Source organism: Polyodon spathula, chromosome 6, assembly GCF_017654505.1.
Source record: "Polyodon spathula isolate WHYD16114869_AA chromosome 6, ASM1765450v1, whole genome shotgun sequence".
NCBI lineage: Eukaryota > Metazoa > Chordata > Actinopteri > Acipenseriformes > Polyodontidae > Polyodon > Polyodon spathula.
The window spans coordinates 2,757,187-2,816,267 of NC_054539.1; the positions used below are offsets into that span (position 1 = coordinate 2,757,187).

The following is a 59,081-nucleotide window of genomic DNA, read 5'->3' on the forward strand; positions in this document are numbered from 1 at the left end:
CACAGAAAGACCTACAGCATTCCATGGCTGAGATGGGAGAAACTGTCCATGTGTCAACAATAGCTGAGGTACTCTACAAATCTGGCCTGTATGGAAGAGTGGCAAGAAGGAAACCATTTCTGAAAAAAGCCCATTTAAAATCCTACTTGGAATTTGCAAAAAGGCATGTGGGAGACTCTGAAAAGATGTAGCAAAAGATTCTGTGGTCCGATGATACAAAAATTGAACTATTTGGCCTAAATGCAAAGCATTATGTCTGGCGCAAACCCAACACAACACATCACCCAGCTAGAACCATCCTTACTGTGAAGCATGGTGGTGGCTGCATCATGCTATGGGGATGCTTTTCATCGTCAGGGACTGGAAAGCTTGTCAAGGTAGAGGGCAAAATGGATGGAGATAAATACAGGCAAATCCTTGAGGAAAACCTGCTTCAGTCTGCAAAAGATCTAAGACTGGGACGGAGATTCACCTTTCAGCAGGACAATGACCCTAAGCACACAGCCAAAGCAACACCGGAGTACAAGACAATGAATGTCCTGGAGTGGCCCAGTCAAAGCCCAGACTTGAATCTGATTGAAAATCTCAGGCAAGACTTGAAGATTCCTGTCCACCAACGATCCCCATCCAACTTGACAGAGCTTTAATAATTTTGCCAAGAAGAATGGGCGAATATTGCACGCTCCAGATGTGCAAACCTGGTAGAGAATTACCCCAAAAGACTCACAGCTGTAATTGCTGCCAAAGGTGATTCTATCAAGTATTGACTCAGGGAGGTAAATACTTATCTAACCATGACATTTCAGTTTTTTTTAATTTTTCATTAACTGTTGTTTCACAATAAAAATTCTCTTGCCTCTTCAAAGTGCTGAGTAGGTTGTGTAAATCAAAGGAAAAAAAAATTCCATTTAAATGCATCAGGTTTCAGGTTGTAACACAACAACAAAACTGTCCGGGGGGGGGGGGGGGGGGGGTGGGGTGACTATATATATATATAATATATATATATATATATATATATATATATATATATATAGTTCTTTTGTTTCTGGTTCTAGAGTTTCGTGGTTTCCATTTTGCACTGGAGGTAAGTAATGTACTTTGTAGAGCAGGGAAGGGTCTGTGTTGTTAAAAGGTGGGGGAGCATTCTCCATGAGCATGACCCCTGTATGCACTGGAGGTATGCTGTAAAACAAACAACACACAGCTCATTAAAAACACATTCTGTATGGGCCCCAGATTGAAGCTAGTGCAATGGACTGGGGGCTATAAGATGGGGAGTTTTCCTATAAGTGATGGCTGAAGATTAAATAATTACAGGGGAAGTTTTCACTTTTAATGACACAAAAATAATGATGTTAATTTGCAGAAATTAACATAATTGTTTTTTCTATGTGTATGGAACCCTTATGTAGGCTGTGCAATTTTGCGAATTTTAATGTCATTTTAACGCGAGTGCCACCTTTATACTACTTCAGCCTTCAACCTTATGACATGTGATACATATTAAAAGACTGAGTTATAAAACTGCATCAGGTAAGAAAAATAAAACACCTCTCAGCTTCTCTGCCAGATTCCTGTACAGTGCTATGTGTTCATGAAATATGCAGAGATCCTCTACTGTCAGTCCTGTACAGTGATACGTGTTCATGAGATATGCAGAGAACCTCAGCTGTCAGTCCTGTACAGTGATACGTGTTCATGAAATCCTCTGCCAGTCCTGTACAGTGATACGTGTTCATGAGATCCTCTACTGTCAGCCCTGTACAGTGCTACGTGTTCATGAGAGATCCTCTACTGTCAGCCCTGCACAGTGATATGTGTTCATGAGAGATCCTCTACTGTCAGCCCTGCAAAGTGATATGTGTTCATGAGATCCTCTACTGTCAGCCCTGCACAGTGATATGTGTTCATGAGAGATCCTCTACTGTCAGCCCTGTACAATGATATGTGTTCATGAGATCCTCTACTGTCAGCCCTGTACAGTGATATGTGTTCATGAGATCCTCTACTGTCAGTCCTGTACAATGATATGTGTTCATGGGATAAGCAGAGGTCCTCTATTGTCAGGTACTTACTCTCCGCTCATCATCTTCTTCCGCCTGCAGCAAAAGCAAACAAGTCCCGCAATGAGGAGCAGCAGTGGGACCCCGATCCCCAGCACCAGAGCCACGATCAGCTTTGTGTAATCCACAGGCATGGGCACCTCCTGTGTAACCGTGCTATTGTCTCTGGGAAAAGCTGCTGGGGAAGCAAGAACAGCTTAGTTAAAATTGGACAATCATACAGCAACAGTAATCAAGATACTTGCATGTTTCCCTCGTGTGGAAATAAGAGAGGCTGAAATGCGTTAGCTTGGGAAAGAACAAAACAACTAGCTAACACCATTTTTTGACTACAAATCCTATTTGTAATGTAATTCCTAGTTATTACAGTAATTTGTATCCACATATAGCTAGTGGCAAGTTGTTAGAAGAATTCTGCATAAGAAGGAACAGTAGGAAAAAAATCAAAACACATTTTAATATGAATCCACCCATCTCTACCACCTGCAACAAACTATTCTTGTTTCAGCCTCTCTGTTATTTAACTCTTTCATATCGCAGCCCTGTACTGTGGTGTAGGAAAGAACTATGTTCAGACTGCAGTGTATCAGCAGTGGCAAAACGAAGGGCGAGAGGGTGGCCTAGTCTGAACTACTAATAACTGAAAGGGTCCCCATCTCTAGAGACACCTTGTGGAGGCTGTGATCCGGTGTTCTTCATTGCAAGGCCCGCGGGCCACTGGCAGCCCAGTGGTGGACTTTAGTGCGGCCCCTGACAGTACACCAATGTGAAAAGGGCGGTGTGGCTGCCCTCACACTGATGTTTTATCGGCGAAGGTGGATCCCCACTGAAAATTAGTGAAGAACACTGCTGTGATCAGAGCAAACGCGGGCCCAACCCAATATTTGGTACATGTCCTAATAAAGTGATCAGGCAGTGTATATACTTGACCTTTTATATGTAGTGAGGGTAATTAGTGCTGGACTATTTTGTTAGTTATTCTATTAAAGCAGTTCTGGAAAAGTACAGTGAAGCCACTTTATTCACATTAGGCTAAAAGTCAATAGGTGAAACTTGGCCAATGGTGCGCCGCCCCTGGGAACTCCTGTCCACGGTCAGCAGTGGCATAGCTTGGAGCCCCCGTGTTCTGAAAAACATCATGCTAATGACAGTTAATGGCTTTGAGACTCGTGACCCTTGTTTGCATTACGATAGTACTGAATGATATAAATGCTTGCTTTGTGTTCACACTAGTATGAATGATATAAATTCTTACCAGTAGCATAGACACAGGACTCAGACCCCATATAAGTACCACTGTTGCAGATGCATTTATATCCTCCGTAAGTATTTTCACAGTACGCTGTTGAACTGCAGTTTGCTTCCCCTGTGATGCATTCATTTAGTTCTATGACACAAGAAATAAAATAGTTTTAACATGCAGTGTCCCTGTTCTTGGAATTATTAAAGCACTGGTGACATTGTAAATGCCTTGAATATGTTCTAAAGAATGTCTGTCATGGGGTATATGGTAACACCGATTGATCTTTTATGACATTGAAACAATATCTAAAAGCATTAGTCTTGTTTGGAGTCACTGTTCATGACTTAAAGATGAACTTTTCTGTGCCATACCTCCCACTGTGATGGTGGCTGGGTCGATGCTGTAGAACTGTCCGACTCGTGACAGGTAGTCCCTGACATACCAGTGTGGCGTGTCGCTGGACACATTAACCCTGTACTCCACTGCAGGACCGCCCCCTAGAAATGACTTCATACTCGCGTTGTAGAACTTGTTCTGGAAGCCCAGAGCCAGGATGTTTCGAAGCTGTGAAAGAGAAGATTACAGCATGAATAGAACCCACACCCTATTATATCTCTAACTCTAACCCTAACCCTACCCCTCACCCTATTATAGCTCTAACCCTAACCCTCACCCTATTATAGCTCTAACTCTAACCCTAATATAGATCTAACCCTAACCCTCACCCTATTATAGATCTAACCCTAACCCTCACCCTATTATAGATCTAACCCAACCCTAACCCTCAACCTATTATAATCCCTAACCCTAACCCTATAATCGATCTAACCCTAACCCTAACCCTACCCTTAACCCTATTATAGATCTAACCCTAACCCTACCCCTACCCCTTACCCTATTATAGATCTAACCCTAACCCTCACCCTATTATAGATCTAACCCAAACCCTAACCCACAACCTATTATAGATCTAACCCTAACCCTCACCCTATTATAGAGCTAACCCTAACCCACACCCTATTACAGATCTAACCCTAACCCTCACCCTATTACAGATCTAACCCTAACCCTCACCCTATTATAGATCTAACCCTAACCCTACCCCTACGCCTCACCCTATTATAGATCTAACCCTAACCCTACCCCTACGCCTCACCCTATTATAGATCTAACCCTACCCCTCACCCTATTATCGATCTAACCCTAACCCTCACCCTATTATAGATCTAACCCTAACCCTACCCCTACGCCTCACCCTATTATAGATCTAACCCTACCCCTAACCCTCACCCTATTATAGCTCTAACCCTAACCCACACCTTATTATAGATCTAACCCTAACCCTAACCCTAACCCCTTATAGATCTAACCCTAACCCTAACCCTAACCCCACCCTAATTATAATCTAGATTGGGATAATCCTCACCCTATTATGGGCTAAACCCTAACCCACCCTATTATAGGGATAATAAACCTAAACCCTACTACCCATTAGGTAAAAACCCCACCACCCTATTATAGATCTAATGGGATATATCTAGATTGGGATTATATTATAGATTCTAAGATCTAACCCTACTATGAGACCTACTTCTAACCCTAACCCTAACCCTAACCCTGGCCCTAACCCTAACCCTAACCCTAATCCCTAACCCTAATCCTAACCCTACCCCTACCCCTAACCCACACCCTATTATAGATCTAACCCTAACCCTAACCCTACTATAGATCTAACCCTAACCCTACCCCTAGCCCTAACCCACACCCTATTATAGATCTAACCCTAACCCTACCCCTAAAGACATTGTTTTAATCAGTAGAATGAGCCCCTCTCTTGTGTTTAAACATTTTTACACTGAAGAGGCTTTTAGGGGATACCATGACATTTACAATAGGTACATGTAGGATTGTAATGAAAAACAAGCACTAGTAAGACAATCTCCAGTCACCTGCCGAAATTTCCAGCTGCACTGTAACCAGGCGAGAGTGAAGGGGCTCATTGAAGGACAAATGAAACAAGTGCTCAATTCTGATAGACAGATGCATCCACACACAAATACGGACCCCAGCAGTGTAGACTGTTTTTCTGTCCAGAGAACATTTATACTAATTTGTTAGAAAGGAAATGACCATTGGGACCACAAAGCTAAGGCTCTCTACCTATGGAGGAAATACACCCTATCATCCGTGTAACCCATAAACACTCAGTGTGGATTCCGTCCCAGAGCAATACAGTTGTACATGAATTATGAACAAATCACAACACTTTCCAGGCACAAAAAATAACTACAATTCATGGCCACATTTCTATATGGGTGGAAAAAGAAGAAAAAGCACAGAACATTTGGTGAGCCTGATATTCTCAATAGCTTGTTCTAAAGAATGTCCAGAGAGACAGATAGACATTCATCCCCATACCATTTGTGATGAAGAAGTCGCTTAGCAGGTTTTATCACAAAACGAGAACAGCTTCTGCACTGTGTACTTAATATATCTTAACACTGTCAGATCTGTATGTGGTGAATGAAGGGAAGGCTGTGGGATTGAAACTTCTAACAGTGCATGTAAAATAACGTTCAGAGCTCTTACCTGGTCAGTGGTGTGTTCTGGAGTAGTGAGCAACAAATTCCATTTCAAAGTGCAGTTGAAAACATTCCACCCTGTTAACAAAGAGAGGAAACAGAGTGCTGGTGACAATGCTTCACTCTGACAGGTATTTACAATCTCTCTGGAATCTCAGAACAGAGAGGAAAGAGAGTGCTGGTGACAATGCTTCACTCTCACAGGTATTTACAATCATCCTGGAATCTCAGAACAGAGAGGAAAGAGAGTGCTGGTGACAATGCTTCACTCTCACAGGTATTTACAGTCACTCTGGAATCTCAGAACAGAGAGGAAAGAGAGTGCTGGTGACAATGCTTCACTCTCACAGGTATTTACAGTCACTCTGGAATCTCAGAACAGAGAGGAAAGAGAGTGCTGGTGACAATGCTTCACTCTCACAGGTATTTACAATCACTCTGGAATCTCAGAACAGAGAGGAAAGAGAGTGCTGGTGACAATGCTTCACTCTCACAGGTATTTACAATCATCCTGGAATCTCAAAACAGAGAGGAAACAGAGTGCTGGTGACAATGCTTCACTCTCACAGGTATTTACAATCACTCTGGAATCTCAGAACAGAGAGGAAACAGAGTGCTGGTGACAATGCTTCACTCTGACAGGTATTTACAATCATCTCTGGAATCTCAAAACAGAGAGGAAACAGAGTGCTGGTGACAATGCTTCACTCTCACAGGTATTTACAATCACTCTGGAATCTCAGAACAGAGAGGAAACAGAGTGCTGGTGACAATGCTTCACTCTGACAGGTATTTACAGTCACTCTGGAATCTCAGAACAGAGAGGAAAGAGAGTGCTGGTGACAATGCTTCACTCTGACAGGTATTTACAATCATCCTGGAATCTCAAAACAGAGAGGAAACAGAGTGCTGGTGACAATGCTTCACTCTCACAGGTATTTATAATCACCCTGGAATCTCAGAACAGAGAGGAAACAGAGTGCTGGTGACAATGCTTCACTCTCACAGGTATTTACAATCACCCTGGAATCTCAGAACAGAGAGGAAAGAGAGTGCTGGTGACAATGCTTCACTCTCACAGGTATTTACAATCACCCTGGAATCTCAGAACAGAGAGAGGAAACAGAGTGCTGGTGACAATGCTTCACTCTCACAGGTATTTACAATCATCCTGGAATCTCAGAACAGAGAGGAAAGAGAGTGCTGGTGACAATGCTTCACTCTCACAGGTATTTACAATCATCCTGGAATCTCAAAACAGAGAGGAAACAGAGTGCTGGTGACAATGCTTCACTCTCACAGGTATTTACAATCACCCTGGAATCTCAGAACAGAGAGGAAAGAGAGTGCTGGTGACAATGCTTCACTCTCACAGGTATTTACAATCACCCTGGAATCTCAGAACAGAGAGGAAACAGAGTGCTGGTGACAATGCTTCACTCTCACAGGTATTTACAGTCACCCTGGAATCTCAGAACGCATCTGCGATGACTCTCACCTGGAGGGTTCTCTGAGTCACCTGTAAAGAAATAAGAGAGCAGTTAATAAAAAATATTAGATTCATCAATTCTTTAATTCTTTAATTAATTACTCAATTGTTAGAGGGGCAATTCCGTTTAAGTTAATGTCATACGTTGTGTGTATGGTGTCATTATATAAGGCAGGGGTGTCCAATGCTGGTTCTTCCACTCCTGGTCTTTGTTCCAACCCTGTTCTAAATTGTTTAATTGAACCAATCAAACCTGCACTCAGCCTATGAAGTAATTAGTTATATAATTGCACCTGTTAAACCTGGAGTGGCATGGCCCTCCAGGACCGTGATTGGACACCCCTGGTATAAAATATGTCTTGTTTGGTTTCTATGGGCTCAAACTGACCACAATGGCATCTCTATAATAAGAGACAACCTACACGCAATGTTTAAATGAACTTATTACCATATAAATTGCTAAAACTGACATTGCAGCGTGGAACTGCTATTAAACAGAACACCTCCAGCAGATGTGCTCTCACTCACCGCAGGCGTCAGTGTCTGGAACAGTCTGGTACCTGCAGGAGCACGTCACCGATCCAATGGTATTGACACACTCATACTTTGCACTTGCGCATGTAACTGGGTTCTCACACTCGTTAATGTCTGTGGAGGAAGCATGATAACCAAGATCTTAGTGTCTTAGACCGATGTGTTCATTGTAGTGTATAGCCTCTGTAAAACTACAGTACAATTGTTTTATTTCATATCATATTCCTCTTCTACCCAATCTATGACTTTCCAATTAACAGCTAACTGCCCTGGTCTGATATCTTCACTGTCACATGGTTTTGCTCCCTTGATTAATAATGATGTCCATACGTTATTTTTAAATGGTTCCTAATAAAGTGTCTGACCCTGTAAATATATACCTGTGCAGTTGAGCCCATCCCCTGAGAATCCATCCTTACACTTGCAGGTGTACTTATACCCTGAACTGAAGCATTCAGCCATCTCATGGCATGGGAACGGGAATGGAGGCAGGCAGAAATCTAGGAAGGAGGTCACAGTAAGTCTTGACAGGTAATACCTGGGCACTTCCATAAAGAACAGGCTGTTATGGACGATGCTGATATAACAGGGCAGAGCTGGTGTGGTATTGGAGCTTTTAGCTTTTGCAGCACACAACCCTGCCCAATACACTGACCTCTGCTGGTATGTAATGTTGTATTTTGTTACCCGTGGTAATTTTACTCTATTCTGAATCGTTCAAACATTCAGAAATCTCACACTTACTGTTTATAAAGCACTTATATCCATTCTTGTCTTGTGCCACTGTCCCTGTAGGACACATATCGCATGTGAAGAATGCTGGGCTGGGCTGATTAGCACAGGCTACACCTGGGAAACAAGGCTTCCCTCTGCATGCATTGACAGGGTCAGAGCAGAATGCTCCAGAATAGGCTTCTGGACAAAGGCAGCCTACAACCTGGGGAAACAAAGAAACACACAAAGCCAGGGTCAGGCCTGCAAGCTGATGGACATTGCTTATGTGAGATGTAATAGAAGTGGTGGAGAGGGTTAGGGTTAGGGTTAGGGTTAGGGTTAGAGTGAGGATTAGGGTTTGAAATGTTTTTTCCTGTTGTCTATGGCATACCAATGTGGAACCCAAGTAGGTCATGACAGTCACCAAAAATAAACATATCTCCTTATTTGACATTCATTCTTAATAGGAGTATAATGATGCAATCCGATTTGGATATAGCTCAACTACACAGCTAGGTACACACTGGTTCTTTTGATTTTCAAGAAAGCATATTGAATGGAAATAGACCAGATGGTATTGTCAAAACTGTAATAATGGGTGCAGATACTAGACTATATTGTTCTAGTTACTGACCGTATTATATGTGTCTGTATAGATGTATAGATGATACAATCCTCAACTGTTTTACCTGAAATGTTCCTCTGTGATGGTTCTGGATGACACTGGTGTAATCGCAGGTCCCTCCGTTGGTACAGTTACAGATCTGAAGGACAGGGCTTAATACAGAACCAGACAGCTGATCATTAACCTGCACTGTCAACGTCACTGGAGCCATGCTCTGTGGAGTCCAGGTGAGCACACCGTCAGCTAGTGAGAGAGAGAGAGAGAGAGAGAGAGGGAGGGAGAGAGAGCAAGAGAGTGAGTGAGAGAGAGAGAAAGAGAGGGGGAGAGAGAGAGAGTAAGAGAGACAGCGAGAGAGAGTGAGAGAGAGAGAGAGCGAACGAGAGAGCGAGAGAGACTTTGACTTTTAAGATCCTTTATTTAAATATTCCAAATAAAATCCATTAAAATTCAAATAAAGGTAAAACACAACAAAAGTTAAGATTCCTACTGCCTCAGCAGAATTTAAAAAATCCTAAAATACACCGTGTTCTCCTTAAAAACAGATTTAAATAAAAGGATCATTAAAAAATCAATATTAAACTGTTTATTTTTTTTTCTTTGTTGAAAACAGATTAAAGCCAAAATAAAACACTGTAAAACAAAAATTAAATAAAATTAGAACAAAAACTGGAGCTCCCCCTCCTCACTCACAGCACACAAGGCGTCTCCCACACACCACCTCTCCTGAAAGTCCTCCAGGTTACTGATCTGGCTGACCACGAGCACCCTGAACTGAACCACCAAACTGGTCAGTCCAGAACCAGAGAGTTGATTTCTCCTTGTCTTTAAAATAGCCAATTTTGCCTGTCCAATTAAAAAATTAATAAGAACACACCTGTTTTGCATTTTAAAACTATATAGAACCCCAAAAATAAAAAGCTCCTTACTAAAAACAACCCCTAAATTATTCAGGATTCCCTGCAGTAAATTAAAAAGTGGCCGCAGCCTCTCACACTCACTGTAGGCATGAAAGAGAGTTTCCTCTGCTGAGCAAAAAGCGCACTGCTCACTGATGCTGGGGTCCACTCTATGGAGAAACCTGCCTGTGGACACAATGCAGTGTAGAATCTTCCACTGCAGGTCCCCCACTCTCTTGGCGAGAGGCGGCTTGTACAGCACCCTCCACACCGGCCTGTGCCCCTCCTCTACAGCCAAGTAAGCTCGCCACTTAGAGTCTACCAGACCCCTTAGCCTACTATACTCTATGGCTTTAGCACACAATTTGTATACATGTTTTCCACTCATTGTGTGAAAGATAATTTCCTCCACATTCTGCAATTTAAGCAAAGTCCCTCCATTCTCTCCACCCCCCTCACCTTCCTCGCCTACTGCTGGTGACACGATCATCCCTGGAAATAAGGAAAGCTGTCTCTGCTCTGTGCCTCCGGACAACTCCTCCCTCAGGACTGCCTTGAGCCGCGGGGAGAGGCAGCCCCTCAACTCACCCATCAGTCTTTCTGCAAGCCTCTCTGAGTGCCAGCCTAGCTGTGCAGTTAGCTGGGAGGCAGTTAGCCAGCAGGAGAGCTCAAGGTTTAACAGGTGGACCATCCTGGTTACACCTGCTTTTAAAAAACAGGCACAGAGCGTCATCGACTGGAGGAACTTAACTGGAAAGAGTGGATTAAAAAATAGGGGCTCCTCAAACAGGTCCTGCCCTGTCAAGGACTCCACATCCCTTTCCACCCTCGCCAGCTGCCAGGCTTTTAAAATACTAATAGTAATACTAATAATAATAATACTAATAATACTAATACTAATAATACTAATACTAATAATAATATAAAAAGGAGGAAGTCCTGCTTTACTAAAACTGGTGTTCTCAATTAAAAACAGGTGTTTTCCTAACCCCAGCCCCCCAACTCTATTGAGAAGGAAACAGGCCAGCCTCTTCCAATGAGCCTCCTCCTCAGTGTACAGGAGTCTCTGAACCGCCTGCAGTCTGAAGGCTGCCACCCTGCTGGCAATGCTGACTAGCCCCTGCCCCCCCTCATCACTAGGGAGGTAGAGGACTGCCGGCCTCAAACTATGTCTCCCGCTCCAAAAGAACTCCAGCAACACTCTCTGGATCTCCTTCATCAGGCCCTGGGGTGGGTCCAGGCATACCAGCTTGTGCCACAAGCTAGAGGCCACCAGATTATTAATAACAAGCACCCAGCCCTTGAAGGACAGTTGAGCCAGCAGTCCCTTCCACCTCTGCAGCCGCCCCCTCACCCTGTCCAACAAACCCTCCCAGTTCTTTTTCATATAGTTTTCTGTTCCGAGGTGCACCCCCAACACTTTAATACCTGTTCTGTTCCATTTCAGCCCCTCAGGCAGGAAAGGAGGGGTGCCCTCATCCCAGCTGCCTGACAGGAAGGTGTCACATTTTGCCCAGTTTACTCTGGCAGAAGATGCTCTCTGGAACTCATTTAGAGTCTGCTGCACTGCTTGGACATCTGCATCCCCACTCACAAACACAGTCACATCGTTTGCGTAGGCAGACACCTTCACTGTGGCAGAGGAGTGTGTGGAGGGCGAGGAGGGCACTGTCCATCCAGCTAACCTGACCCTCAGCAGGTGCAGCAGGGGCTCTATAACCAGTGAATACAGCATACCAGACAGGGCACAGCCCTGCCTTATACGCCTGCACACTGGGAAGGGCTGACTCAGCCCATTGTTGATCTTTAAAATACTAAAAATGTTGGAATATAAAAGCCGAATATAAGAAATAAAACCAGGACCGAACCCGAAGGCTTCCAGTGTATGAAAGAGATAGGTGTGGTCGACTCTGTCGAAAGCCTTCTCTTGATCCAGGGAGACCATTCCTACATTAAAATCACAAATATCACTTACAGTTATCAAAAATAGAGCGACCCGGTATACAATATGTTTGATCCATATGTATTACAGTTCCAATAACATTTTTTAATCTATTAGCGATTGTATTGGATAAAATCTTTAAATCAGAACATAAAATTGACACAGGTCTCCAATTCTTAAGCTGGCAAAGGTCTCCCTTCTTGGGCATCAGTGTAACCACTGCCCTACGGCAGCTAAGAGGCAGTTCCTTGTGGCTGAGGCTCTCTCTCAGAACCTTGAGCAAATCCTCCCCCATTATATCCCAGAAATTATTATAAAATTCTGCTGGCAGTCCATCAATCCCAGGAACCTTTCCGCTGGATAGCTGCTTGACAGCGGCGGTCATCTCCTGGTGGGTCAGCGGTGCATCCAGCTGAATCTGCTCCTTCTCACTGAGGCTGGGTAACCCCTGGAGCAGCCGCTCAGATCCTCTATGTTGCACAGTTCTTTATTATAAAGTTCCTTGTAAAAACGCACCGCCTCTCTGCTGATTTCCTCCCGGGTGTGCAGTTCTTTCCCACCAGGAGTCCTGATACAGCACAGCTGTCTACTGTCCGCTCTCTTCCTTTCCAGGTTGAAGAAGAAACTAGTGGGGGCATCCATGTCTCTCAACTCCATGAATCTGGAACGCACACTCGCCCCCTTCACTCTTTCCTTCACCAAGCTCCCCAGCGCGAGTTTCTGCTCTTTTAGGTTCTCCAGGGTCTGTTCTTTAAATTCTGAATTTAAACTTTCCTCTAGGAGGAGGATTTTGGACTCCAGTTCTCTCACGGCTGTGTTCAGTGACCTGGTTGCATTTATAGTATATTGTTGACAAAAACATTTAATTTGTATTTTGCCAATGTCCCACCACTGTCTTAAATCTTTATATTGTGCTTTCTCTTTTTTCCAAATTATCCAAAAAAGTTTGAATTGTTGCTTAAATTTTACATCTTGTAATAATTTTACATTGAAATGCCAGTAAGATGCTCTGTGGGGTTCTGATTGAATTAATACTGTAATTAATAGACAGTGGTGGTCAGAGAGACTACTGGGGATGATTCTTGCTTTGATAAATTTATTTAAATCATTTTTAGAAGTATAAAACCGGTCTAGTCTTGCTCTATATACACAGTCTGTGTGATACTGAGACCAGGTGTATTGTCTTGAACTGGGGTGCAGGCATCTCCATATGTCAACCAGGTCACTGGACTCTAACAATGCAGCCAACTCTCTGGAGGACTGAGGGTGTGGTTCATCATTATTTCTATCAATATTAAAATTAACAGTACAATTAAAATCTCCTCCTACTACCACCACATCATTATTATTAATATTAAAAAGAGCTTGCTTTAATTTCACGCACTCATCACGCACAGCCCCTCCCACTCCGCTCGCCACGCCTCCTCATTCTCCTGATCCGAGTGCGTTTCCTGCAGAAACACCCCCGCCTGCTTCTGCTCTAAAAACTCGACTAGCTGCGCCCTCTTAAAAGACTGTCTGCAGCCGTTTAGATTAAAAGAAATAAAAACGCACCTTTCCATCATAGCTAAAAAAACTAACACACTAAAACAAGTAATAAAAGAAGTTTCATAAAACACAGCCATTTTTAAACAAGAGATTTTGAACCACTTTTAAGATCCTTTTTAATTTTCTGAACAATTTTTTTTAATCTATAACGTTTTGGCTGATCAAATTCTTCTATTGTGGCTTTCCTTGTTATAACATGAGCGGAGTGGAGAAATAACCTTAGATCAGGGAAAAAACTCTCTATTTCTACTCCCCTTTTCCCTTTTGTTTCTATCATAAAATCATTTACCTGCTCAAGCGTGTATAACTTTTTCTTACTGACGGGTTGGCTATCAGGGATGTCTGAGATAAGCGAGGAGTCAGAGAGCTCCCCCTCCATCTCATCCGCGCTGTCCTCTCGCTCGCCCCCGAGAATCCGCTCCTCCACAGCTCCCTCCGACTCCTCGACAGCGGCCTCTGCCACAGCCGTCACTATTTCAGGCGGCTCAGATTCAGCAAGTGGAGAGTCTTGCACCGCGCCCGGCTCACCCTGCGCTGTGCTCTCTTCCTCCGCGTTGGGAGGGACTGACGCCCCGCCTGGAGCCCGCAGTCTCCCTGTCTGCACGGGTTCGGAGTTCTGCACTGGCTGCGCTCTGCCATCCGGCAGCTCTGCAGCCTTCCGCTGAATTCGTGTCTTTTTCGCTACTACCTTGAATGATTCTTCACCATTCTCAGTAGTAGCGGTATTATCCTCCGAACCCGTCAGTGACAGGCTGCGGCTGGGTCTCTGTGCGAGGCCGTGGTGTTGGTGGTTCTGCTCCGGTTTCCTTCTGGATCGCCCACTCCTCGGTCAGCACGGGCTCGCTCTGCGGCTGCGCTGGGGGAGCCGACTCTTCCTCGCGCTCACCCCCAACACCCCCGACTTCCTCCCCGACAGCATCGCCCTGATCCTGCCCTGTCTCCGCTCTAGCCTCCTTTCTCGGGCAGGCTTTCCTCTGGTGTCCCTGTTCTCCACAGTAAAAACACCTCATCGTCTCCGAACTGACGAACACCACACAATTCATCACTTCCACGTTCAAATTCCAGGCAACATTAATGACTTGATTAGGATCATTTAGTAAGACAAACGCCTGCCTTCTAAACGACATGACGTGCCTAACACTGTTATTTTTGCACCCCAGCGGGATTCCCTTAATCGGGGACACCAGTTTACCAAACCGAGCTAAATTCTTTTCTAATTGCTCATTTTTTAAAAACAGAGGCACAGAAATAATAACTTTCGTTACCGGGGTTACTAGACGGGAAACCTGAACAAATTCACCTTTTACTGTACCAGAGACACCTCCACTAAAAATATTACCAGCGCTTTATTCTTTCTTGACGCTGATATAATATTCTCAAACCCCACCACCTCTCCTACTGCCAGCAGGCACTCCTCCACCGAAACCCCGGGGTCAGGCAGGCAACGGACCCCGTGTCTGCGGGTGAGAGCCCCCAGCCCTCCTGAACGAGACCCCATAACTGGATCTCCAAACACCCTACAAACAAACAAACAAACAAACACACACACACACCACTAACCTACGAACAAACAAACACACAAAAAAAAAACAACTAAGTAACTATCAAACAAACAAAATAAATAAATAAATAAATAAATAGATATATAGATAAATAAATAAAGTTTTAAATTTCCCGGTCCTACCGCACCGGCGTTCCACCTCTCTGCAAGCCCTTCCCACAATCCTCCACGAGAGAGAGAGAGAGAGAGAGAGAGAGAGAGAGAGAGAGAGAGAGGAGAGGAGAGGGGGAGAGAGAGAGCGAGAGAGAGAAGAGAGTGAGAGGGGGAGAGAAAGAGTGAGAGAGCGAGAGGGGGAGAGAGAGAAAGAGACTTTGACTTTTACAATCCTTTATTAAGATTTATAAAACAAAGACTCTATCAAAAAAAAAAAAAAAAAGACAGACAATACTGACTCTAGGGAAACTCCCTAACACATCAGTATTAAAAACCTCTACAAATACAGCGCTTTAAATTCCTAAAAACAAGACTAAAAAAAAATTAATAAAAACATTAAGACTCCCCTCCTCACTCAGAGAACAGATTACCTCTCTCACACACCACTTCATCTGGAACCCTTCTAAGTCATGAACCAATTTAAAATATGTGAAATCCACCTTGAGCCTGCTCACCACCATCACTCTGAACAGCCTGTCCACCTGAGTCAGCCCTAAGCCTGCCAACTTGATCTTCCGAGACTTCTGAATGACCAGTTTTCCCTGCCCTAGAAGAAAGTTAACTATTACACATACATTGCTATCCCTCCTCTTGCAGGGGACTCCAAAAATAAACATAATCTTTGTGTATTCAACTCCCAGTATCTCTAACATTCTGCTAAGGAGCTGAAACAGAGAGTCTAGCCTCTTACACTCACTGTATGCATGAAACACAGTTTCTTCCTCTGTACAAAAAGCGCTTTCTGAGTTAATACTGGGATCTATTTTATGAAGGAGCCTACCTGTGGTCAGTATATAGTGGCATGTATTAGTCTCCACTGTAGATCTCCTACTCTCTTATCCAGAGGTAACTTATACAGTACCTTCCATTCTGGATTCCTCTCTTCTCCTAGTTCTAGGTGGCCTCTCCATCTGGAATCTACCACCCCCTTTAAATCTCTGAGGTGGGCTGTTTATGCATAATTTATACACATCTTTACTTTCCAGATTTTTAAAGTTTGGATGTTTCATTTTGTGTATTTTCAAAATCCTTCCTTTTTCTTCCTCCTCCCCTTGCTCCTCTTCTCCCTCTAAAGAAGACACCAGCAGCTCCGGGAATTTAGTGTATTGTCCCTCTCCTCTCTGCGCTGCCCCATCTTCCAGAGCTTCCCTGAGTCTTGGAGACAGACAGCCCCTCACCTCCCTCAGCACCTTCCCTGCCTGCCTCTGACATCGCCAGCCCAACATGCCTTTCAATTCATAAGAACATAAGAACATAAGAAAGTTTACAAACGAGAGGAGGCCATTCGGCCCATCTTGCTCGTTTGGTTGTTAGTAGCTTATTGATCCCAAAATCTCATCAAGCAGCTTCTTGAAGGATCCCAGGGTGTCAGCTTCAACAACATTACTGGGGAGTTGATTCCAGACCCTCACAATTCTCTGTGTAAAAAAGTGCCTCCTATTTTTTGTTCTGAATGCCCCTTTGTCTAACCTCCATTTGTGACCCCTGGTCCTTGTTTCTTTTTTCAGGCTGAAAAAGTCCCTTGGGTCGACACTGTCAATACCTTTTAGAATTTTGAATGCTTGAATTAGGTTGCCACGTAGTCTTCTTTGTTCAAGACTGAACAGATTCAATTCTTTTAGCCTGTCTGCATATGACATGCCTTTTAAGCCCGGAATAATTCTGGTCGCTCTTCTTTGCACTCTTTCTAGAGCAACAATATCTTTCTTATAGCGAGGTGTCTTCCCAGCGACAGCGAGTGGAAGCGACAGCGAGTGGGAGAAGTACAGCGTGGAAAAGTACAGAGCAGTTTCGAAGCAGAAAGGAGAAATTGCATCTTGAATAGCTTTAAGCAGAAAACAGAGGACATTGGGGAAACACAGCAGCAGCGTGTGTGTTTTTGTGATAACAAACAAGCTGAAACTCGGAGCAGCTGATTCAAATTCAGCGCCGTTTTGAGACACGGGCGAGGGGAGGAGCCAACAGCACAGCAGAACAACGCAGTTAAACGAGGCAGTCTTCCCAGCGACAGCGAGTGGAAGCGACAGCGAGTGGGAGAAGTACAGCGTGGAAAAGTACAGAGCAGTTTCGAAGCAGAAAGGAGAAATTGCATCTTGAATTGCTTTAATCAGAAAACAGAGGACATTGGGGAAACACAGCCGCGTGTGTTTTTCTGATAACAAACAAGCTGAAACTCGGAGCAGCTGATTCAAATTCAGCGCCGTTTTGAGACACGGGCGAGGGGAGGAGCCGACAGCACAGCAGAACAACGCAGTTAAACGAGGCAGTCTTCCCAGCGACAGCGAGTGGAAGCGACAGCGAGTGGGAGAAGTACAGCGTGGAAAAGTACAGAGCAGTTTCGAAGCAGTTTGAAAGCAGGTTGACGGCTGCAGAAGAAACTAAACTTAAAAAAAAAAAAACCCTCAACATGGTCTTCAAGCCAGTAATCTGTGACACCTGCTTGATGTGGGAAATCCGAGAAAACCCAGCGGAGCTAAACCAAGTGTGCGTAAAGTGCCGCGCGATCCAGGATTTGCATAAACTAGTAAGCATGCTAGAAATGGAGCTGGAAGAAGTGAGACAGCAACAGGATCTTGAGGAACTGGCACACCCACAATTCATGGAAGTCTGCATCACCCCTAACAGACTGAAAGCCACCAGGGAGATAGAAGGTCAGAACAGCTGGGTTCAGGTAGGCAGAAGCAGGGAAAAAAAGAAACTTCGTCAAACACAACCACCAGAAATCAAAACAACCAACAAATTTGAGTCACTTCAGAATTTTGATGAGCAGAACCAACAACAAGAGAATGAAAGGAACAACATCCAGGACCCTATTGACAGTGGTGACAAGACAGTAAAAAGAAGGGAGGTCATGATTGTTGGGGACTCCATATTGAGAGACACAGCAAGTTCAGTTCGCAGTTTGGACCCCCTTACTACAACAGTGTGCTGCCTTCCGGGAGCCTCGGTCAAGCACATCACTGAGAACGTGGACAGGCTCCTAGAACGAACAGGAGACGACCCGGTAGTAGTCGTCCACATTGGTACAAACAACATTGGAAGAGACAGACCAAAATCCCTGCAAAACAAATTCAGAGAGCTAGGAAGGAAATTAAAAGAGAAAACCAAAACTGTGGTATTTTCTGGTATACTACCCGCACCTTGCAAAGGACCATATGGACAGCTGGAAATAATTAATCAAAACGAATGGCTGAAGACGTGGTGCACACGGGAAGGCTTCACCTATCTTGATCATTGGACCACTTTCTACAACAAGGACTATCTGTATAGACGGGATGGACTGCATTTAAATAACAAGGGAACTAGTCTACTCGGAGAAAAGATCCTCGAGCAGGTTCGGAAGCATTTAAACTAGAAAGGAAGGGGGGAGAAATCAACAAAAAAACAGAAGGGAGACCGCATCAAAACAAGAACAACAACTCAGGTAAGACAACCATTAAATGTATTTATCTAAATGCTAGAAGTATCAGAAACAAAATTCTAGAACTTGAAGCTACTGCACTAACAAGTAACTATGATGTGATAGGTGTTACAGAAACTTGGTTATCTGAGAGTGATGGGGACGAATATAATATTTGTGGGTATACACTGTATAGGAAAGACAGGCAGGACAGAAGAGGAGGAGGGGTAGCGCTATACATAAGAAACAGTCTTGAAGCCCAGGTGTTAAACCTGGACAAAGAAAATAAAACCGAATCAATATGGGTCAGAATAACAGACAAAAATTCAAAAGGCATAATAATAGGAGCATGCTATAGACCGCCAGATTCAGACGGTGAGCACAATAATCTGTTATACAATGACATTAGAAATGTGTGTAGCAAAGGAGAAGCCATACTAATGGGGGATTTCAACTTCCCCCAAATAAAATGGGAAAACCCGGTGGGTAGCGCGAAGGATGAAATAGAAATGGTGGAAATGACAAATGACTGCTTCCTAACACAATTTGTGAAGGCACCCACTAGAGGGGAGGCATGCCTTGATTTAGTCTTTTCAAATAACGAAGATAGAATAACTAAAACAGAGGTCAGAGAACCACTGGCAAACTCAGACCACAACATGGTCTCATTTGAAGTGTTTTTTAAATCCTCAAAAGTAAAGAATAAAGCTAAGGTTTACAATTTTAGAAAAGCAAACTATGAAGGCATGAAACAGAGACTAACAGAAGTAGATTGGAGTAAAATAGAGAAAACACCCACAGAAGAAGGATGGTTGTTCTTCAAAAATGTAGTACTAGAGGCGCAAAACAATTACATCCCTAAAGTAGACAAATCTAAATGTAAAACTAAATTGCCAAAATGGTTTAATAGATCAATTAAAAAAAATATTCAGCGAAAAAAGGCACTTTACAGAGCATTAAAAAAGGACCAAAAAGAAAGTACGCAGAAAGAGTACACAGAACTGCAAACGCAAGTCAAAAAGGAAGTTAGAAAGGCCAAGAGAGAAATAGAAATGAACATTGCTAAGGGAGCTAAAACCAATTCCAAAATGTTTTTCCAATATTACAACAGCAAGAGAACATTCAAAGAGGAGATTAAATGTTTAAGAGATACAAATGGCAAAATCGTAGATGAAGAAAAAAAAATAGCAAATATGTTAAATGATTACTTTTCACAAGTTTTTACAAAGGAAGATACTGACAACATGCCCCACATGTCATCCAGTTCCTATCCAGTTTTAAATAACTTTAGCATAACTGAGGCAGAAGTGTTAAAGGGACTAGGAGCTCTTAAAATAAACAAATCCCCTGGGCCGGATGAGATCCTCCCAGTAGTACTCAAAGAAATGAAAGAAGTAATTTACAAACCGCTAACCAAGATCATGCAGCAGTCTCTTGACACAGGGGTGGTACCGACAGACTGGAAAATTGCAAACGTAATACCGATCCACAAAAAGGGAAACAAAACTGAACCAGGTAACTACAGACCAGTAAGCCTGACTTCTATTATATGCAAACTTATGGAAACTATAATAAGATCCAAAATGGAAAATTACCTATATGGTAACAGGGTACTGGGAGACAGTCAACATGGTTTTAGGAAAGGGAGATCGTGTCTAACTAACTTGCTTGATTTTTTTGAGGATGCAACATCGATAATGGATAATTGCAAAGCATATGACATGGTTTATTTAGATTTCCAGAAAGCTTTTGACAAAGTCCCGCACAAAAGATTAATTCTCAAACTGAACGCAGTTGGGATTCAAGGAAACACATGTACATGGATTAGGGAGTGGTTAACATGTAGAAAACAGAAAGTACTGATTAGAGGAAAAACCTCAGAATGGAGTGTGGTAACCAGCGGTGTACCACAGGGATCAGTATTAGGTCCTCTGCTATTCCTAATCTACATTAATGATTTAGATTCTGGTATAGTAAGCAAACTTGTTAAATTTGCAGACGACACAAAAGTAGGAGGAGTGGCAAACACTGTTGCAGCAGCAAAGGTCATTCAAAATGATCTAGACAAGATTCAGAACTGGGCAGACACATGGCAAATGACATTTAATAGAGAAAAGTGTAAGGTACTGCACGCAGGAAATAAAAATGTACATTATAAATATCATATGGGAGATATTGAAATTGGAGAAGGAATCTATGAAAAAGACCTAGGAGTTTTTGTTGACTCAGAAATGTCTTCATCTAGGCAATGTGGGGAAGCTATAAAAAAGGCTAACAAGATGCTCGGATACATTGTGAAAAGTGTTGAATTTAAATCAAGGGAAGTAATGTTAAAACTGTACAATGCACTTGTAAGACCTCATCTTGAATATTGTGTGCAGTTCTGGTCACCTCGCTATAAAAAAGATATTGCTGCTCTAGAAAGAGTGCAAAGAAGAGCGACCAGAATTATTCCGGGCTTAAAAGGCATGTCATATGCAGACAGGCTAAAAGAATTGAATCTGTTCAGTCTTGAACAAAGAAGACTACGTGGCGACCTAATTCAAGCATTCAAAATTCTAAAAGGTATTGACAGTGTCGACGCAAGGGACTTTTTCAGCCTGAAAAAAGAAACAAGGACCAGGGGTCACAAATGGAGTTTAGAAAAAGGGGCATTCAGAACAGAAAATAGGAGACACTTTTTTACACAGAGAATTGTGAGGGTCTGGAATCAACTCCCCAGTAATGTTGTTGAAGCTGACACCCTGGGATCCTTCAAGAAGCTGCTTGATGAGATTTTGGGATCAATAAGCTACTAACAACCAAACGAGCAAGATGGGCCGAATGGCCTCCTCTCGTTTGTAAACTTTCTTATGTTCTTATGTTCTAACTGCACACAATATTCAAGATGAGGTCTTACTAGTGCATTGTACAGTTTTAACATTACTTGATTTAAATTCAACACTTTTCACAATGTATCCGAGCATCTTGTTAGCCTTTTTTATAGCTTCCCCACATTGTCTAGATGAAGACATTTCTGAGTCAACAAAAACGCCTAGGTCTTTTTCATAGATTCCTTCTCCAATTTCAGTATCTCCCATATGATATTTATAATGTACATTTTTATTTCCTGCGTGCAGTACCTTACACTTTTCTCTATTAAATGTCATTTGCCATGTGTCTGCCCAGTTCTGAATCTTGTCTAGATCATTTTGAATGACCTTTGCTGCTGCAACAGTGTTTGCCACTCCTCCTACTTTTGTGTCCTCTGCAAATTTAACAAGTTTGCTTACTATACCAGAATCTAAATCATTAATGTAGATTAGGAATAGCAGAGGACCTAATACTGATCCCTGTGGTACACCACTGGTTACCACACTCCATTCTGAGGTTTTTCCTCTAATCAGTACTTTCTGTTTTCTACATGTTAACCACTCCCTAATCCATGAACATGTGTTTCCTTGAATCCCAACTGTGTTCATTTTGAGAATTAATCTTTTGTGCGGGACTTTGTCAAAAGCTTTCTGGAAATCTAAATAAACCATGTCATATGCTTTGCAATTATCCATTATCGATGTTGCATCCTCAAAAAAATCAAGCAAGTTAGTTAGGCACGATCTCCCTTTCCTAAAACCATGTTGACTGTCTCCCAGGACCCTGTTACCATATAGGTAATTTTCCATTTTGGATCTTATTATAGTTTCCATAAGTTTGCATATAATAGAAGTCAGGCTTACTGGTCTGTAGTTACCTGGTTCAGTTTTGTTTCCCTTTTTGTGGATCGGTATTACGTTTGCAATTTTCCAGTCTGTCGGTACCACCCCTGTGTCAAGAGACTGCTGCATGATCTTGGTTAGCGGTTTGTAAATTACTTCTTTCATTTCTTTGAGTACTACTGGGAGGATCTCATCCGGCCCAGGGGATTTGTTTATTTTAAGAGCCCCTAGTCCCTTTAACCACTTCTGCCTCAGTTATGCTAAAGTTATTTAAAACTGGATAGGAACTGGATCACATGTGGGGCATGTTGTCAGTATCTTCCTTGGTAAAAACTTGTGAAAAGTAATTATTTAATATATTTGCTATTTTTTTTTTTTCCTGTACGATTTTGCCATTTGTATCTCTTAAACATTTAATCTCCTCTTTGAATGTTCTCTTGCTGTTGTAATATTGGAAAAACATTTTGGAATTGGTTTTAGCTCCCTTAGCAATGTTCATTTCTATTTCTCTCTTGGCCTTTTTTTTTTAATTGATCTATTAAACCATTTTGGCAATTTAGTTTTACATTTAGATTTGTCTACTTTAGGGATGTAATTGTTTTGCACCTCTAGTACTACATTTTTGAAGAACAACCACCCTTCTTCTGTGGGTGTTTTCTCTATTTTACTACAATCTACTTCTGTTAGTGTCTGTTTCATACCTTCATAGTTTGCTGTTCTAAAATTGTTAACCTTAGATTTAGTCATTACTTTTGGGGTTTTAAAAAACACTTCAAATGAGTCCATGTTGTGGTCTGAGTTTGCCAGTGGTTCTCTGACCTCTGTTTTAGTTATTCTATCTTCGTTATTTGAAAAGACTAAATAAAGGCATGCCTCCCCTCTAGTCGGTGCCTTGACAAATTGTGTTAGGAATTGTTTTGTCATTTCCACCATTTCGATTTCATCTGTCGTGCTGCCCACCGGGTTTTCCCATTTTATTTGGGGGAAGTTGAAATCCCCCATTAGTATGGCTTCTCCTTTGCTGCACGCATTTCTAATGTCATTGTATAACAGATTATTTTGCTCACCGTCTGAATCTGGCGGTCTATAGCATGCTCCTATTATTATGCCCTTTGAATTTTTTTCCGTTATTCTGACCCATATTGATTCGGTTTTATTTTCTTTGTCCAGGTTTAACACCTGGGCTTCAAGACTGTTTCTTATGTATAGCGCTACCCCTCCTCCTCTTCTGTCCTGCCTGTCTTTCCTATACAGTGTATACCCACAAATATTATATTCATCCCCATCACTCTCAGACAACCACGTTTCTGTAACCTAGTTTCTGTAACATAGTTACCTGTTAGTGAAGTAGCTTCAAGTTTTAGAATTTTGTTTCCGATACTTCTAGCATTTAGATAAATACATTTAATGGTTGTCTTACCTGAGTTGTTGTTCTTGTTTTGATGCGGTCTCCCTTCTGTTTTTTTGTTGATTTCTCCCCCCTTCCTTTCTAGTTTAAATGCTTCTGAACCTGCTCGAGGATCTTTTCTCCAAGTAGACTGGTTCCCTTGTTATTTAAGTGCAGTCCATCCCGTCTATACAGATAGTCCTCGTTGTAGAATGTGGTCCAATGATCAAGATAGGTGAAGCCTTCCCGTGTGCACCACATCTTCAGCCATGCGTTTTGATTAATTATTTCCAGCTGTCCATATGGTCCTTTGCAAGGTGCCGGTAGTATACCAGAAAATACCAGTTTTGGTTTTCTCTTTTAATTTCCTTCCTAGCTCTCTGAATTTGTTTTGCAGGGATTTTGGTCTGTCTCTTCCAATGTTGTTTGTACCGATGTGGACGACTACTACTGGGTCGTCTCCTGTTCGTTCTAGGAGCCTGTCCATGTTCTCAGTGATGTGCTTGACCGAGGCTCCCGGAAGGCAGCACACTGTTGTAGTAAGGGGGTCCAAACTGTGAATTGAACTTGCTGTGTTTCTCAATATGGAGTCCCCAACAATCATGACCTCCCTTCTTTTTTGCTGTCTTGTCACCACTGTCAATAGAGTCCTGGATGTTGTTTCTTTCATTCTCTTGTTGTTGGTTCTGCTCATCAAAATTCTGAAGCGACTCAAATTTGTTGGTTGTTTTGATTTCTGGTGGTTGTGTTTGACGAAGTTTCTTTTTTTCCCTGTTTCTGCCTACCTGAACCCAGCTGTTCTGACCTTCTATCTCTCTGGTGGCTTTCAGTCTGTTAGGGGTGATGCAGACTTCCATGAATTGTGGATGTGCCAGTTCCTCAAGATCCTGTTGCTGTCTCACTTCTTCCAGCTCCATTTCTAGCATACTTACTAGTTTATGCAAATCCTGGATCGAGCAGCACTTTACGTACTCTTGGTTTAGCTCCGCTGGGTTTTCTCGGATTTCCCATATCAAGCAGGTGTCACAGATTACTGGCTTTAAGACCATGTTGAAGGTTTTTTTTTTTTTTTGAAGTTTAGTTTCTTCTGCAGCTGTCAGCCTGCTTTCCAACTGCTTCTAAACTGCTCTGTACTTTTCCACGCTTGTACTTCTCCCACTCGCTGTCACTTCCACTTGCTGTCGCTGGGAAGACTGCCTCGTTTAACTGCGTTGTTCTGCTGTGCTGTTGGCTCCTCCCCTCACCCGTGTCTTAGAACGGCGCTGAATTTGAATCAGCTGCTCAGAGTTTCAGCTTGTTTGTTATCAGAAAAACACACGTGGCTGTTTGACTTTGAGCTGCTGCTGTGTTTCCCCAATGTTCTCTGTTTTCTGATTAAAGCAATTCAAGATGCAATTTCTCCTTACTGCTTCTAAACTGCTCTGTACTTTTCCACGCCTGTACTTCTCCCACTCGCTGTCGCTTCCACTCGCTGTCGCTGGGAAGACTCAATTCAGTTGCACTCAGCCAGCAAAATAGTCCAGGCACCAAAAGCTGTCCTAACCTAGCAAGACCTGCTTTTACAAAACTGCCCTGCAGTGCTAAAGACTGAAGGCACTGCGCTAAAATGAGAGAATTAAAAAAAAAGTGGTTCTTCTAAGAGATTTTGAGGTGTCATATTCTCCTCCCTCTGCACTCTTAGTGTTCCCCACACCTTTAAAACACTGTGATAAAAAGGGGGTAAGAAGATCTGTCCAGAGCGAGGTGGTTAATCAAAAACAAATGAATGTCATATCCCAACCCCTCCACTTTATTTAGAAAGAGGCTGGCTAACCTCTTGCAGTGGGTTCCCTCCCCAGTGTACAGGAGTCTCTGCAGAGCTTGCATTCTAAAAGCTGCCACCCTGCCGGCGATGCTAACCAACCCCTGCCCGCCCTCATCATGAGGCAGGTATAAGACAGCCGACCTTAGCCAGTGCTTACCTCCCCAAAAAAACTCTACCAACAGCTTCTGAATGCTGTCTGCTAGGTTTCTAGGTGGATCTAGACACACCAACCTGTGCCATAACATTGATGCAGCCAGATTGTTAATCACCAGAACCCTCCCTCTGTAAGACAGCTGAGCCAGCAGCCCTTGCCACTGATCTAATCGAGCCTTCACCTTCTCTATCATGCCCTGCCAATTTTGCTCCATATAATTAACTGTACCAAGGTACACTCCCAGCACCTTCATCCAGGTCCTACAACACCTCAACACTTGGTGTAATAAAGGAGGACCGCACTCCTGCCAGCTCCCTGACAAAAAAGCATCACTTTTGGCCCAATTTATCCTTGCTGATGACGCTCTCTGAAAAATATTAAAGCGCTGCTGCAACTCCTGCACATCTCTGTTACTGCCAATAAAAACAGTAATATCATCAGCACAGGCTGACACTCTCACTGCGGCCTCAGGGGCCATGATGGGCACTGTCCAGCCCACCAGCCTGCTCCTCAGCCGAGCCAGCACGGGCTCAATAGAGATGACGTACAGCATCCCGACAGGGAGCAGCCCTGCCTAATCCCCCTGTACAATGGAAAGGGTCTACTCAACCCACTGTTTAGTTTTAAAACACTTAATACATTTAATAAAACCAGGGCCAAATCCGAAGGCTTCCAGAATTTTAAAAAGGTAGCAATGGTCGACACGGTCAAAGGCTTTTTCCTGGTCTAAGGAAACCAGACCCACATTAAAATCACCTTTTTTGGCTAATGACAAAATATGTTATCAAAAATTGCTCTTCTAGGTATACAATAAGTCTGATCTGGATGAATTATCTTGTCCATGCAATTTTTCAACCTCATTGCCAAACACTTTGAAAATTTTTTAAATCACAGCATAAAAGCGCTACTGGTCTCCAGTTTTTGATTAAACACAAATCCCCTTTTTTTGGCAACAGACTAATTACAGTCCTCCAGCAACTGAGTAGCAACTCCCCAAGTCCGGTCCCAAGTCTTTCCAAAAGTGCTGGTAGAACTCAACTGGCAGTCCTGGAGCTTTCCCTTTTGCCAGCTTCATGACAGCAGTGTTTAACGCCTGGAAACACAGTTTCATATCCAAACTATGCTGCTCTTCCTGGCTCGGTCTGGGCAGCCCATCCAATAATGTGTTAATATCCACCTGATCACATGACTCACTGGCATACAGCTCCTCATAAAAGCGCACTGCCGCCTCGCTGACCTCCTCCTGTCAGCTCCTTGCTGCACGGCAACCGGACACAGTGCAGCCGCTTACTGTTGGGTCTCTTCTTCTCCAACCCGAAAAAGAAACTTGTAGGGGCATCCATATCCCTCAACTCTATGAACCTGGATCTCACTTGTGGCCCCCGCACTTTCTCCTCCAGCAGGCTGCTTAAAGCTTCTCTCTGCTCCCCCAGGATCTCCTGTGCTGCTGTCTCTGCTCAGTTTCAAGCTGGAGGATTTCTCTCTCCAGCTCTCTCGTGACTGCATTCAATGACTTGTTTATGTCTGCAGTGTACTGCTGACACAAGAACTTAAATTGTGTCTTCCCTATATCCCACCACTGCCTTAAATTTCTATATTGACTTTTCTGTTCTTTCCATTTTTGCCAAAAATCTTGAAATTGTTTTGTGAAACGAACGTCTTGTAATAATTTAACATTTAGGTGCCAATATGGTGCACTATGTATTTCTTTATTTTTAATTGCTGTGATTATTACGTAGTGATGATCAGATACACTATTCGGTGTTATTGTTGCCCTTATAAATGTATTAACATGACATCTGGGTATATATATCCTGTCTAATCTAGCTCTGACTATATGGCGAGAGATGCAATGTGACTGTCAAGTGGTGTGATGCAAACACCTCCAGACGTCAACCAAGTCATTGGATTTTAAAATTGCATCCAACTCTGTCGCTGACGGGGGATGAGGTTCAACACTGTTACTATCATTATTAAAATCTACTGTGCAGTTAAAACCACCCCCTAATATCAAAGTATCATCATTAATTGTTACAAGATTTTCCTTTAGAATATTACAAAATAAAATCCTATCTCTTCCTATATTGACAGCATAAACATTAATAAAACATAAATGGTGCCCCCTATCTCGGCTCTTACTTTTATCATCCGCCCTCTAATAATCTCTTTAATTTCTAAAATATTAAGTTCCATGTCTGGTCGAAAGAGCACCGCCACCGCTGCACTATTATTCGATCCATGGCTCAGCACACACCTCCCTCTCCATTCAGACAACCATCCAGCCTTGTTATCTAGATCTGTGTGCGTCTCTTGAATAAAAGCCACTCCCACCCGCTTTTGTTCTAAAAATTCAAATAATTGTGCTCCCTTAAAATTTTGTCTACAAGCATTTATATTAAAATAAATAAAATTAATTGTATCCATGAGGGCTAAAAGATTTAAAACAACCAAGAATAAACAAACAGTAAACGATATATATTTTTTATAAAACGTATCCATTAGAAACATTACATTTTAATTTTCTGATTCAACATTTTCCTTACCGTTTGCATAATTTTTTTAAGTCTATACCCCTTTGGCTGATCTATTTCTTTTATTGTAGCTTTTTTTAAGAGCTATATGCGCTGAGGTCAAAAACAGTTTTAAATCTGGAAAGGTTTGCTTTATATCAATGCCTCTCCTACCTTTAGTCACATCCAGAAACTCACCTATTTCATTTGCCGAGTACAACTTTTACTTGGCAGTTTGGCTGTCAGGAAAGTTAGAGAAAAGCAAAGAGTCTGAGGCATCTCCTTCTTCTGCCTCGTCCATCCCCTCCTCATACCCATCGTTGCTGTCGTTCTCCACCGCTACTGTTGCAGTTTTCAGTTTTTCTTCCCCCTCTTAGACTGCTGCTGATTGCGACGAGTCGGGCAGAGACGGATTCACAGCAGAGCCAAGTAGAGACTCAGTGCTTTGATTCTCTCCCTCTGAACAAGGGCGCACCGCAGCCCCAAGTTGAGACCTAGAGTTACCATGACTCCCCCCAGGGTTCAAATGAGGAGCCCCCATCCCACGGGATTCCACTCCCGCTGTGCCGTGGCCACCCAACCCGGACCTTAGTCTCCTATCAGACCCAGGCACAACCCCCCCCCCCCCCCGCTACGAGGCGGGTGTGCTGAGCCAGCCCATCATCCTAGGAGACCGCTCCAGAGCTCCGCTCCAACATGCTCTCATTTTCTTTAACAGTTTTAGCGTTTTTTTTTTTTATTTCTTTTCCGTTTTTCAACCATAATAAAACCTTGACTGTCAGCAGTATCTCTTTCCTTGTTTTCTTGTCCTGTTAATTGTACTGCAGGCTCTGACTGCTCACTCGGTCCCGCAGACATCTCTGACTGCAGCGGCTCATCCTCTTGCTCTCCCCGATCATCCCTGACAGCCTCTCCACCAGTCTCACCCTGTCCTTCCTGTACATCCTCACTCTCTCTTACCGGGCAGCTTTTCCATAGATGCCCATGAGCTCCACATTTAAAACATCGTAATGTATCAGTGCTCGCAAAAACTACACAATGACTCCCTTCTACATTGAAGGTCCAAGCTACATCGATTTCTTCACTGGGCTTATTTAATAACAAAAAAACCCGCCCTCTAAAAGATAATACATGTTTTAATTTGGGATCCTTACATCCCAAAGGTGCAAACCGAATCGGAGACATTAACTTCCTGTATCTCATTAGTTATTTTTCTAACAGTTCATTTTTTAAAAACGGTGGGACATTGGACAGAGTGATTTTAGTTATTGGGGTAACTAATGGGGACACCATCACCAGACTTCCTTTCAGCACAAAACCCCCCTGAACCAGTGTGTCTACATCTTGAGTATCACTAAAAAATTAACTAATCGTTTGTTCATACGTGATGCTGATCTTATTTGATCTTCTCCAACTACCTCACTCACAGCGAGAGAGAGAGAGAGAGAGAGAGAGAGAGAGAGAGAGAGAGAGAGAGAGAGAGAGAGAGAGAGAGCAATCCATCGACTTCCAGAGCTTCGGGCTGCCTGCTTATTTACTCCTTAAATGAAGAGAATCCCGCCCTATTCATCGACTGTTACCCACAGCAGTGGCTATACAGGCTTTAAAAAAACCTATGGCATTCTAAATCACACTGGGTTGGCTTGTGTTTCTCTAAAACATTGGAGCTGAATTGTATCTCATCAGCAGTATTTCACTTTATAAGCATTGGAGCTGAATTATATCTCATCAGCAGTATTTCACCTTATAAGCATTGGAGCTGAATTATATCTCATCAGCAGTATTTCACTTTATAAGCATTGGAGCTGAATTGTATCTCATCAGCAGTATTTCACTTTAGAAGTTGTCATTTCTACACTGCCATCTAGTGTCTAAGTGGTACCACAGCTGGTGAATGAATTTTCAAACCACCTTGAGCTGCAGGTAAGGTTGTTGGTCCAGTGGTTAAAGAAAAGGGCCAAGGCTCTCTGTTCAAATCCCAGCTCAGCCCACTCATGTGTGTGACTCTGAGCACATCATTTACCCTCCTTGTGCTCCGTTCTTCGGATGAGATGTAAAACTGAGGTCCTATTGCAAGCGACTCTGCAGCAGCTCTCAGTTACTTAACTAAACCCATAATTGAACCAATAATTTGCTTAATTAAGCCTTTTTAATTGTTTTCAGTTGGATGTTTCAAGTTATAAAATTGTATAAGTAACTTGAAATCGGAACTATGTAGGAGTGTGTGTTTCATGCTGCTTACCACTCCCGATGTGCACTCCCTCAGGCTCTGGAGACACAAGTGAGAATCTGATGGTGTCGTTGTTCGGGTCCAAAGCTTTGAATGTTACCTTGACTGTGGAGTTTAGTTTACACTGGATAAATGAAGGTCCAGTAAACACAGGAGGCATACTTCCTGGGGACAAAAGAACGAATAATAGGATCTACTTATTAAGCTGTGATGAAAAAAGCCCTTTGATTTCAGTTAAATAGTCCAGTTTAAGAGACACAAAATATGAGGTTAAATGTTATTTCAGAGCAAAGGTAATAGGTTTGATTACAGGAATTCTTAGGACAGATCAAGGTTTTGGATTTCACTACAGCACAGTGTAAAAAATAAAAAGAACCCAGATTACCAGGAAGACAACATTTTACAGAAACAACATGCTGGCTTATAGTATAGTGTAGTACAGCATAGTGTAGTACAGTGTAGCACAGCATAGTATAGTGTAGTACAGCATAGTATAGTGTAGTACAGCATAGTGTAGTACAGTGTAGCACAGCATAGTATAGTGTAGTACAGTGTAGCACAGCATAGTATAATGTAGTACAGCATAGTGTAGTACAGTGTAGCACAGCATAGTATAGTGTAGTACAGCATAGTGTAGTACATTATAGCACAGCATAGTATAGTGTAGTACAGCATAGTATAGTGTAGTACAGCATAGTGTAGTACAGTGTAGCACGGCATAGTATAGTGTAGTACAGCATAGTGTAGTACATTGTAGCACAGCATAGTATAGTGTAGTACAGCATAGTATAGTGTAGTACATCATAGTGTAGTACAGTGTAGCACAGCATAGTATAGTGTAGTACAGCATAGTGTAGTACATTGTAGCACAGCATAGTATAGTGTAGTACAGCATAGTATACTGTAGTACAGCATAGTGTAGTACAGTGTAGCACAGCATAGTATAGTGTAGTACAGCATAGTATAGTGTAGTACAGGATAGTGTAGTACAGTGTAGCACAGTGTATAATCATATCAGAGCATCTTGCTTTGTTTAGTTGTAAACTTTTTTCACTTAAGGAACATGTTTTGTGTTAATATTATTTGTTTATGATTTGTTTATTTAGCAGACGCCTTTATCCAAGAAGACTTACAGAGACTAGGGTGTGTGAACTGCATCAACTGTAGAGTCAATTACAACAACCTCTCACCCAAAAAATGGAGCACAAGGAGGTTCAGTGCCTTGTTCAGGGTCACACAGTGAGTCAATAAATGAGACAGGATTTGAACCAGAGACCTTTTGGTTACAAGCCCCCTTTCTTAACCACTGGATCACACAGCCTCTATACAATCTCATCAGTATTAGCTATACTCACCAAATATGACGGTGAGTTTTTGGAATCTGTGGCTGTACTGTGCAGTCTGCAAACCCATAGCCACGCTGTTGGTGGCTAGAGTGTCATGGACGCACTGCTCGCTCCCACTGCAGGTCTCACTAACTCCCTGCAGCCGCTCTGTGCTCACTGAAGCCAGCAGCTCCGCAGTGAAGGCAGGGCGGAATGTCCTCGTCGGCTGGTCTGAGTGAAGAAGGCTCTCGGGAGAGGGAACAGACCCTGGCAAAGCAAAGACACACGTGTCATAGTGCAGAGCGGGGAGAGCTGGGGAGAGCGTTCTTTTCAATGCTGTCGCTAAAGCTACAGTAGTTTTTTTTTATACTCCTGGCTTCTCATATTACCTGCCACAACTGATTTCTTTTCTTACTATGTTTTTAATTGAGTGGCCAGTTATGGTCTACTTGTTTTTATCCCCCCGAATCAGAAGTTTCTGATTTTGATTAATATTATGATTATGACTGCGTGTGAACATAACCTCAGTAATCCCATTACAGTGGACTCTATACACAGCTGTGCTTGCAGGCACCCATCTCATCACATACAGGAGAGGCCGAAGTCCTGCAGCTCCTCTTCAGAGGGGAGCTTCCCCTCTTCAGAAGCTAAGCGTTTCCCATTGGAGTAGAGGAAGTCGTCTGCATGGTTGCTGTTCCACATGCCCAGCAGGCCCACAGTCTTGTTGTAGAAGCACTGCGGTGTTTTAATCAGGGCCATGAGGTATCCACTGATGCCCATCTCCACCTGCACCTGCAAGCCTGAGTAGTAAACAAGGCTGCACTGCCTGGGCTGGGGGCAGCTCAGGGCAAACCCGTCCTGATTCATATAGCTGGCTCCTGCAAGACAATCACACAGGTTGCTCCATGTTCCGTGGGGTTAGGCTTGTTAGATCTGGTTAATGTGGTCAGAAGACCATTTTTGCTTGCACTGTGAACTTGTTTTATTTAAGTAATGATTTAGAACATTTATCTCTGACTAGACTCTTGCCAGTAGTCCAATAAAATGCTTGAGCAGTCTAATAAACTGTTTGTTGTTTGGTATGCTAGATTGCTCATTGAAAAAAAAACATATATGTGAAATTGAAAAAATGAATGACAGCAGCAATGTAAATGATGCGACTTGAATTTTACACACACACACACATTATATATATATAGTAATGAACTACCTGACAAAGACACCAAGACACAATTATTGTGTCGAAATCGCATACTGATTCTTTTTTTTTATTTTGAAAATAATGTTTGTTCAATAAAATATATATTTAATCAGAAATTGACAGTGTGTGTCTCCAAGTTGGCGGATCGCAAATCAACAAGAAAAATAAGGTTTGTTCAACTGCACAAAATGAATGATTGTGACCAACATTTAACTGAGATAGTTGCTTCATTATTGACCTTGCCATATATTGGTCAGCACCACTGATACAATTAAGCATTGTAGTGCAAGGACAGTAGCTCTCTGCTTAGAACATTATATATACAGTGTATATATATATATATATATATATATATATATATATATATATATATATATATATATATATATACCTAATTACATCGGTCGGATTGGAATGTACAGAAAGTCTTTAGATATAAAAGAGCAGTATCTGGCTGTCGTAATAGGCACCTAGCATATGGGCATTTAAAAAAATAATTAAATAAATAAATAATAAAATTCTCATTGTTTGAATTCTTACCAGAATTTAAATCTATTGCTTCATCATCCACCAGCACTCTCAGCTCCTCCTTGCTGTCAGATGGTCTCCACTCTACCTGAACACAAATGGTAAACAATTCTCAGTGTGCAAAGTGATGGGTTTTCTAACATGGTACAGTATGGCTCTAGAGCAGCTATATGACAGAGCTTGATATGGTGTTCATTATATCAAAGCAACAGAAACTGAACTAGAGGGTACGACCCTATTGGGCAGGTGAGCGCTCAGACCAGGTTAACGACCAAGCTAATTTAATGCCCAATAATCAGGGGTTTCTTGTGAAGAAACGGGCAGACAGTGCCTTTAGTGTTATTGTTTCTTTTACCTTTATTACTTATGACTAAAGACGTATATCTATTTGAATTATCATAATTCAAGAATTGAATCTATTCAGTCTTGAACAAAGAAGACAACTTGGTGATCTTATTCAAGCATTCAGAATGCTAAAAGGTATTGACAATGTCGACCCAAGGGACTTTTTCAACCTGAAAAAGGACCAGGGGTCACAAATGGAGATTAGATAAAGGAGCATTCAGAAGAGAAAATAGGAGGCACTTTTTTAGTGAGGGTCTGGAACCAACTCCCCAGTAATGTTATTGAAGCTGACACCCTGGGATCCTTCAAAAAGCTGCTTGATGAGATTCTGGGAACAATAAGCTACTAACAACCAAACGAGCAAGATGGGCCGAATGGCTTCCTCTTGTTTGTAAACTTTCTTATGTTCTTATAACAGCATATTAGAATGTGCTTCTTGATGCCCACTCCCTTGTTATAAAACAAAAGTAACAAATGCACTATGAAGACAAATACACTAAAATATTACAGGAGATTACTGTGCAATTAAAATGACATTGCAACAAAGTTACGTCAGTTATTAATATTTATCATAAGTTGCTTAGTTGTAATAATCTGAACTGTTTGACCCAAACATTTAATATCACTGAAGTGAAATCACTTACTTTGCTTGTTCCCTGATAAAAAGCCGCTAGTCGTACAAAAGCTGTCACGTTTGAATGCCTTCCGTCAGTCACCACAGCGTCCGTCTGCCCCTGCAGGGTGAAGACGTTGGATCCTTGGCTTGACGACAGTCTGAGAAGGACAAATTCGCCCAGTCCTTTAAAAACGTAGTCAGTCCCGTCAAAGGTCTTCACATGCAGGGTCCCATAGACCAGGCCTTAGTGGAAACAGCAAACAGACTCACTTTGTTAACATTAAACATCATGGAGGCATTACAGAACACGCACTAAGAAACAAACCGGAGAGCGCTTTCAGAAACTCAACTCTTACTAACTGCTACATTCATCACTAACCAGCTTTGCATTGTGGGCCTTTGCTTGTTTTTTTTATAGTAATTCAGTATATGCTAATATTTCAAATGGGATGCTATTGATTAACTGCTTCCTCTGGAACCTGGTTTATAGGTCACATGCTCTGACTTTAGATCCTGAACATCACTGAGGTGAGTCTGAGCAACAACCCAGGAAGAGATTAGATACCAGCAAGCAGCAGCAACAATTCAACTGTAGTGTCGCAGTGAAATATCTGTAGATAACATAAGCAAGGAATCAGACGATTGTTGCTGGAGATAATAAGAGGTCATTTGTTGATTAAAAAAAAGAAAAATTGGTTAGAAACATTGAATGTTTCATTTGTTTCTAGTTTTTGTGTGAAAAATACTGTTATAGCCTCTCAACATGTGAGTATAATGAGAGCTTCTGACCATCTCAGGATAATGAGACCCTCTGACCATGTCAGGATAATGAGAGCCTCTGACCATGTCAGGATAATGAGAGCCTCTGACCATCTCAGGATAATGAGAGCTTCTGACCATCTCAGGATAATGAGAGCCTCTGACCATGTCAGGATAATGAGAGCCTCTGACCATGTCAGGATAATGAGAGCCTCTGACCATCTTAGTATAATGTTTATCTCGGGATAATTCTTATCTCAGGATAATGCTTATCTGAGGATAATACTTATACATAGCAGATGTTCTACTGGGGCCTTGCTGGTTATGAGTGTGGTTATGCTTTCACAGGGGATCTGCACCTTATACTTTCTGGCCTTTTTTAAAATTCTGAGTTAAAAAATATAACTTCTTCAAAGGGTTTTAATGTAAAAGAGATGGCATCGATAGCACAGGCCTTCACTGTTCCAGATAGAACAGATGCTAATTCTGCCTCGCTAATGAAAACCAGTCTGCCTCACCAATGGAGCTATCAGGCAAAGATGCTGTCAGGTCTGAAAGAATCTTTCCACTGACACTCGCAGTAAAATGTATTTCCATGAGGAAATTGTCCATTACTAGGAGTCCGGACCTACTTACCCATCCCTCCGGGTGTATAATGATCACAGTTTTCTTGTGGTCGCTTTGTGTAGTACATGTGGCACTGGGATGATTTAATGCAGCACCAGTCGAAGGGCAGCAGATCCTTGTCTGTTGGTAAGGAAAGACAACAACAAACAAATACATAAATAAGCTGTTTTTATTTATATGTCTTTTACAAATAACGTCTATGCCAGATAAATGTAGTAAAATTAAAAGAGTGTTAGTTAACATTTTAAAAGTCAATGTCCTGTAAAGTAAGGTTAATGATAACAGGCTTTGTTAAGGATGGCTGCTGAAAAAATAAACGGTGACAAGCAGGAGAATATTAAGATTACACTTACTGATGTGCTCCTCAACCCAGGGGAAGGCTGGGCTGTTAATAAAGAAGCGATCACTGCTCCCTCTGAGCAGGTAACCCTGGGAACTGAAGGTGCACCTCCGGCCCGCATTGTACTTATTGGGCAGCATGGACTGGAAGACGAACCCCTCAGTCTGCAGGCTCCGAAGCGCCTGCACCCTCGCTGCCATCTCCTCAGGAAGAACCTCCACTGTGAAGCTGGCATCTTCAGCAGCTTGAGAGCTGTGGCAGGGGCAGGGGGTTAGCCCAGCAGTCCACAAGGAAGCGTCAGGCTCGTTCAGGTACCACTGATGACACATGATGCGGTAGTCTGGCTCCTTGTTGACGTAGGCTCCCGGCATGTCGAGTTGATAAATCCACTGGCCCCGCAGTCCGGTGTTGCCGAGCGCCTGGTCTGGCCGGTACCGTCCCCCCGGCCCATAGGAGTTGTTCTGTTGCGTGTGGGGGTCGTTGTAGAAAGCCCCTGCTCCATCTGTGTATCCCATGAGTGCTCTGTGGTTGACTCTTTGACCTGGACCCCACAGCATCTCGGAGTACTTCAACAGGGCAAACGTGCGGTTACCGTCTGTGGTGAGGATGCACTGGAAAGTGTTTGTCTAAAATATCAAAGCCAAAACAATTAAACAATGCAAACTTTCACCCAGATCTATTTTAAATGTGAATATACTCTAGGTATCCATGCTCTTGGGAGAGATTAAGGGGTTATTTGTACCACACCATAAGGATAGCAGAAACACTTCCTTCAATGAGTTTGATGATCTCTGTTCCTCAGTAAGAAAAAATAAGTAGAGTAGATTGGGCTGGCTTTAATTTGGAAGGTCACACTGTCTCATTATTTGAATGGAAAACCTAGCTAGTCCTGGCACTTTGGAAAGTAAAATATGTTTTCCAAAAGATACCCATTCACTTCACCCAGCTCCATTGTTGGCGCTTTTTCCCCCTTTCTATCAATGACTAGATTCCGCATAGCGCAAAAGCTCCCAATGAGGGTTTGGTTGAAATGTGACACCCTCTTTCTCAGAGAATAAGAATAGGAACACTTGCTTGGCTGCAGTATCGTGAAAGACACCACCCCATTGAAATAATATTACATTATTGAAAAGCATCTCTGACTTTTTTAATCATACCTTAAATCCAGAGCACAGGTCTCAAACAAGGTAATTATGTTTCACCTAATTAAACAACCCATTCTTGACTAAAAACCTGCTCAGCAGCATCTCATGGTGCCAGATCCAAATGGCTAAGGACACTGAGTACTACAAAAAGCTGTTTAAACAAAACTGACAGCATTTTGATCTTTACAGCATATTTACCTCTGAGGAGTTACTTGACTGAAAGAAAACGGGCAGCACATGATCCCACGTAATCTTCAGAATCCATCGCGGTACAAATACAGCTCTGTCTCGCTTTTCAACTAAATACTTGTTCACGTCTCCTGTGGTTCTGTTGAATGCTATTTTGGAAAAGATGTCCTGGGCATCTGGTTTGCTGTAAACCTATAGAACAGACCGAGAAGAAACTATAGTGACTTGAAGGTTTTACAGGTGAACACAAGAGCATCATTTCTTTTATGAACAACAGAAGGCCGTTCGGCCCAAAAACTGGACGAAAACTTTGTCAAGTCATTCTTAGAGGATCCCGATAATTCAGCATCAACAATGTGGGTCTGTAACCCATTCCGTACACTCATCCCTCTAAGCACGTGTCTCCTACCCTCTATCTTGTCAATCCACTTATTTTCCAGTTGTGTCCTCTGGTGCTGAAACAATTGTCTGGGGAAAACTTTGTCAACTTAAAGAGTTTAAAAACTTTAATCAAGTCCCCCCCTAATCCTTCTTTGTTCAAGGCTAAATAGCTTCAGTTCCCCCATGATATCTTCATAACTCCTTCCTAAAGGAAAGGAATTAGTCATGTTGCTTTTCACTAGACTTTTTTCAAGCCTCTCTAGACTTTCTCCAACCCTTTGATTTGTGCTCCGTTCTTTTGACAATAAAACCCATCCAGTGTCTGGTTGCTGACAGTAATTCAAATGACCATCACTGTAAATAATTCTCACATAGTCTGGCCTAAGCCTGGGGCTACCGTCAAGCATTTATTTGACTGGGGTGACAGACACCATTTTGTGATTCATAAAATAAAGTGTTATCATGAAGAAGCCTTTACTTCAAAGCTCTTCCACACCTGGTAGAAGAGTTTCCCATCTCCTGCGGTGAGGTTGGAATCTTCCCAAAAGACAGCCAGCATTGGCATGCCTTCATCACCCTGGAAGCCATTCTCCGGTGGGTTTGGGAAAGAGTACTTCTCATTGGTGTGAGGCAACTGAAAGTGAACCAATCCATTATCCGAAAACTGAAATGAGAAAAACAAATCATGTTGCCCTGCTTTTATGTGAACAATATTATACAACCAATTGATTTCATCGGTGGGTAACAGATTTCTGTGCCATCAACACAGCTGCTTGGAGTGGTTTAACATGTACTGGACTTGCACTGTGCGGTTCACTTAGAATTAGCATTGACAAGTCAAGAACTTTATAAACATAACTTTGTCTCCATTAACTTGTCCTGTATTGGCTTCTACCGAATTATGCATACTTTAGTAAAGTTCAGTTTAGAAATGTATCTAGTACTAAACAATACAGTAGATGGTTAATTATAATTGATTCAATTTGATTGTCTACTTATATCAAAATTCATAAAAAAGAGAGATGTGCTTGTCAGGAGTGAAATTGAACTGAAAATAAAACAGCCCCCTTTTCTCCAGCTTGAACAATGCATGCAATGTAAATTGTTTCTGCAAAAGGAAAGGTCTGTACCATTGCTTTGAAATCCATCATTGCACCAGCACTTGAATGATCCTATGGTGTTAAAACAAGAGCCATTTGCGCAGAACAAGTCAGGGGCTATACAAAATGACCCATTGCATGTAAACCCGACCTTGCACTGGAACATTTTTTAATAAAAAAGAAGAACAACTTACTGCACAGAATGTCTCAAGCCAATCCAGCTACTACTACTTACATGCACTCTATCCCAAAGTGATCCAAGGAAAGGGATTCCCATTGGAGGTGAAACATAGGGGGAGTTTACATCACTGCCTGTGGGGAGAACCATCCTGTCCCCCACATCCTCTCCATAGGAGTAAAGAAGACTCTCTACAGGGGAAAGAAGCACACTCATTTATTTCTTAAACATAGCACATTCTCCACATGAAGTGGCTCTAAAGACTGTTAAAATGAATAGAACAGGGCCCTCCCTGCTGGAGTATTACACGATTTTACAGACAACAATACACATTCAACACTGATTAGTTCACGATCATGAAACAGAGCCAAATTCTTGCTCTCTTTGCTCAGGGCACAACTTTTTCCCATTTTTTGGTTTTCTGTAAGGAGGTAGCAATATCCGTTTATAAAACTGCCATGAAACAACTAGCTTCATGACATTGTTTTTATAACTTTGCATTGCAATACAAATAGAATACAAATTAAACCTAGTTTCATGATATCTACAGTCTAGATATCATTTACATGACAAGTGGAATCTCTCTTCCAGTCACATTCATTGGGATTCACAATAAAATGACATAGACAAACAGATGTCTCAAAGACTCCATTGACAGCATTGCATCAGTAGACAGCTGCCGAGCCGAATGCCTGATTTAGTGGAAGTCAAACTCAAGGGGGAACTTGAGATTTAGGTAATAAAATCCCAGACATATTATACCAGCTAGGGAGTCTGCTGTCTCCCAGTATACTAGATGTGTCCTGAAGTTAGAGCTGTTATATGACAATTGTTTTGGTGTTTCGTTTTGAAGCACCTGAATTTGAATAAAGAAGTCCGTTATGAGCTACTGTGATGCTTGACTTCAATCAAATCAGTCATCCCATAGGGAACCATTGAGAAGACTGGTTATTCAAAGTATAGTTTGCTACGTGCACGTCATTCATGTACATTGTGTAATTGATTTGTAAATATGTCGAGCTGTGTTCATAGACAAATTAAATCAACGTAGTTGCTGTAAGTAGCAGTTAGATGATGATGATTATTATTTATTTATTTAATTTGTTTGTTTGTTTGTTTGTTTTCTTTTTTTTCTTAGCAGATGCCCTTATCCAGGATGACTTACAATTATCACAAGTTATCACAGTACAAAGTATCGCATTACTGGTTATCACATTACAGAATATCATACAGATAGGAGCAGATATGAAAGTACAATAAAATCAATTCAAATAGGAGCAAAATAAAGCATACAGTAACTTACAAGTAAGCTTGAATTCGACTACATGCAGTTAAACCTTATAGTAACTATTTGCTAATATAAGTAAAGTCCAGTATGAACACGTAGTAAGCATGATAAATGGATGAGAATGATTTCAAATAAGAGCAATTGCAGAAAATGTGAATACAGATGCCTAGAAGAGTAAAGTCAAATACAAGACACAGTAAGTAGTTACAGGTAGGCGCAGTAGTTGAATGCAGCAAGATATGGAGCAGTGCAGTACAAGCTGATGCAAGTACTGGTACAATTGGGTGCCATACAGTCCAGCATGGAGGAGAGTTGAGAGGTTTACAGATGCTGTCTGAACAGAAGCTGGTCAGGGACTGAGCAGTCCTGATATACATGGGTAGGTCGTTCCACCCTAATGCTAAATGAACATTATAAGCAGGTTCTTTCTTATAAAAACACAAAGCTAACATTATACTTTGTATATTCATCTCATGATATTGCAACATAGTAGACAAGGGAGCAAATCCAAAGCTTTTTACTGAAAAGTGTAAATTATTACATTTTTTCAAAAGGTAAAAAAAAAAAAACAGCCTTTCAGGTAACAATATGTTAATCCTTCGATTTACTTAACCTTTGTTAAATTAAACATATGCTATGTTTGTTTCTAGTTTTGAAACTTCAACAGGCTTATCTCTCCTTTTGAATTTTTGATATAAGGAATTATTAACTTTTTGGAATAAATAGCTTTAAAAAATCAGCCCAGAGGTTTTGGAAAAAGTAATGCACTGTGTGCTGAGAGCGGATCACAGTCAGACAAGTTAGCTGGAGAAGTGCAAGTGTACGAGCCCAAGGAATTAGTACACTTGGTCCTGGTTTGACAGGAGGAAGGATAATCACACTGGTTGCACTGGCAGTAGAAGATCCCCACACAGGGCCTGAGCATGAAAGGTTCTTCTGTCCTGCAGGCATTCATCAATAACAGTGCATATGACACCAGTGGAAGCGAACCCTGTCTTACTGGCACAGTGGTAGGAGCCAGGGATGTTTAAGCACAGGATCTGTTTACGGCAAAGACTCTTAGTTTCAGTGCATTCATCCACATCAGTGCAGGCAAGCCCATCCGCAACATTGCCAGTGGTATGAGCCAGGCGAGTTGGTGCATTTGGCAAGCGGGTGGCTGTGGTCGGTTTTGTTTAAACGTTCGTCGATTTCTGAGCACAAATATCTATCGCTTTGGAATCCACTTAGACAAGAGCATTCAACGGAAACACCTGTGTTAATGCAGTTGAAATTGACATCATAGTTTGTTATATTCGATATCAACGCAGTCTGTGCCATTGCTTTGAAATCTATCATTGCACCAACACTCGAATGATCCTATGGTGTTGAAACAAGAGCCATTTGTGCAGAGAAAGTTGTCATCTCAGGCCAAACATTCATCAAAGTCTATGCAAAACGCCTATGACTCCTGCCTTGCACTGGCACACATAATAACTGGCACTGCTTATGCAGGTGCTGTTTTCATGGCATGTTAGGTTTCCAAGACATTCGTTAATGTCATAGCATGCTGGACCATTGCCTTCATAACCCTAAAAGCATTTGCAGTGGTAAGACCCCAAAGTGTTGTGACAGGTGGAGCTGTTATGGCATTGCAAGCACTCATCCTGGTCATCGCAATGAGTCCCATTCCCTGTGAAGCCCAGTTTACAGCTGCAGTAGAAGGACCCACTCATTTTAATGCATTCTGCATGCTCGTGGCAGCATGTTTGATTCTGTCAGCCGACGATGTCCATGCATATTCCTTTGGCATTCAAGAAGCCGTGAATGCAAGAGCCTTCATAAGAGCCTGGTGTATTTTTTACACTCTGTGACAGATTGAAGGGAAGGCACACTCATCGACGTCTTGGCAAGAATGTCCATCCCCTTCAAAACCAACAATGCACTCACACTTGTAAGATCCCACTGAGTTTACACATTGTACGTTCTCACTGCAGTTGCTAACTGCGACGTCTGCACACTCGTCCACATTCCAAACTGTTGCCCGCCTTTCCTTGAGGACACGTGCAGCAGTACGTCCCAGCAGTGTTAGTGCAGGTGGCAGATGGGTGACATCCTCCATTTTGTGTTTGGCATTCATCAATGTCTAAAATTCATCACCAAAATGGAAAGTGTCAGGGCAACAATACCAGAGGGTTTTCAATAAATTGAACACTTCACTTGTCCCATTGATTAAAAAAGGAGCAATAAGCTAGGTATTAGCTTTTCATCTATAGTACAACTACAACACACCTACTACAAGTTTTACAAGTTTCATGAAAGAGTTGTGCATAACCTACCAGAGCAGTGTAACCCATCCCCACTGAACCCGCTCAGGCACTGACAGAGGTAGCTTCCGATGGAATTAAAACACTGTGCGAACGGACTGCACTTTTCAACTCCTGTGAGGCACTCGTCAATATCTGTGGTGTTTTTTTGTTGTAGTGGTAAAAAGAGACAAAATGCAAAAATGTTAAAATGCAATTCATTTTCTTTCTCCAAAACCTTTTTGCACTTATAACTTTAAAGACTGTTTCAAAGATCTTTTTTCAAAGGTCCGCTCTAGTGCACTGATAGTGTAAGGATTATTGCCCACATTATCAAACAGGTAACACAGTAATAACGATCCATGATATGGTACTCTTCCTGCAGTGATTTAGGGGACAGATCTCAAACCTCTCTGCACTATAGCAGCCATTTTGCAAAGAGCTTTGAAACTTATAATAACTTTAAAGTTATAAATGTAAAAAGTTGTCAGGATGTTAACAATATTACAGGTATGTTATTTAAACAGTTGTAGCAACACATGGGGACGTAAAATGTTATATTTTTCAGAACCCTGCTTCTTACTCTTTAAAGTGATGCAGTTTTACAGAATTGATGATACAGCATCTGCGTTATTTCCCTTTTTTATGGCTGTATTCAATCAAGCTTACCTTTGCACGATGACCCATTCTGGCTGAATCCTGACTTACAGACACAGCTAAATGATCCATGAGTGTTGATACATGTTGTCTGTTTGTCTGGACAGACGTTCTCTTTGCACTCATCTATGTCAGTACAGCTTAATCCATTCCCTTCAAATCCAACATCACAGATGCACTGGTATGTGAGTCCAGCTGGATGACACAACCCTTTGGGGTGGCACACTGGCTTGCAGCTCAAGCTTGGCAGCTCACAGCTACTGTCATATGCCACAGTGCCGTTTAAGCAAGAACAAACATATGAACCCACAGAATTGATGCATACTGTGCTATGGGGACAGGTGTCATTCCTAATTGAGCATTCATTTATATCTGTACACAGGTGCCCGTCTCCATTGAATCCTTTTAAACACTTGCACAGGTAGCTTCCTGGAAAGTTACTGCAGGTGGCGTCTGAGTGGCAAAAGCTGGTGAGGTTACATTCATTGATATCTGTGCATATGGATCCTTGTCCTGCAAACCCAGCATTGCAGGTGCAGGTAAATGAACCGAACGAATTGCGGCAAATAGCATTGGCATCACACGGTTTACCGAGGCATTCATCTACATCCATGCAGGTTATTCCATTTGCTTTGGAAAAGCCCCTTTTGCACAGACACTGATAGGAGCCTGGGCTGTTAACACACTGTTCATTAGACTGGCAAGGCCCAGAACCTGTTACACATTCATCAATGTCTTGGCAGATGGTACCATTGATGAGCTGAAATCCACCGGCACACCGGCATAAAAAGGATCCTAAAGTGTTTGTACAAGTGGCATTGTTAAGGCAGCCACCATTGTCAACTTTGCATTCATCTACATCCGTGCATTGGTAAACCCCATCACCAGAGAAACCTGTTTTGCAGGTGCACGTGTACGCACCAACCTGATTGTTGCAAGCAGCTTCAGAGTGGCATTGCCCGTAGTTTACCAGGCACTCATCAATGTCGTCACATCTGGTGCCAATCCCGCTGAACCCACTGTTGCATTTGCACGAAAAGGAGCCGGGGAGATTCAAACAAGTGGCATGCTGGCTGCAGAGGCTAAGAGCACACTCGTCAATGTCTTCACAGTTGCTGCCATTGAAGGCAAGCCCTTGATCACAGCCACACCGGTAGGAGCCATCAGTGTTAATGCACTTGGCTTCAGTGGGGCACATGCTTGCTACAGAGCACTCATTGATATCTATACAGGAGAATCCATTGCCCAGATACCCTGGACGACAGGAACAGTTATAGCTCCCCAGAAAGTTGTTGCAGTTAGCTTTAGGGTGGCAGCCATTGGCTCCAGTGCATTCATCAATGTCTACGCATGTCAAGCCATTTCCTCTAAAGCCAGGTTTGCAGGTGCAGCGGTAAGTGCCGGGAAGGTTGATGCAGCTTGAAAACGGGCTGCAAAAGTTGGTTTCACACTCGTTGATGTCAGTGCAGGTATTTCCATTGTTCTGGTATCCCTGGGCACACGTGCATGTGTAAGAGCCAGGCTGGTTTTTGCACCCTTGATACCCGAAGGCTGCCGAGCAGATTCCTGGGTTCTCAGTGCATTCATCTACGTCCAAGCACAGATAATTTCCATTGCCCTTAAACCCTTTATTGCAAGTGCAAATGTAGGAACCCAGGGTGTTGTCACATGTTGCATACCAGTGGCATATCCCTGTTTTGGAGCACTCATTCATGTCATTGCAAGTAAATCCATTCCCAGTGAAGCCAGGACTGCAGCTGCAGGTTCTGTCTCCGGCTGTGTTGGTACAGATGGCATTGCTGTGACACCCGCCATTGTCTAACAGGCATTCGTTGATGTCATCACATGTAAATCCGTTGCCAGTGTAGCCAGACGTACACAGACAGTTGTACCCTCCTAGGGTGTTCACACAGGTTGCCTTGCTGTGGCACTGGCTGGGAGTGATGACGCACTCATTGATGTCACTGCACTGGAGTCCATTCCCGCTGAATCCGCTTTTGCACACGCACATGGCGATCCCGTCAATCGTTTTCATGCACTCCGCATTACTGTGGCATATCAGGCTGACGTCAAGGCAGTCCTGTAAATCAGCTGCAAAATACAAAACACAGCAAGGTTTTAGCTCGAACGCCTCTCTTTCTTAATTAACAAAAAAAAACTTGACAATTGTATGATGAACTGCCTTTCCTACACAGAATGTGATATCTTCAACTAGAGAACAATGTGCATAGCTAATTATTGAAAAAGAGACAGATCTTGTCCAGCTATATTAAGAGCAGAGATAGAAGTGACTATATCCAAAAGGGACCTCATAGTCAATTACTGCACTCTAACACTATGTCACTCACCAAATGATTTACACAACAGCATGAAGAAAAAAGTCCACCGAAGAAATGCTCTGAAAGAGAATTTAAATATCAGAGAAAACAAAGACAGCAAATGCATTGCAATTGTTTGTTTGTGTTATGGCCTTATATATATATTATATATATATATATATATATTATATATATATATATATATGTGTGTGTGTGTGTGTGTGTGTGTGTGTGTGTGTGTGTGTGTGTGTGTGTGTATATATATATATATATATATATATATATATATATATATATATATATATATATATATAAACAACTTACAGGTACATTTTCATCTATAGTTCTATAAAGAGTTGGAACACCTCAATTTGAATGAATAATACTGTAGCGTCAGGTCCCCCAGGACTGCCGAGTGAGACTTTCTGGTGCTGCATTGAAATTCTGGGGGGCGAGATTTGTGTTGTTAATAGTTGTATGCTGTGTTCACTGTCAGTATGCATTGTACGTCTGTCTGTAGCTGCTGCAGCCTGGTTCCAATCAGATCCGCTCTTTCCCGTCTGCTGGCTACTATATAAGGTGCAGGCTGCATGCTGTTTCGGGTATGTGCTGAGAGCGTGGCAGCAAGTAGAGCTATATTCTCTAATCCATTTCATTACCTGCTTTTCAAACCAACGGCACTTTTAAGCACCAGCCCTAGACCACAGCCAGAGCAATACACAGCACCAAAGAAATCTGTGCAGTGTCACTGCCACAGTATTCTCTGCACGGATAACAGGATTGTCGACACCTGAACCATCACTCGTTGTTGAAGTCACACCAGCCAAAGCATTGGCAGCATAGTCAGTGACTGTTGAAAATGTCAGCCGGCAATTATATGAATAGTTATCCTTGAAAAAAACACACCCAAGAACCCTATTGGGTTACATCTCCTGTACCAAGACAACCCAAAGGGAGGATACTGTATTGTTTTACTAATCAACATATAAGTTGCACTGAAACAGTGGGATTTTCCAGTGAAACAAAGACTCTACATTGCACTGTACTTGGCCTAGAGGAAGAAGATCTGTTTCTATTCATCTAAAAACCGGTTACCAGCTGAACAAAAGAAGGGGACGCATTACATAAGAATTCTATTAATGTATCTTGGCATCAATATTTTTGAAGTTTTTGTAAAAAGATGTTTAAAACATGTTCATTAAACTAAAGCTCAACATTAGGGACACTTTTTATAAAGCAAAGGTTTGAAAATGTTCAGCAAGCAATAAAATAAGGTTAATGACACAAAACCCCAACGAATTAACTGTTCCACCCTGCAGCTATTGTATATCTAAGTGTTTTATTCTTCTAAGAAGATTTGCCTTGGAAATGGGTGCCTATGTGTTCCTCATAAAATGTTTCCTGTTTACCAAAAATAAAAAAAAGGCGGACCCTATTTTAGTTTAGATTTATAATACAGCTGATGTCTAATCTATAACTCCCTGCTAGTGCATGCGGTAGCAGTAGCTAAGCACTCACGTTACTATACAGACGTTTTGTGTCACTGATTTTGTCGTTTTTGGAAAAGGCACCTGCTTTAGTTTGTCAACAAAGTGGACTGGAACAAAAGATTTCTGATTATGTAAAGTGTACATAGCTATCGAAGAAAAAAACAATATCATGTAAAACAGTAATTTCTGTAAGTTAACACACTATAGAATTGTTATCTTACTAAATTTGTTAAATTAGATCTTTGGAGTCATTGGTCAGGTGTGGAGTAATGAAAAGAATATCTGCAAATATATTTTCATTATTCACGTATAATTAACTTTGGTATTACTAAGAAGCTTTTTGAAGCTTTTTTTAAGAAAAGAAAAGTTGCTTACCCCATTTTGATTATCTTCTAAGTTTGCTCTTGAAAGGTAAAGAGTATTCTACAAAGCCTACCAGTCTTCTAAAGTCTGGCACCATGTCTGAAAAAACTGAATTGCTAGTTCATCCTACTATTGAGTTTGGCTTCCTTGGGATACTGGACAATATCTCCTTTAAAAAATGTATGATATTATAACCCTTCCTCCGAGTAAGAGCAACACCCTCATTGTCTGCTTTCTGGTTTTCACTTGAAGTGATCAGATTATGAAAGGTGATCCAGTGGAAAGAATCCATGTGAGCCTGGCCTCAGGTCTCACAAAGACATTCATCACAAATAGATGGCACTGACTGTGTATCAATTCAATAAGAGTTCATTATATCAGGTGTGCTGTATACTGGTACCCTGAAGGACTGACACTCTACGGTTTCATGTGTCCTACTCAGCTAATCATTTAGTTGTCTGAATCAATGCAGTGCTTGTTACTAGTTAAATATATGCTTCAGTAAGTCTCAATGTCATATCTTTTCAATGACCAGATTTTTTTTTTCGTCCAAAATGAAAAATAATAATACATTAAAAAAGCCTCTGATGTCCCTTCAATGTTTCACTTGGCAAAGGCATGAGTGTGTGGTGTACAGGGTGAATCACACAGTCAGGGGACAGCAGGCTAGTTTCACCTCCTGGCTGTGCGAAAATTGCCTCATTGGTGCTCCCATGGGTTAAGAAGGCAAAACCAGCAAGGACTGCCTCTTCTCATTCTGCTACAGTGACCCCTAGTGGCCAGGCATGCTTGAGTGGGCCAGATATTGGGTGAAAATCAGTAGCAAAAAAAAAAAAACTGCTTTTGTAAAACCAGGATATTGTTTGGTAAAGACTTATAAAAAGGGCCCTGTCAAATTGTACAGAGTGGAAGTGTAGCCTGCAGAATCCTACAAGTCACTCGGGTGTAGGGGACAGCTCAGTTTATATTTAATGGAATGAAACAGACAAAAAATAGGCTGGTTTCATTCCACATGCACTACGATCCAGAGTGTATAGGCATGCTGCTGTCATTTACTGACTAATATTACCTGTTACCATTTAAAACCAATTAAGTAATAAAGACAGTTCATGTAGAGTGGGAAACACTCCCATACTGGAATGCAAGAAGCGGAATCTTGTCTAGCCGTGTATGTTTGGGAATTCCATGGGATTTTGTGGAATAGAATACTTCACTTTTAATCTGCATCATCAGTTTGCAAGACAACATGAATTGATCCATTGAGTAATTGAAGTGGATTCAATACAAGGTCAGCCTTAGAGCTTCAGGTTCCCCAAGGAAGAGTAGATTATAGTGCTCCACATGGTCAGAGATGGGAGTTTTTAGCAAAAGGTGTTTATGTGTTTTCACCATCTCATTCATCCATTACATAGCTTTTCATTCCAATTTTCTTTTTGGGGGGGAGGACGGGGGGGATTGTCACTGAATTTTATTTTTTTTAGTATTGTTTTTAATTCCGTACTATTGGGTGATTAATAGTTATGAATCATATAGTATATTCTAGTAACCTGTTGTGCTTGTGAACTGTACTACATTATTTCTATATGGGTAGTTGCGTTACATCAATTTTAATGATCTAATAAGTAACAATTCCACTATTATCCACAGGGGGCACCCTTGTCATCTGTTTTAGAGGAGTGCTTATCATGGTTTATAACCTTACCTTCTGTTAGCACTAGCATGAGCATCACTGGTCCCTGAATATTCTCAATGAATATATTTTTGATCTCTGTATATTCTTTTTTTTTAAATTTTATTTCAAAGGTGGATATTTCCTTTAACTCCAAAGTATGTTTGTGCAGATCTTCCACCATTTTTACTATGAACAATGTGTAGTGAAGCACACAGGCAAGGCACCAGGACCGTATAAACTTCTGCATAACCCCAATGAAACTGACTCTTCAGCACAAGAGCAGACAAGAGCTAATGAGACCTTAAACTGTTATTATCACCTCTTTGGGATTAATGTTTTACTGAAGAAAATCCACAGAACCTGCCACTGTAATGATAGCCTATAGCTTTTTATATTCTTCTTCTTAAAACATATAGGGCTGTATTTTCAAAACATTTACTCCAGTCTTTAATGAACTACTATTATTGAAATTCAATCTCAGTGTTACAAAACTGAACAAAAAAGGCAGCAGTTAATTGAAAGACTGCAGTAAAGGCTTTGAAAATAGAACTAGTTTTTTTTTTTTTTCATATATGCATCAACTGCACCACATGCTGCAGAAAACATGTGTGTTTAAAGTGAAGCAACTACCTATACCTGTCTGATCACATTATTTCCACATGCCACAAGCTATTTTTATTTCTAAGCACATTTTTAAATCCAAGCAGATGGAAACCAATGCATGACAGATTCCACCCTCAGGTTTTAAAGCTCAGTCCATGTACAGAAGCAGTGTCTCCACATCATACTGCAATGCGCACTGTCTTTCTGAAAGGAAAATCAAACATTTAGAACAACAAGCTTGCTTTGATGCTACCCATATTACTTAGTATACAGCGGTGTACTGATATACAAACGTTGAAAAAAACTTCTAGTTGAAATGTTTGTCATGGCATTTCAATTTCTTTTAATATTGTTTTAATTCAGCAGTCTGTTACACCTATTTTGATGATCTGATCAGTGGCAGATCCTAATATTACCTCCTTGAATTTATAAACCTAGTTTTCTAAGGACCTAATTTTCCTGTATTGTTATCGCTGATACAGTAGGGGGTCAAGCAATCACCCCTTAAGGAAAAACCCTGAGAGGATTACTACAGATTGAAAGGCCGGTGGTAGTAAGATTCGTCACTGCAGATTGATGCAGTGGGTCAAACCCTTCATTGTCCCTTTACTGCAGGAGACTGAAACTAACTACCATGGCTGTGGTGTTTGAAAATGGCAGCGATCCTGTAGCATTAACATCATAATGAGTGGGGGGGGGGGGGGGGGATTATTCAGAGTAGTCCCATTGAAATCAGTCAGGCTTTGTGCTTTCTTCTTTTGGTTGTGAGTAAAGGTTGCTGTAGAGCACTTGATCTCAATTTCTCTGTAGTATGCAATGGTAAGTCAGCTGCTGGAGGATTCATCCATCTCGGCAGCAGCCCAGATTCCAGCACTGGGAATTATTTACATATTAAGATTTTAAGATTTGGAACCTGCCAATACTGTTCAATTGCTTCCCGTTACAAGGAATTTCCAAGGATTACCCTGTTTGACTTTATTACGCAAATTATTTCAGCAAATAATGTTTCAAATTCTGGCATCAGCACTATTAGTATATAATTACCTGTGAAATTAGCTCACTGTTGTTATCTTGAATGCACAGACTGCGTTAGTTTTGGTACACCTTTCAAAAAAAAGCAAATAAACAATGAAAATGATTTAAAACCCTTTATCACAGAGGGAGAGGCTCTACCAGACAAATCAATCAGTCAATCTTTATTTTATATAGCGCCTTTCATAGTGGACCACCGTCACAAAGCGCTTTACAAGATGCAGTAACAACAAGAAAATCCACAATACTTTAAATACAGAGAAATGCATAAAACATGATATACAGTGAAAAGTACATAATATATGATAGTAGCATATACATGAAATAGTTCTCTAAATACAGTGGAAATAAAGGACAAGGGAATTACTTCCTTAAAATGTGGGGCCCATTCATAAAAGAATTACAAAAATAGATACTGTATATGATAGATATTACTGTCGGCTTACTACAGTGACTATGAAAAATGTTGAATGTTAAAATTATATATTTGTATGTTATTTAAAAATGTTTTTTAAAAAAGGGATATTCTATCCAGCACAGAGAGTATGGAGCAGAGGGCTGCTCTGAATTGTTGTACAGGGAGTAGAGGGCTGCTCTGTATTGTAGTACAGGGACCAGAGGGCTGCTCTGAATTGTAGTACAGGGACCAGAGGGCTGCTCTGTATTGTAGCACAGAGAGTGTGAAGCACAGGGCTGCTCTATATTGTTGTACACAGAACATGGAGCAGAGGGCTGCTCTTCATTGTTGTACAGGGAGCGTGGCGCAGAGGGCTGCTCTGCATTGTTGTACAGGGAGCGTGGCACAGAGGGCTGCTCTGTATTGTTGTACAGGGAGCGTGGCACAGAGAGCTGCTCTGTATTGTTGTACAGGGAGCGTGGCACAGAGGGCTGCTCTGTATTGTACAGGGAGCATGGCGCAGAGGACTGCTCTGCATTGTTGTACAGGGAGCGTGGCGCAGAGGACTGCTTTGCATTGTTGTACAGGGAGCGTGGCGCAGAGGACTGCTCTGCATTGTTGTACACTGAGCATGGCACAGAGGGCTGCTCTGTATTGTTGTACAGGGAGCATGGCGCAGAGGGCTGCTCTGTATTGTTGTACAGGGAGCGTGGCGCAGAGGGCTGCTCTGTATTGTTGTACAGGGAGCGTGGCGCAGAGGGCTGCTCTGCATTGTTGTACACGGAGCGTGGCGCAGAGGGCTGCTCTGCATTGTTGTACACGGAGCATGGAGCAGAGGGCTGCTCTGTATTGTTGTACAGAGAGCATGGAGCAGACGACTGCTCTGCATTGTTGTACAGGGAGCGTGGCACAGAGGGCTGCTCTGTATTGTTGCACAGGGAGCGTGGCACAGAGGGCTGCTCTGTATTGTTGTACAGAGAGCATGGAGCAGAGGGATGCTCTGTACTGTTGTAACTTTGGAATCCACTGTTTACCTGCTTTTAAAGACACAGCTTTCCTACTGTGGTGAGAGGATTAATGTGCATAAATAACAAAGACCTGGCAAAGCGCAGCATTGCCTGAGAATATCAGGATCTGACAGGGCTCGCTCGGTGTGATATACATAAACAAAGACACACATTATACAATGAAAAGAGCATCTCTTTTTCATCACGTGATTAACCCTGTTCATACACATATTAAGAAAGAACTAAACAAACCACAGATATATTAATCAGATTTGTATTTTTGTGCATACACATTCCAGGTTTTTGGGGCTTGATATTGGTAATAACATATTGATTGTTTTTTAAATGTGTGTATTTATTAATAATAGGTATCAATTTTTAAAGAAACAGGTTTTAGGAATGGGCTGTAGAGGATGCATTCAAACGGAGTAGTGGCATCTGAAAGATTCTAAAACTAATATGGAGCCTCCAAACAGGCTTCAAATGTTAAAACAGGTCTGTTGCAAATGTCTTCCCTTTACTCCAGATTTCCCAGCATGTGTGTCCAGAGTGCTTCAACATTTGAAAACTGTTCAGTGGGATGTTCGTCTCCGGGGAGGAGTCATATGCAAAAACACTCATATAATAGACGTATCATCCCCAACTCAAAAAGACACGACCATCATGACAGTAAATATAGACATAATGAAGCGTCCTTACCTTTATATAAGTTAGTGATCAGCAGATGTGTCAGCCGCATGAAGAGCACACCGTGTGGTTTCCACTCCGCTGTGCAGAATCTTTTTATTTTTTTCTATGGGTAAATATCAGAACTTTCTTCCTATGCATCGGGACGAGGGACATTTGCTAGAAAATCAGTACTGTCCCAACCATATAGGGACTGTTGGCATATATGCTTCAGTCTCTCTCTCCCTGGGAGGGTGTGGAGGTATTATTACATGTGTGTAGAGCTCAGCTAAGCGCTTCAGTTTCCCTCTCCCAGGTGTAGGGTGTGGAGGCATGTGACTGAGAGTGAATGAATCCTAGTCAACAGTCTCCCTCCTGACCTGTGAGGGCACGGTATAACAGGAACAGTGTGACCTGGACTGGAAGGTTTGGCAGTTCATTCCAGGGTCAGTCGGAAGTCGGCCATCCAGGTAGGGGGCAGAGTCACAATACCATGAAGTTACCGCCTTAATACGGTGGGCGATGTGTCAGTCATGGATTGGAAGATACGTGATTGCACTCGCTACCGAAGGGGGCGTGGCTGAGGGTATATCAGAGGCAAAGCAATCTGTTCCTTTTGTTATGGTTACTGAACGACTGGTAAAGGACGAAAAAAACAAGAAATTACTGGGAGTGTTTAGTGCTGTCTGATCTGTCTGTTTAACTGTTGTTATTTGTTATTCTAGATGGCTAAATATCTGGGAGCTGTCGTGCTAAGCCAGTATCAAACCCGGACTGCATTGCACTACTGTTGTCAACGATTATTGTATTAAATCACCACTTACACTAGGAGCACTCACTTTTGGACTTGTGATCTTGTCTGTATAACATGTGTGTCATTATTAGTATTACATTGAGCACTCACATATCCAACCCTATAAAATTGACTTCAGTGATGGTTAAACACGTGTGGCACATCAAACTCTTGTCTGTTTTTCAGGGAACAGAAAAAAGATTAAATATCAAAAATACATTTCTAAAAGGACGGTGTTTTAAATTAAGTAGGCATCCATTTAGATGTACTGTATTGGTTTTGTTGGTACAGTACTATATTTTCAACAAAAGTAGTATTTTAATTAAGAACGAAATAATTCTGAAAATATCGCCAAAACTAAAGAGACAACACGTTAACTGTAATACAGGACATACTTTTAAGTCCAGTACGTATTGTAGCAGTATGTAAACCTCCCCATTAATGACTTAACAGCAAAACGAAATCTAAATGTTATCCATGCACAGAACTGCGTAAAAGGTAAAAGGCAATGCAATTTAACAAAACCAAAAGATTAAGAAAAAACAACAACACAGTTTCCAGAATTAAAATAGTATCCCAAGCCAGTATTTGACATTGCAGAATACAGTGCTCAATAATGCTCCAATGTCACAGTTCACTTGCAAATGAAAATGCACAAAAGCAACAAAAGATCACAGATAAAAAAAACAAAAAAAAAAAAAAACATTACAGTAGCTAGAGAACTGTTTAATTATTAACTGTTACTTTACCCTACCTCGTCTCGTTCACTTTGTTTTTGCTGCATTTTTGTCAGGTGAAGCTGGAGGAGGCGCTGTGTAACTGCACAATATAAGGCAGACTGATCTGGCATTAGAGAGAAAATAAATAAATAAATAAAACACAGGCTATGACTGATATTAAGACAAATTGTAACATTGAAGAGATTGGATTGCATCAGAAAAAAAGTCGGAAACCATGTGTGACGGGTAAGTGCATTAATTTGTTACAAATGTACAAATATATATATATATATATATATATATATATATATATATATATATATATAATAATATTATGTATCGATATTAATAAATAGGGATTGATTTTATTCTTAACACAAGGGCGGTAAAACACAACTGATGTGTACCTGAGTAACAGATATCTGAGTTGGAGTGCTGACTGTTATTTCAGGACTGAACCGCGTGGTATACCTGCACTATACACATTGTTGTGCAGAGCCTGGAAAGGGGTGAGACTCCGGTGCAATAACGCATTGACCCGGAAGGGAAACGACTTGGCAGCCACAGATTGGAGAGGCGGTTGCACTCGTTTACCAAGGGGTCATGTGTGACAGTATAAAAGGGGATGGAGAATCGTAATTTGTTCCTTCGCTTTGGTTACGAGAAATAACCTGGAAGGACCCATGCAGTATTGTGATAGCGTATCGTAAGTGTTTGTTTTGTCTTCTTTATAATTGTTACTTGTTGTATATACAAGATGGCTGTGTCAGACACTGTACATGAATTGTCATGCATTGGTTGAGCTGGACAGCAGCCCAGAGACAGAGGAAAGAAGGAGGGAGGAGCTATACACAGAGCTCACTGAACTGGTAGGGCTGGCACTTTCCACAGCACCAGCCCCTACAGGAACACCAGTGATGTTGGAACCAAAGGCTCAGGCAATAAAGGTGTCAGTGAAGGATGACCCAGAGGCGTACCTAGTAGTGTTTGAGAGGCTGCCAACCACCACGTCATGGCCGCGGAAGTTCTGGTTGAGCCAGCTGGGATGCTGCCTGATCAGGGAGGCTCAGGCAGCCTACCAAGCTATGAGCGACCTCAACGCTGCCAGTTTGACCTGGTCAAGCTAGTCATTCTCAGCCTCCTCAACATTATGGCAGAGACCCACCGGGTACGGTTCAGGGAGTACCGAAGATCCCCACAGACACGCGTCATGTTGGTTGCAGAGAGGTTGTGTGACCATGTGGTACATTGGCTGACCCCCAAGAAGAAAAGCAACTTGCAAATGTAGGCAGCAGTGGTTGTGGAGTAATTCTGTGCTCGGCGCTGATACCCATGCCTTGATACAGTGCCACAGCCCCCACACCCTGGAAGATGTTGTGAAACTGGCCGAGGATTATAAGGACGCCCTAGTCTCCGCTTGGACCGGTACACTATCGGTTCCCGGCATTCGGAGCAGCCAAGCCCCTCTACTCTCTCCTCCACCACCACCACTACCGTCAGCACCGGGATCCAGACCTCCGAGAGCGCCGACCTCAATGGGCCCTTGCCTCTCCTTCATGGAAACCAAGCTTGGCCCCCAGCTGAGGTAGAGGTGCTGCCCCATCTCCGTTGCAATAGCACCAATGCCCCCTCTGTCCACCCAACTTGTTTGAGGTGCAACCAACAGGGACATCTGGCCAGGTCATGCCCCACTGCCATGGAGTGTGACGTGGCCGTGTGTAATTGGGCACCTGAGATAGGTAAACGCGGGGAAAAGGGTCAGAGAGGCCTTGTATGATCGATGAGGTTTTAGGAACTGTGAAAACCTGTGCATTAGTGGACACAAGGTGTGAGCAAACCTTAATTAGGTCAGCTCTCTTGGGAGGTGTGTCTTGGCGGCCATGAGGTCAGGTGGCCATCTCCTGTATCCATGGAGACACGGCGACATATCCCTCACTAAAAGAATATTTATAGGAAGGACCAATAAAATGTTACCTGGTAGTAGGGGTGGCGGAAAGGTTGCCACATCCAGTTATTCTGGGCCGAGCCTGGCCAAAATTTAAAGAATTAATGCAAATAATGGCAGTCTCAGCCGCACACACAAACGTGGCAAAAAAAAAGGAATGAATTGGTGATGTGTTTCCTTTTCAAGCCAAAATGTTTTCTCCTATTTTCCGTCCTAGAAAAACAAATAAAGACAGAAGGACTGCAAAATGGGAGGAAGCATTACTGAGACAAGGCTGGGGTCTGGTGGGAAAGTGCTTGAATGGTAACAAACGGCAGTCAAAGGGAGTCGGAACGCAATGTGACCGAGAGGGTGAGGTTACTGGGCCATCTAGGGCAGATGCTACTTCAGCCCCTCTCAATATACCAGACATGTGGTACTCAAGCACGGACATAATGTGGGGCCAACATAATGACCCGTCACTAGTGCATGCTAGGGGGCAGGTCTGGTCTACTGAAGGTAAGGATATTGATGGCACTGGGGCGCTAGTATATCCACATTTCAGTATCAAGGGGAAATTATTGTATAGTGTAAACCTAGCCGCGGGAACAGGACATCCTGTAACACAATTATTGGTTCCCACGTCTTGTCGGATCGAGATCATGAGGCTGGCGCATGATATCCCTTTTGTGGGGGACCTCGGAGCTTAGAAGACAAGGGAATGGATATTGGCTCGATTCTGTTGGGTAGGTCTTCATACTGATGTGTCGAAATATGTAACCACATGTCCAGATTGCCAGCAAGTACCGCCAGGTCGAGTGCGCCCTGCCCCTTTGGTTCCAGTGCCAATTATTTCCACTTCTTTTGAACGCATTGCAATGGACAAAGTGAGCCCTTTGCTACCTTCTGACTCCGGGTATATGCATATATTAGTAGTGGTAGATTATGCAACATGATACCTGGAGGCAGTTCCATTGAGATCCACTAGTGATAGCCACAGAGTTAACACAATGATTCTTCTAAGCAGTGAGAATAGAGTTCCTTGGATGGGCTGGTTGGACAGTTCTTTCCCAGGATTCAAGGGAAGTCAGACAGCTCTGAAGGCGTCAAGACTCTTGCAATAATGCATTGACCAGGAAGGGAAACAAAGTGGCAGCCACAGATTGGAGAGGAAGTTGCACTTATTTACCAAGGGGTCATGTGTGACAGCATAAAAGGGGATGGAGAATCGTAATCTGTTCCTTCGCTTTGGTTACGAGAAATAACCCAGAAGGAGCTGTGCAGTATCGTGATAGTGTATTGTGAGTGTTTGTTTTGTCTTGTCCATAATTGTTACATGTTGTATATTAATAGACGGCTAACATGTTCCTGGGCTGTCACCAAGAGCCAGCACAAAACCTGGAACAGCACTACACTATTGTCACACATTAAACTGTATCACCCACCACGAAAACTACAACACGCACCCAGGACTGGTGACCTTGTTTGTACATTATGGGAAGGATACTTGTGTTTATTATCTGGGACTGCAAACCCATTATTATTTACCCTGTGCACTACACAGTGTTGTGTATTGCTGGGGATCATTAGATGGTGACCAGACCTGGACTGGATAAATAAAAGTACTTTTCTAAACTGGATTACAAAGCTCTCTGTTCATGGCGCACTGCATCACTCCTGCACCTGTACACAATCAACCACTTTGCCAAAGAGAGTCTACAAGTGTATGGATGATAATTCGTGCCAAAATTTAAAAAAACAAAAACTAAATAAATAAATATGGAAATATATTACATTTATTTATTTTTTTTTCATTTTGGCACGATCTTTTCACTCTAGTATTTCTCTGCTGGTGAGTTCGATTATCTACCAACTGGTCTGCTGGTAGAATGAAAATGAGGTTGCTAAATAGGTGAACATTTAACAAGAAAAAAAAAAAAATGCATAGCGAAGCAACAGACTGCCTGAAACGGGAACCATGTCCTACCCGTGTCCAGCAGTACTAGTTCGCCACACAGCTCATTTGAGTTCAATGAGAATTTTTTTGCACCGAAAAACAACAGGGGCCTCGATATTGCGAGATCATAAATTCAAATATGATAGGTCTTTCGATCAGTTATCATCTGCAAACTGTGTGCGCAATGTTATACAGAAACGCTATGACATTGTATGATATACAAACGAGACCCAGGTCTTTCAGGTGGCCAAATTACAACTACTGTATATAAAACAAACGAGTTTATATTTTTGTGGGTCGCCGTGGGATGCAGGGCTGGGATGGTTTGGCAACAAAAACATAAATACATAAAGAATAACATGTACAGTGTGTAAAATGCTTAACACCCCGCACAAATCTGATGCTGAAACAATCCGAAAATCGCGTTTGGATTGAATTATACAAAAGCAGAAAACACCCTTGTGGTTTTTTTTTTTTTTTTTTACTTCTTTGCTCACAGAGCTAAAACAAAAAACGAGTTATTTTCCCGTTTTCCAATTTCCTTTTATAAAAGTTAAAACGATTGGACCGAATGCACACAGCCCAAGGTTCCGACCTGCAAGTATTGTACAATTGCAGTCAACGCCCCTGTACATCCCCCAAG

At 42.1% G+C, this 59,081-nt stretch overlaps 2 protein-coding genes across 2 annotated transcripts; both read right to left on the reverse strand.

The window, feature by feature from the left end:
* Positions 1–3,069: 3,069 nt before the first annotated feature.
* Positions 3,070–39,447, reverse strand: LOC121316693 (mucin-4-like). Its single transcript, XM_041251758.1, has 18 exons — positions 39,325–39,447; positions 38,486–38,653; positions 37,618–37,800; positions 36,288–36,900; positions 35,944–36,054; positions 34,577–34,791; positions 33,600–33,675; positions 32,449–32,736; positions 31,889–32,125; positions 30,546–30,698; positions 9,318–9,496; positions 8,659–8,851; positions 8,295–8,414; positions 7,909–8,028; positions 7,390–7,410; positions 5,899–5,969; positions 3,681–3,873; positions 3,070–3,453 (listed from the first exon to the last, which is right to left on the reverse strand). Exons 1-18 carry the CDS (start codon positions 39,415–39,417, stop codon positions 3,296–3,298), a joined length of 3,192 nt encoding a protein of 1,063 aa, XP_041107692.1. The 5' UTR covers positions 39,418–39,447; the 3' UTR covers positions 3,070–3,295.
* A 2,969-nt stretch (positions 39,448–42,416) lies between these two features.
* Positions 42,417–47,805, reverse strand: LOC121316694 (fibrillin-1-like). The gene is made up of 5 exons (XM_041251759.1): positions 47,681–47,805; positions 45,846–45,895; positions 43,510–45,588; positions 42,874–42,996; positions 42,417–42,680 (listed from the first exon to the last, which is right to left on the reverse strand). Exons 1-5 carry the CDS (start codon positions 47,683–47,685, stop codon positions 42,535–42,537), a joined length of 2,403 nt encoding a protein of 800 aa, XP_041107693.1. The 5' UTR covers positions 47,686–47,805; the 3' UTR covers positions 42,417–42,534.
* Between the last annotated feature and the right edge of the window lie 11,276 nt (positions 47,806–59,081).

Excerpts from the sequence above, each read along its gene's own strand:
- LOC121316693 (XM_041251758.1), bottom strand. The coding sequence starts at position 39,417 with ATGGTTCTCCCCACAGGCAGTGATGTAAACTCCCCCTATGTTTCACCT. Across the intron at positions 33,676-34,576 it reads TTTATCAGGGAACAAGCAAA|GTAGAGTGGAGACCATCTGA; the intron begins GTAAGTGATTTC and ends ATTTGTGTTCAG. Across the intron at positions 9,497-30,545 it reads GGGAGTGCACATCGGGAGTG|CTGACGGTGTGCTCACCTGG; the intron begins GTAAGCAGCATG and ends CTCTCTCACTAG.
- LOC121316694 (XM_041251759.1), bottom strand. Across the intron at positions 42,997-43,509 it reads GAATGGGTCATCGTGCAAAG|ATATTGACGAGTGCCTCACA; the intron begins GTAAGCTTGATT and ends AAAACACCACAG. Across the intron at positions 42,681-42,873 it reads GGATGGGTTACACTGCTCTG|ACATTGATGAATGCCAAACA; the intron begins GTAGGTTATGCA and ends GATGAATTTTAG.